The sequence below is a fragment of the Microtus oregoni genome, unplaced genomic scaffold (genome assembly GCF_018167655.1).
Source record: "Microtus oregoni isolate MIOR12 unplaced genomic scaffold, Mior012 000030F_ref0000283, whole genome shotgun sequence".
NCBI classification, from domain to species: domain Eukaryota; kingdom Metazoa; phylum Chordata; class Mammalia; order Rodentia; family Cricetidae; genus Microtus; species Microtus oregoni.
Genome location: NW_024543089.1, coordinates 10,305,911 through 10,377,999, shown reverse-complemented (window position 1 = coordinate 10,377,999; position 72,089 = coordinate 10,305,911).

Genomic DNA, 72,089 nt, shown 5'->3' with positions numbered 1-72,089 from the left:
CTGACAATCTGGTAATCATCCATCTAACAAAGATGAGAGCAGATGGCTTGGGTAAGAAGATAAGAAGTAAAATTAGTTTCCTGATTACCTCATTGTAGTTTCTCTGACTCAAAGAATATTATTTAAAGCTTAGAAAATCAAATACAGAGATACCAAGCTTGTTTAAAATTTAGAGATGAATACACAACTGTTCCCAACACTTGTCAGGTACGGGTAAAGGTTGTTGGAATGAGAAAGGAAAATACCAAAACTTTATTTTAACCTGTCCAAAATCTGAAACTAAATAATTATCTCTCTCTGACTGTGTGTGTTTGTGTGTATACGCATGTGGGACTGTGGGCACACATGCATTTATGTGCCTAATGTGCACACACACACACAAATAAAGATAATAAAATGTATTGATGTGATATACTTCACAATTACAAAATTTCTAATTCAATTATAAAAATACAATAAGGAAATAAGACAGTAATTGACAGTGAATTCCTTATCATTGTTGACAATCTCTGTACCAGCTTGCCTTGGTTTGGGCCAAGCATATGTCTATTGTTATTTGCAAAAATTAACACTGATCATCACTGCACCTGGTACAAAGTATACTATTCTCTTTAATGTTCATAGACATCTCCAGGGCTGATAAAATCTTAAGACTTAAGGTACACTGTAAGGACGTTATAATGATGAATATTCTCTGACTGATACCCAAGTTTATCTGACAGCTTCAAAACCAACCAAAGAAGAAATAAGAACTATGAAGAAAGAATAGAGCAGACTGAACCAAGGCGTTAGAAAAGGGGAAAGAAAAATCTGGAAGGCAAATAGCCAAGTAATATGTGATACATAACAGTAGGAAACATATTTTTTATCTTAAGAAAGGAATTAAAGCATATTTCATTTAAAAAATAAGAATTATTTCTTCTGAAATATTAAGATAATAGTTATTACAATTTTAATACTAGTTTTTGCTGTTAGCATAAGAATGAATAGGCTAAATTCTGTATTAGATTATTTTCCCAAAACACTTGTCTTAATATTTCCAAACCACAGAAAGTGTTCTTTTGAGACTTTGACCTTGATCTCATAAAGAAAATTGACAAAACCATTGAATAGAAATTCCACAAAAGATCACTCATTTCTATACATACCAATTATTAGTTTCACCCAGAGGGGAAAAAAAAGACTTTATTCTCCTCTTTCTCAGTTGACTAGAATTAATAAGTAGGAAATGAGCATTCTGCTTCCCTTCACACAATAAGCATTGAAGGAGATAATTAAATCAAGCCCATCATCCTCAGATACTCTGCAGTCACTGTGTAAGGAATAAGTATGCCTGGCTAAAGTTGTATTATTATATATAAATGCTATACTAACAAATAGATCAGAATTATAAAACATTTCAATTGGCAACTAACTTGTAGTAATCATGATATTTTGGAACCAGATTAATCAATATATATGTAATTATTTTCTATTTTAATAAATTTTCATTAATATTATGATTTTTGAAATTGTATAACCTCTGCTGTATATTACTTGAATTTATTATTTAATTGCACTATTCCTTAAAGTATGTCATTAATGTCACTAACTCTAAAATATGTATGTGTGCATTAACATGTTTGTAATAAAAGTATTTAGTTATGGATTGATTCCACTTTTAGATAAATAAACATAAATGTAGCAATTAATACTTTATGGTTACTTCTTCCAACTGAAGAATTTTATGATTCTTATTTTTCTTTGCCAATTTTCAGTATGCACACATTTATATGGTATGATATGGTTTATTATGTATGTTTTCAAAATAGTTTGTTTTTTGAATTTTTTGGAAACTAATTTTCCTTAAAATTAAGTTTGCTATTGTTTATGGCACAGTTTATTTTCACATTAGTTTGTTAACATAGTATATGAGAATGACATAATTTCTATGGCCATTTCAAGAATTAACAGTCCTGCTTCAGTATACATATATTTAGTCAATTAAATAATCATTCATCTAAATTTGACCCAGAATTGGGAAAACTTGGAACCTTCCAAGTGAGTGAGATAGTTCTTTAGAATCTCAATTTTCATTCTTCCAGGAACACTGTAAAAATCTCTTGTCATTCAAATTTCTTGTTATCTCTAATAAATGTATGTGTTAAATAACATCCAGATATATTGTATAAGTCAGTTTTGCAGATCTGTAATTTAATGCTTGGTTAAGACTACTTACTAAATAAGAGGGATTATTGTGGAACACAATTCTAGAGGTTCAAATCCAGAATTGTTTGTTTAGTTCATTTTGGATGTGGTAAGAATAAATATGAGAGACAGAGACAGAAAGGTAAAGAATGTCAGAGAGAGAGAGAGAGATAGATAAAGAGAGAGACCAAGTTCTCTGATACCAATTCACAAAAAAATGGGCCAAAAAGTGATGCCCATAATTTCTTTCCACAAGGATCTAAAGACATTTCCATAATACCTATTTCTTAAAGATCCATCATGACTCTAATACTACAATTCTAAACCATGAGCTGTTGTTTAGATATCCAATATCTAAACTGCATCAAGCACATCAAAATCATGCTAACCATCCCTGTCAGACTGTAAAAGCATACTGATAGTGGAGTGGCCAGTAGTGATGTCATTACACAGAAAGCACAAAAATTACTATAAAGACTAAATGTTATCTCTTGATTTTTACCCCAAAATAAAGTTTAACAAAATTGACCTTTAGTTTATATCAATAGGCCAAGGTAAACAACATTTGGGAATTTGTGCATAGTTCTCTCCAAACCGCTTTTTGCTTTTTGTTTGGCAAAGTAATTTTGGGGGTTTTTTATGGTGACATTTTTATGGTGTCTTGGTTCAACAAACCACATTAGTCTGGAAGAAATCTGTAGGTTCTAATCCTTTGTGGAAACAAAGGAAGAACCTCTTTTTCAAAGCAACAAATCCTTAAACTCAAATTTTGAAGTCAAGATACCTTTAAAACATATATGCTGATTTAGATTAGCAGCCCATATAAGGAAATGCCTGTCTGTACTTAGCATCTTCACATTAAAAAAATTCAAAGTAAATACAATTACCCAGACTCTCTGTGTATTTTCCATCTTTACATGGCTTATTTTTCTTTCTCTATTACTTTTTCTAAAAGTTTACTCTGTTTAAAAACTTTTTTTTTAATTTACATCTTTTTATTACTCTGTATACTTTTTCTTCTCTCTTTCAAGACTTTGTACATTTTAAAAATACACTTAGAGAACTCTTCATACATTTTAAAAATACATTTAGAGGATGTTTTCATTTAAATTTATGTATCTGTATTCCTTTATTGTGTAACTGTAATCCTTTTCTGATCAGGACCACTTCATAAAATGCTAAGCAGCTTAGGTAGGACTAAGGCTGTTTTGCCTTTTGGCTCTGCCCAGGCCAACATGGTGGAGGTAAGTTCACTGCTTCTGAGACTGTTGGGTGGAAGCCAGCCTCATCACATCAACTCTAGTAACCAGGTGGCCCATGATGCCACCAACTAACTTGAAGCATGGTGCCTAGAAACTCCATTCAAATGCTCAGCCTCCTGAAAGAGCCAGAGTTTGAGCTGGCAGCATGGCTGAAGAAGCCACCATTTTGATACCATGGGTTCTGTTTCTGCTACAGCTGAATAAGGAAGACCTCTCTTAAAGGAATCATGCCTCTGTTTGCTTCTAGCAAACAGAACCCACTTGAGAAAATGCTGCTATCTTAAAGGCATGCTTAACTCTGTTCTTCTGTGTCTAGTATTCCTTGCTGAGCTTTCTCAGATTTTATGTGGATTTATTCAGCTCCATGTTGGTGCACCAGTTACTGGGGGAGGCTGATTGTTTATTTCCTGGTCACCCAGACAGAAAATAATCACACAGAAACTATATTATTTGAAATTGAAATTGGCCAATAGCTTAAGTATATTTCTTGCTATCTAGATCTTATATCTTAAATTAACTCATTTCTATTATTTTATATTTTATCATGAGGCTTGTGGCCTACCAGTAAGGTTACAGCTGGTGGCCTGCAGTCTTTCTCCTCTGATGGGTCCATGGCTTCTTACTGACTTTGTCTTCTTTCTCCCAGCATTCAGTTTAGTTTTCCCACCTAGCTCTACTCTGCCCTATCACAGGTCAAAGAAGTTTCTTTGTTCATTAACCAATAAAAGCAACATATATACAGAGGGACTTCCTACATTAAATATGTAATTCTATTTTTCTATGCCCTTAATAAAAATAGTAAGATGAGGCATGTGTTAATTTATAAATGTATAAACATATATATATATATATATATATATATATATATATATATATAATCACAGGGATTATTTAGATTCAGAAATTGAAGGGTTTCTGCTGGCAACAACGTAGAAACACAGAACATATTTTATTAAATTAAGTGAATCAAATGTGATATAACCAGTATGTTTAATAGGTAAAAGTAAACACACAGAAACATTACAGAAGATTGATTGCTGGAGTCTGAGAGATGAAAAATGGGAAAACAAATCATGTATTAAACTATAGTGCTCTATTAGCACTAGGCATAAAAATAAAAAAAATATTATATGAAAAAAAATTGAGAAATAGCACAAATCTGTATCCTAAAAGGGACTTGAAAGCAGAACAGACTAACCATTGACTGAGTCATGTCTTTGCTGGTGAAAATCTATTAAACAGAAGAAGATAGAAGGGAAATTTCCAGAAGTATATGTATACATGAAACTGGGAACTGCTCATAATCTTGAATATAGTTTCCCAGACTCCTCACATTCTACTAAGCTCTGTGGTTTTGGTATATTGGTTTTGTTCAATCAAACCTAATATAAACAAGACAGTGTGGTTGAGATTAAAGTGATATTTTGAGAAAATCTAGCCAGAGAGGCACCTGGAGTTTTCTAGAATGGAGGCCTGTAGTCATAGAAATTGATAACAGTTCCTGTAACATGACAAACAGAGAACTAAGGCTGGTAATGCTGCCATTTTAAATACTAAGGAAGAGTCAAGAATTTTTAAATCAATGAAAGAGAAAGAATTGGTTTCGAAAGATATATTTTAGATCAAGATAAATTTTACTTACTAGAAAAACTAATATAAAAGCCTAAGTAGAATTGAGATTCATGACATTTACATAATAATTTTATCTAATGTTTGAGTACCTTTTCCCTGATTGCTTTTTATCTATCTCTATTTCCAAATGATTATGGTAGTCTCTTTATAAAATATAGACTTTAATAAAATATGTTCATATCTTTGTTCAAAATACTCTTTAATTTTAAAATTTTATAAACTATATGTACCCTCTTTGTACTATTTGTATCTAATGTGACCATAGAGAGACAATTATAACAATGATTATCTTATGTTCTTTTAATATTTCAATGTATGGGCCTGGAGACACCACACTCAAGAGCACTTGCTAATCTTGCAGGAGACCTAGGTTTGATTACTAGAACCAACATAGTGGGTTATAATTATCTGTAACTCCAGTTCTGCAGGGTCCAAATGCCCCTTTTGCTCTTTAGAGGCCTTGTTTGCATAGTACACAGACAAACATACAGGCTAAACCTTAGAGACATAAAAGCTTTAAAATATTTTTAAAACATTTTAGAATATTTTTGAAGTGCAAAACAAGTATAAAACAATTTTATGAAATATATATTTAAATCAGTTTTTAAAAGCTAACTTTTATTTCTTCATTTTTTTTACTTTTAATTGCTTTGAGAATTCAACACATTCAATTATTTTGATCATATTCACTGCACCCTCTTTTCAATTCATGCCATATGACTTCCCTCATGTATCTCTTCCAAATTTATATTATTTTTAATATCCGCTTAGTTCAGTTAATGATAGCAATATGTATGAGTGATGGTCAGCAGGAGCATGGACAATCTAGTCAACCAAACAGCTATCATATTCCCTCCCCCCAAAATTGATTCTCCTTTCCCCATGAACTATCTATATGATATGAACTATATATAACTCCACTGCTAGTTGTATTACCTAGTGAGTCCCTCTGCCATTCATGCTGAGACCTTGATGTCTTGATTTTATTCAGGACTTATGTAGGCAACCACAGGTGCTACTTGTAGGCAGACTTTTCTTTTCTGTTCACAGGCTCCCAAATAACCATCATGGAGCCTTAATATTAATTATAAATGTTCAGTCAGTATCTCAGGATTATTACTAGCTGGCTCTTACAACATTATTTGGTTATATTTTTCTATGGTAATAATAGGTAAAAAATAATAAATTGAAAAATGCACTAATTGGATTAATCTATGAGTATAGAGATACATGCTTAGTGAAAGGTTAATGACTTTTATGATCTGAAGATAAACCAGAATATTGGAGATAAATATTCTAAAGTCAGTTTGATACTCTCTATTTAGCAAAATGATAGCAGTAAGCATACCCAAAGGGCTTTATGAGTTACCAACCATGGGGTTGGGGCCAGATATATAATACAAATTGTAAGTTTACTCCTCTTTTAAGAATCTTACATCCAATCCCCAAATGGATTATTATTCCTGTAACATTTATGATACTTTTGTACTCATGAGCATTTCTAATTTGCCAGGCTAGTCATTACTTTAGCTTGTAGGGTTCACATCTTAGAAGACTGTTGATGAGTTCTCTACTAGCCTGCATAAGAGCTTCCAGAACTCTGAAAGCTAGCCGGCTTTGAAGAAGCTTCCCAAGAGTACAATTTCATCCATTCAAATCCTGTGACATAAATTTGGGGTGCTTTCAAGTTCTGCTGAGCAACCAAAAATGATGACAACAGCATTGTCCTTCCTTTAAGACAACTACTGAAAAGCCATATATAAATTATTAATAGGGTTCCGTGTGGCTTTTCCAAGTATTCTTAGTGTTATTTTACCTCTCTTCTAGGCATGATCTTCACTGTTCTTCCATTACTCTCTCAATTTAAACTTCTCTATCTCCACTATTCTCCTAATGTACCTAGTCTTTCAAGAGTAGGGGCCAAAAGATGGCTTATTAGGTAGTGCTCCTTGTGGACAGTTCTAAGGAACTGAGTGTGATCCCAGGAATTTATCTGGTGGTGGAGAGCACCACTGTATGTGGTAGTTACTTATCTCTACTGGCATGTTGGGGCACATTCCACCCATATGTACACACATAGCCATGTACATAAATCTTAAAATAATTTAATTTTATTAGTTATGCTTCATATTATTTTTAGAATAAAGTTTAAATTGTATTTACTAATTACTTTGTGGCATATATTCTTTAAAAATTATAATTGGGTTTTAACTTAAAAGGAAATTATTTTATTTGTTTCATTGTTAGAAAGATAGAAACAATGAGAAATGTATTCTTGAGCATGAAAGCAATACTGCTTCAAAGGAAACTAATATTTATCTTTTCCAGGCATTTAGATGGAATCAATAAATCATTTAATCAGCTTTAAATTATTTTGAACAATAATGCCTGACTAATGTGGGAATAGGTTAAGTTTTCTTTTGGCAAGCAGTAAACCTTATCATTAAACTTAATCCATTGTACTGTAAATGTCACTCCCCTGAACTCCTCTTCTAATCAATGTCTTCTACTATTCCCTGTCAGAGGAGACACAATCAACCTGTGTAATAGTATTGACTTCATTCCTATTAGAAGACACAGAGTTACAACGTACACAGTTAACATTTGCAGCCTGTCTAACAAAACTGTATTGAACAGTTATTTTTCTAATCAGAAATTTTCATGTTTTAGATCTATGAGTTTTTTTTTTTTAATTTTCACTTGTTTATTCTGAGTTTTGGAGACAGGGTCTCACTGGGTAATCGACCAGGCTGGCCTGGAACCCACAGACATCTGCTCGCCTCTGTGTCCTTAAGCCAGGTTTCTTCACTCATTTCTCAGTGAGCTTGCATTAGTTGCCTGGTGTGTGTTGGATGCAAGAGATAGGAGGGCAAGAGGGAGCCCCAGTCTGCAGAGCGCTAGATGCATGGGTGGCAGACAGTGAAAAGCACCATCCAGGGCTCTGTGCACAGCCTTCTGCTTGCTCCCTTTCAGCCCATGCTCCTATAGCTGTGTCCTCCCTGCAGCGCTCTCTAGAAGGTAATCCCCCAGTTGTCTGTGGCATGGGCTTGCAGTGATACCCACCCGCTTCAAGGGTGTGGCTCCTGTAACCGTGGTGATTTTTTTTTTAATTTATTTAATTATTAAAGATTTCTGTCTCTTCCCCACCACCGCCTCCCATTTCCCACCCCCTCCCCCAATTAAGTCCCCCCCCCTCAGACCGAAAAGCAATCAGGGTTCCCTGTCCTGTGGGAAGTCCAAGGAACCCCCAACTCCATCCAGGTCTAGTAAGTTGAGCATCCAAACTGCCTAGGCTCCCACAAAGCCAGTGCGTGCAGTAGGATCAATAATCCATTGCCATTGTTCTTGAGTTCTCAGTAGTCCTCATTGTCCGCTATGTTCAGAGAGTCCGGTTTTATCCCAGGCTTTTCCAGACCCAGGCCAGCTGGTCTTGGTGAGTTCCCTGTAGAACATCCCCATTGTCTCAGTGTGTGGGTGCACCCCTCACGGTCCTGAGTTCCTTGCTCGTGCTCTCTCTCCTTCTGCTCCTGATTTGGACCTTGAGATTTCAGTCCTGTGCTCCAATGTGGGTCTCTGTCTCTGTCTCCTTTCATCGCCTGATGAAGGTTAATATTCAGGAGGATGCCTATATGTTTTTCTTTGGGTTCTCCTTATTTAGCTTCTCTAGGATCACTAATTATAGTCTCAATGTCCTTGGTTTATGGCTAGAAACCAATTATGGGTGAGTACATCCCATGGTCCTCTTTTTGGGTCTGGCTTACCTCACTCAGGATAGTGTTTTCTATTTCCATCCATTTGTATGCAAAATTCAAGAAGTCCTTGTTTCTTACTGCTGAGTAGTACTCTAATATGTATTTATTCCATACTTTCTTCATCCATTCTTCCATTGAAGGGCATCTAGGTTGTTTCCAGGTTCTGGCTATCACAAACAATGCTGCTATGAACATCGTAGAGCATATACTTTTGTTGTATGAGAAGGCCTCTCTTGGGTATATTCCCAAGAGTGGTATTGCTGGGTCCAGGGGTAAGTTGATCCCGAATTTCCTGAGAAACCGCCATACTGCTTTCCAAAGTGGTTGCACAAGTTTGCATTCCCACCAGCAATGGATGAGTGTACCCGTTTCTCCACAACCTCTCCAACAAAGGCTATCATTGGTGTTTTTTATTTTAGCCATTCTGACAGGTGTAAGATGGTATCTTAAAGTTGTCTTGATTTGCATTTCCCTGATAGCTAAGGAAGTTGAGCATGACCTTAAGTGTCTTTTGGCCATTTGAAGTTCTTCTGTTGAGAATTCTCTGTTCAGCTCAATGCCCCAATTTATAATTGGGTTGGTTAGCCTTTTACGGTCTAGTTTCTTGAGATCTTTATATATTTTGGAGATCAGACCTTTTTCAGTTGCAGGGTTGGTAAAGATCTTCTCCCAGTTAGTGGGTTGCCATTGTATCTTAGCGACAGTGTCCTTTGCTTTACAGAAGCTTCTCAGTCTCAGGAGGTCCCATTTATTCAATGAGGTCCTTAATGTCTGTGCTGCTGGGGTTGTACGTAAGAAGTGGTCTCCTTTGCCCATGTGTTGTAGAGTACTTCCCACTTTCTCTTCTATCAGGTTCAGTGTGTTCGGACTGATATTGAGGTCTTTAATCCATTTGGACTTGAGTTTTGTGCATGGTGATAGATATGAATCTATTTTCATTCTTCTACAGGTTGACATCCAGTTTTGCCAGCACAATTTGTTGAAGATGCTCTCTTTTTTCCATTGTATACTTTTAGCTCCTTTATCGAAAATCAGGTGTTCATAGGTTTGTGGGTTAATGTCAGGGTCTTCTATTCGATTCCATTGGTTGACTTCTCTGTTTTTATGCCAATACCAAGCTGTTTTCAATACTGTAGCTCTGTAGTAGAGTTTGAAGTCAGGGATGGTAATGCCTCCATACGCTCCTTTGTTGTATAAGATTGCTTTGGCTATCCTGGGTTTTTTGTTTTTCCATATAAAGTTGATTATTGTCTTCTCCAGATCTGTGAAGAATTTTGATGGGATTTTGATGGGGATTGCATGGAATCTATAGATTGCTTTTGGTAGAATTGCCATTTTTACTATGTTGATCCTCCCAATCCAGGAGCAAGGAAGATCTTTCCATTTTCCGGTGTCCTCTTCAATTTCTTTCTTCAAAGACTTAAAGTTCTTGTCAAATAGATCTTTCACATCCTTGGTCAGAGTTACCCCAAGATATTTTATGCTATTTGTGGCTATCGTGAAAGGAGATGCTTCTCTAATTTCCCTCTCTGTTTCCTTATCCTTAGTGTATAGGAAGGCCACTGATTTTTGGGAGTTGATCTTGTATCCTGCCACATTACTAAAGGTGTTTATCAGATGTAGGAGTTCTTTGGTAGAGTTTTTGGGGTCGCTTATGTATACTATCGTATCATCTGTAAATAACAAGAGCTTAACTTCTTCTTTTCCGATACGAATCCCCTTGATCCCTTTATGTTGTCTTATTGCTATTGCAAGAACTTCAAGCACTATATTGAAGAGGTATGGATAGAGTGGACATCCTTGTTGTGTTCCTGATTTTAGTGGGATGGCTTTGAGTTTTTCTCCATTTAATTTAATGTTAGCTGACGGCTTGCTGTAAATAGCTTTTATGATATTTAGGTATGACCCTTGTATCCCTAATCTCTCCAAGACTTTTATCATGAAGGGGTGTTGAATTTTGTCAAATGCTTTTTCAGCATCTAGTGAAATGATCATATGGTTTTTTTCTTTCAGTTTATTTATATGCTGGATTACATTGATAGATTTGCGTATGTTGAACCAGCCCTGCATCTCTGGGATGAAGCCTACTTGATCATAATGGATAATTTTTCTTATGTGTTCTTGGATTCGGTTTGCCAGTATTTTATTGAAAATTTTTGCGTCGATGTTCATGAGTGAGATCGGTCTGTAATTCTCTTTCTTGGTTGGGTCTTTTTGTGGTTTTGGTATCAGGGTAACTGTAGCTTCATAAAAGGAATTTGGCAATGACTCTTCTGTTTCTATATTGTGAAATACATTAAGGAGTATAGGTATTAGCTCTTCTTGGAAGTTCTGGTAAAATTCTGCATTGAAACCATCTGGTCCTGGACTTTTTTTGGAAGGTAGATTTTTGATAACGGTTTCTAGTTCTTCACGACTAACAGGTCTATTTAGTTCGTTCACCTGGTCTTGGTTTAGCTTTGGTATGTGGTACTTATCTAAAAAAATGTCCATTTCTTTTGCATTTTCTAGTTTTGTGGCATACAGGCTTTTGTAGTAAGATCTAATGAGTCTCTGAATTTCCTCTGTGTCTGTGGTTATGTCCCCCTTTTCATTTCTGATCTTATTTATTTGCGTGTTCTCTCTCTGTTGTTTAATTAGTTTGGATAGGGGTTTGTTGATCTTGTTGATTTTCTCCAAGAACCAACTTTTTGTTCCATTGATTCTTTGGACTGTTTTCTGTGTTTCTATTTTGTTGATTTCCACCCTCAGTTTGATTATTTCCACTCTTCTACTCCTCCTGGGCGCGTCTGCTTCTTTTTTTTCTAAAGCTTTCAGGTGTGCTGTTAAGTCTCCAATGTATGCTTTCTCTGTTTTCTTTAAGTGGGCACTTAGTGCTATGAACTTTCCTCTTAGCACTGCTTTCATAGTGTCCCATAGGTTTGAGTATGTTGTCCCTTTATTTTCATTAAATTCAATGAAGACTTTAATTTCTTTCTTGATTTCTTCCTTAAACCAGGTATGGTTCAGTAGTTGACTGTTCAGTTTCCATGAGTTTGTAGGCTTTCTGGGGGTAGCATTGTTGTTGAATTCTAACTTTAATCCATGGTGATCTGATAAAACACAGGTGGACACTGATAATTTTTTGTTTTTTAAATGGTTCATTAAATGAACTAATCTTTTCTTCATCATTCATCAAGATATTCTTCTCCTCTTCATGTGCGTATGTGTATAAGTGAACAAAACTTTTTGGTTTATAAAACAGTTTGACCCTCAACAAAGGAAATTATAGTAAATATATTTAATAATATAAGTGTTATGAGGGCTTTCTTGCACATACTCATACACACATGCACACTTATAACTGTATTAAAGTAAGTAATTAGGCAGATGCAAGCAACAGAGAAAATATAGTGCAGATCTATTTTTCCCCTGGTCAAATGCATCCTACTGGTAAAAAGGAAGTTGGGTATAAAATAACCAAGGACACTACATCTGTATTTTGGTAGTTGTGTCCTGAGACTTTAAGTGACCTTTTATGTGTAGACATCCTTGAAGTTGTATTTGAATTCTTCCCATCATATCAGACAGTGAGGAGCTAAGTTGCTTCCTCAGGGACCACACATGAACATCAAGAAACACTGTTAAATATGAAAGAAATATTCTTGGAGAAGGCTATAATACTAAGGTGATACCCAAGGGAAGGAATTTAAGTTACATCACAAGAAAGATAGTATCAAGAGAAATTTCATAAAATCCATAAAGCAAACAAACTCCTCCTTCAGCTCAGTCAGATTTAGCTGGAGCAGGTCATCGCTTTGTTTGCCTTGCTAATTAAACTGCTGTAACTGCTTGTCTCTCTTGCCTGAATTCTTTCCTTAGAAAATACCCACTGGAGATTGAGACAGAGACCCACACTAGAGCACTGGAATTAGCTCCCAAGGTCCAAATGAGGAGCAGAAGGAGAGAGACCATGAGCAAGGAAGTCAGGACCACGAGGGGTGCACCCACCCATTGAGACAGTGGGGCTGATCAATTAGGAGCTCACCAAGGCCAGCTGGACTGGGACTGAAAAAGCATGGGATAAAACCGGACTCTCTGAACATGGCGGACAATGAGTGCTGATGAGAAGCCAAGGACAATGGCACTGGGTTTTTATCCTACTTCATGTTCTGGCTTTGTGGGAGCCTAGCCAGTTTGGATGCTCACCTTCCTAGACCTGGATGGAGCAGGAAGGACCTAGGACGTTCCACATGACTACTCTTTGGACTGGAAAGGGAGGGGGAGAGGAGTAGGGGAAGAGAGAGAGGAGTGGGTGGAGGGAGAGGGAAATGGGAGGCTGGGAGGAGGCGAAGATTTTTTTCAATTAAAAAAAAATAAATATAAAAAAAGAAAATACCCACCGAAGAGAAGCTTGCATCTGGAAGCACCTGCACTCTCAGAGATTTTACCAAACTGGACTACAATTGAAACTATTCAAAATGTTCCATCAAAATAATTTTGCAGCAACCACAGCCTTTATATCACATTGCCTTAGCAGATATCCTCTGTCTTGACTGACAAAGCCTCTCCACAGTCAGTGTCCCTGGGAAGATGGGGCAGAATTGCCTGAATACTCAACAGAATATAGGCTTCAAGCAACACTTACTCAGAGGTATTTCTGAAGTACTCTGGAGTACATGCTATTACATTCATATTACCAGTCTCTATCACAAAGATAATTTATTGCAATTATTTTGTCTTTATTGTTCCACAATTTGGTAAAAATAGAAGATGCAAATAAATTCTCTTCACTTCATGTGGTTATCATAAAAATTCTGATATTGATGTCATGGTTGGACTATACTTTGGTGACCTTAGAATGAGTTGACTTGGCATGTAGAAAAAGAATCATGTCCAAAAGTGAATTTAAATTATTAAAGTTAATTTCATTTAATTAATCATTAATTTCATTTAATTAATAATTTAAATGAATTTTATTATTAAACCCAATGTATTTGTAGGACATGTATCATTCTTATGTCTCTGATGTTCTCTATTGTAGAGATGTTACTTATATTTCACAATCTTTGAGTCTAGACTTTCAACTTTGTTCTGGTTTGGCAAGTAAAGAAGACAGAGTTAGACATGTGATAATATAGATTCATATGAATTTTCTGTTTTGTTTCTGTGGCATCACTATTAGAAGCATAAGAGAGGATTCCAGTATTTTTAAAGGAGGTTGTTGGTCTTTGGAATGTGGTCATGAATGCTGGGTTGCCATAACAGACACAAGTTCATGTCTGCCAGTTAACAGATACATATAAGAGAAGCTTTGAGGAACAAAGTGGTTCTAATAGAAGCAGTCAGCTCCAGGTATCATATCCTATTAGCATTAAAAATGCTTATCTTTCATTTTAATTTAAAGGAAGGTTGAGATAAAAAAATCAAATAATTTGCTGGGGTTTTGGAGGAGTCTTCAGGAAATTATTTTTACATTTCATCTTATTGACTCCTCCCTGCAAAGAACAAAACAGGGAAACACACAGTGGTATTTATAACAATATTTTCTCTGGAAGATGCAAATTACAGATCAATGGTCTATTTGTTCTTGGATTACCTTGGCATTAGCTTGTTCCTGATATGGCTAATAATCTTTTTCCTGATATAGCTGATAACACAGAGTCACACACATGCACAAATGTACACATGCACACTCATACACACAAATGTACACACATTTCTTTTCGGATAGGAAAAAAGAAAAGGCAGACATGTTCCATGCACCATAAAAAGTATCAAAGGGAGAAGAAACCGTTTAGGAGTAACACTTTATGGGTAGAGAGCACAAGATCCTTTCATCTCTTGTCTTCATAAATGTCTATACTTACAATTTAGATACATATATAGATTCATGTCACTATTTCAGTCAAATAAGGGAGAAACTTAAAGTATCTATTAAATGAGGCAGTCATTTTGGACATCATCAACAATGGAGGAAGAGGGAGGGCATAAATCTTTTCCTAGAAAACAGGAAAAAATGAAGCAGTGAATGTACAATGAGAGGACGCTTAACAGAATTTTCACGTATTTTGAAAAATTGCTCTTTGTAAATTTAAAGAATTAGAATTTTGAAGTTCAAGACTCAAAAACTGAATCATTTATTATCAGATTTTAATGTTATCTGAGAAGATTATGGTGACAAAATATCCACATTAATCTCGTGATTAAATATTTGTAGGAACTGGACTGTGTTTCTCTTAAGAGTAGAAAGTTTTCATTGCTGCTGGTCAGTCTCCATAGCCCTCAGTCCACATCAATCTTTTCTAAATTATATAGTCATCTGAGTTTTTTAACTCTGGTATGACCACACAAGAACCATAATGAGATAAATGCTTTGTAATTTTTAGGTTTTTGTCAATGTGACACAAGCCAAAACTAGCTGGGAAGAGGGAAACTCAACTGGTCCTGAGTTTACTATGATTTCTTTTACGTCTGGGAATATGGGTGAATGAGAGGTTATTTCCGGTAGGAGGAATGACTCAAAAAACAAAACCTTGACCCTCAGCAGGAGCAGAACATTCTCTTCAGTGTTTGAGCTGTATCTCCAGAAAACAAAAGAGGAAGGATTTGAGTCTTTCTTTCTTTCTTTCTTTCTTTCTTTCTTTCTTTCTTTCTTTCTTTCCTTCTTGATGTAGGAGAGACATCTGTCTATGTGTTTATTTTCATTGGTTAATAAAGAAATGGCCTTGGCCCTTTGATAGGACAAAAACTAGATAGGCGGAGTAGACTAAACAGAATGCTGGGAGGAAGAAGGCAGTGAGACAGACACTATAGCTCTCCTCTCCAAGATGGACACAGGTTAAGATCCTTCCCAGCAAGCAACCACCTCATGGTATCACACAGATTACTAAATATGGGTTAAAGCAAGATGTGAGAATTAGCCAATAAGAGGTTGGAACTAATGGGCCAAACAGTATTTAAATGACTATAATTTGTGTGTTGTTATTTCGGGACATAAGCTAGCCAGGTGGCTGGGAGCCGGGTGGGAACACAGCCCACAGTTACTATCTACTCTTTCTTTCTTTCTTTCGTTCTTTCTTTCTTTATTGTATTGCCAAGTGGACCTTTAGTTCATTAAGGTAGATTTTATATCAGGACTAATAGGGATTACAGGTGTTTTTGATCACAGTACCTCATTTTAGACACCTCTGGCTATCCTACGATGTATCTCTGGATGCCAAATATGCCCTCTGCCTCACTAAGCAATATCCAAGCTATAGTTTATTTTCTGTTTCCTATGCATTTAACCATAAATTTAGTTAACATTGCACAGAAAAAAAATAATTTGCCTTTCCTCTCAAATTCCTCCACAAAATGGATTATGTTTTAATTTTTAAGAACAAGAAAAGGAAAAATTAATTGCCATAATTTTACAGTACAAAAACCAGCAGATAATTAAAAGAATAAGCAATATTCCTTTCTGAGCAGAAACTACTGCTTATTGCCTGTGGTTGGCTATAGAAAATGTGAATAGATCTAATGCACTATTGATGTGTCACAGTCCTAGGCAGAGTTAATGGCCTTAGTTAGGGCCTGCCTCTTTCTCATTTTCCGAGCTGTAGTATGGCACAGCCCCCCGTCAATACAGTGACTCCCTTTTGAGTGAGCATTAAATTGAACAGATGAATGGCAGCATTTTAAAGCAAATCTGATAACCCAGACATGCATGTGGGTTTTAAATAGGCCTCATCAGATAAAAGGAACTACTGGGCACTTGAGAGTTGGCTCAGTCTTTTGAAAAGTAAAAGATCTTGAGAAATCTATTGGTCTACAGAGCCTATTTTCCAAAGATCAAATAGGGCAAAGATAATCTTTCTCTTTCTCTAACACAGCATGCAATATTTAGAGGAAATATTCTTTCAAACAGTAAAAAGATTCATTCACCACATAATTTTATGTAAAAGGAATAGAGTTTAGTATTTGCAAAAATGGCTTTAAAATATCTTGCCTTTTGTTAGCAATCTTAGGTATTAAGCCAACAAAAAAGTCAACCTGAAAATACTTTTCATCACAGTAGATTCTCGAAAGAAAAATACATTTTCCAAAAAATGCTTCATAAATCTTTTAGAACTTCACTACTCAGAGAATGGATGTATTTTCCTAAAGTACTTTTAGTGTGTGTGTGTGTGTGTGTGTGTGCATATGGAAAAGAGACTAGGGAGGAAAAAGAGTTCTGGAGACCTTATGCATACCTGAATCACAATATGATATGATTTCAGAAAAAATATTTTAAAATAAACTTTAATTTTCATTACATGTTGGAGGAGGAAGCCACTTGTTTGTCCCAGCCATCTAGAACCAAAATAACTACACGGAAACTATATTAATGAAAACACTGCATGGCCCATTACCTCTTAACTTCTTATTGGCTAACTCTTACAACTTAATTAATGCCGTTTCTATTATCTGTATATCACCATGAGGTTGTGACTTACCAGCAAAGTTTCAGCACATCTACCTCTGGCCGTAGATCCATGGTGTCTCTCTCTGACACTGCTCTTCTTTCTCCCAGCATTCAGTTCCATGTTCCCCACCTACTTAAGTTCTGCCTTATCAACAGGCCAAGGCAGTTTTTTTATTTATTAATGGTAATTACAGCACACCAAGGGGACTCCCACATCACCTCCCCTTTTCTGTTTAAATAAAAAAGGTTTAAACTTTAACATAGTAAAATTACATATAACAAAATAGTTATCAAGCAAGAATTATAGTTACAATATTTATATCTACTTTCTTTTTTGTCATAACTAATGAAAACTATATCTATTTTTAAACTCTGTCAATGACTCCAGAAGGATATAATATTACTTAAATAAACAGGAAGTGCATTGTAAGCAACTTCAAAAACCCTAGAATTGACAGAGACATCTTGCTACCTGGATAGCCACACAAAGTTCTGTACTGTTGGAGCATCCATCTTTAACCTACAGGTCCATAGTATTCAATAGAGTTTTTCATGGTGCAGGGAATTTCAAAGAGAGGTCTGCCTGTGTTGGCAGTTTGCCAGTCATTTTCTTCTGTATCCTGCAGAATGTATGGAAGACTCTTTCATGGAACAGGAACCCTGAAGTATTGTCTCAATCTTAGGCAAGTATAGCAGTCATTTCTCTGTGGATCCTGCATGTCCAGTTCATCTAACAAACTCCGTAACAAGCCTCTTTGATGCCCATCTTCCTCTTGAAGTAGATTGTGGCTGCCAGGAACAGACATATCTTATTTTCATTAAAAATTGTAAGTTATTAAAACATTTTAAATGCCGTATTTTGAAGGCATGTGAAAGATTTGAAGAATACCTATCTATATAGCTCTATACATCTTGAAAATATAACATGACTACAAACATGACTATTATAGATAATTATGTATTAACTATATTTGCCTAAAATTGAGACAATACTTCAAAGTTCCTGCTTCATTTCTTAATTATACATTACATTTTTAAATGAGCTATGCAAAAGCAATACCTTAATCAAGAGCACAATTACACATATATCAAAATTGACATAAAACTTGCATCAATAAGCCAAGATTCATACCAATGCAAATCTCTACAGCACATCCCCCTTTAAATGTAGACAAATATTTATAAACAATATTTGGCAATATGAGTGTAGTTATGTCCATATTGCTTCCTGCTGTTTGGGGGCACTGTTAATTAGGTATTTCAGGGTGCATACTTTGTGATAGGTTCATCTCAGTCAGAAGTTTGGTGAATTAGTTTTTTGAGGGTGTTTAGGGGGACTTGCTCCATGAAACCATATTGTTCTGGAAGCAATCCACAGGTTCTCATTTTCTGTGAAAAAAAAAGAACCTTTTTTACAAAGCAACATGTTCTTAGACCCAAATTCTGAAGTCAAGATACCTTTATAATATACATGCAGTCTTAGTTTAGCAGTCCACACAATGAAATGTCTTCATGTACTTGGCTTCCTCACAGTGAAAAAAACTGACAGAAAACACAATAATATACATAATCCAGACTCTTTTTCATCTTTACATGCCTTATTTTTCTTTCCTCCTTTTAATCTATGACTGTTTATTCTGTCTCTTTAAAGACTTTTCCTTTTTTTAAACCATTAACTTTATATTGTGACCTTCTATACTCTTTTTCTTCTCTCTTCCAACCTTACATACATTTATTCAACATTATGACTCATCTGGATTTGTCTTTATTGCATATCTGTAATTATTTTTTGACTAGAAATGCTTCTTAAAATGCTAAGCCGTTAAGAATCCAAGCACAACATTACTAGGTCAAATATGCTACTTCCTACTTGACCCACCCAGTCCGTCATAGCAGAACGGTTGCTCCTCTGAGCTGCATATAGTGCCCCACTTCCAGGCACACAACTAGTCCAAGTTGCCATCAAACAAGCTGCAGAAATCTGCTCTCAAACCCCATTTAAATGCTCCATCTCCCAAAAGAGCCAGAGGTTGCACTGGTAGCATAGCCCAGAAAGCCGGCATTTTAAAATGGCCACAGCTTTTTACTGCTAGAGTTGAATCAGGAAAATATCTCTCAAAGGAGCAGCAGTAGGTCACCAGCAAACAGTAAGCAGTTGTGTTAAGCTCTGTATTTTTTTGTCTAGAACTTCTTTTTAAGCCCTCTCAGATTTTATGTGGACACAGCCAGCTGTAGTTTAATATTTTTTACATTCAATCTGCTATAATGAATTAGAATATATCATCTACAGCAGTAATTTTCTTCTTAGAGTTGTGAAAGTAAGGTGGACTAGAAAACAGTCCTTGGTTTTTTCCACTTCAGAGCTGTAGTGGTTTGGGAGAAAATGACCCCCCAAAGAGAGTGGCACCATGAAGAGGAATTGCTTTGTGAGAGTAGGTGTGGTTTTGTTGGAGGATGTGTGTTACTGCGGGGGCTTTCTTTGCGCTCTTATTGATTCATAATTCCCTCAGTGTAACACTGAGACCACTTCTTGTTGCCTCCAAGATGTAAGACTCTCAGTTACTTCTCTAATACTATGTCTGCCTGCATGCCTTCATGTTCCACAATGACTATAAATAACTAAACCCGAAGCAAAACACCCCAATTAAATGTTTTCCTATATAAGACTTGCCATGGTCATGGTGTCTCTTCAGGGAAATAGAAATCCTAACTTAGGCAAGGGCCCTATTCTGTTTTGTAAGCATGGTAGAACTGATGCCCATTCTGATCATTGAGGCATCTCTCTACTAACTCAAGCACTACTAAAGTGCACTTCCCAATAGGATTGTCTTCAGGATTAGAACTTCAGCCTCTAAATTTGAAAATGTGAGCATTCAACATACTGCATTCTTCATACAGTTCTCCTCAATCCTGAATCCTTTCTCTGTAATTCATCATTGTTGCATCTCGAACAATGCTGAAATTGTTATTCTCAAGTCTCTTTTACTATCTGTTAAAATCTTTCAAAAGGCAACTTTCTCACCTTAAGCTTACTCCAAATAAACCCTTATAACACAAGAAAAATCTGTCATTCAGTGACTACTTTCAGGCTGTCTACTACCATACTGTGAATCTTCTCTAGGGTTGATTTTTTTGGTAGGATAATTATTTGAAATTAACTTTCTATTTAAAGAAATCAATTATATTTGCTATTGTAACTTCTGAGTTGATTTAAAGATTTTTTAAAATTACATGTCTTATGTGATTTCCAGACTGTGTTTTCTAGTTTACTAGATATCTAGGTTAACGTTACAGGCAACAGAAGGAAATATCAACCATTGCATCCTCTATATTCATTTAGGAGACTTCCTGCTCGCCCAGCATGCTTGGCTGTGTTTAAAAGACAAAGATAAATTGAATGGAAAGATACAGAAGGCTGTGGATAATGATCATAGAATAAATAGCATGGTAATTAATTGTATTATTACATTACCATTCCCTCTCGATAATAAGTACTCGAAAATTTAGCTGAACAATCAGGCGATGCGGCAAGCTATTTATTTTCATGATTATCATAAGAGAAGGAAGAGCCTAGAGAAAAACATTGATGAAAACATTAGGTACATCAAAAAACCACTCGGCTTGTATTGATCTAATTCATTCTTCTCTGCTTGACAGAGAACATTCAATAATCAGCATTAGCCATCCATCATTTTGGCATTGCCCTTTGGAGTGTAATTAACAGTATTAATTTCTGTAATTCTTTTCTTCCATCAGAAGGTATCACAGCTCACATAAAGTGCTGAAGGTCCTTGCATTCCAGCTTTATAACTGCAGATAAACTTCCTTTATATTTTAGCAAGCCTGTTTGGTACAGAATTTCATGACATATTTTTTAATATGAAAGAAATTAAAAGTTATATAAAAGGAGATTCTATAGGTATTTTAGATTTCAAGTGAAGTGATACAATTTTGGTCTTTTTTTTTTTAAAGCTAGCCTCTGTTTGGGTGTCACCTGTAAACAATGGAATCAGCTACCTTTGCAGGAGATTATACCCCCCAAAAATTAATAAATGTGTCAGTCTAGGTCAATGTTGTTCAGTGGAAATTTTATGTGATTCACATCTGCAATTTGAAGTCATCTATAATCCAAGTAAAAATCAGCTCATAGAATAATAGTATTCTAGAAACATACTTGGTTCTTTACTGACTCTTGGTAGGGTGGTCCTTAAACTGCATGAATTTCCTGAGTTATAAAGGTACATGTTCTTTTGAAGGAATCCTGTCCTCTATTTCTTAGGGACATAGATTTATCATAGTTAAGGGATAGATGCTAGGAAGCTTTCTGAATGAACAAACCATTAAGAAATGTATGGAACCTCTATGTGTTCCCTTGACAAACTCTGAGGTCATTTAGATACTCAATTCCATCACTATCAGCCAATGATAAAGTCAATTATTACTAGATACAAGTTCTTCATAGGCAAATCCCTAAATAATGGAAGTAGAAGAGCTTCTGTATATTAATGTTCTGGGAAAGCAAAAATGCTGAGGAGGCATTGGAGGTTCCATACAGACATCCTCAACCTTGACTGCACTATCTTGTCCTATATGCCTCTCTCATTATACTGCTTCTGGGTTCTCCCTGAGTCATGTATCTGTAGACTGACTTGCTAATATAATGTTATTGAACATGAATGAGAACAGATTTCTGAGAACTTCTGTTTGTTGACTAGTCAGACACAATAAAAGCTACAAAAAGAAGGGAGTATGAGGAGAGGACATTCCTGAGAGATTGAGCCTTAAAATGTATGGGGAATTTTGATAAACTCTTGTTAGCAAAACCAGTTAATACCAAAATTAAATTGAGTTGCAAGGCACCCATATGGGACCCTATCATTTTTTTTTTGTCTCTATGCTGGGTCTCTCTTTTGCAGCTTTTAAGGTTTCAATCTGTTCCAACACAGAAAAGAAGATCTGTCAGTCTCTTTGAAAATTAAACCCAGAACATGCTTTGGGTGTGAAAAGAAGTGCAACCCCCTTTGAATTATTTCATACTTACTTCCAACACTACTTACCAAGACAAAAAGGAAAAATGTATTACACAAATGAGTACATAATGCCACATTTTCACAGTGTCAGCCAAACGCTGCCCACGGCTGAGCGACCCTTGCTCATTGTGTTGCTCTGGTTAGCTTGTTGCTATTAGTGAATTCTAAGGAGCATGCTGTACTGTAGAAGGAATAAAATGCTTCAGTATCATTGTGATTTCAATATTCATGTGTTGGAGTCATTCTCAACTGGTTGTTTTTAGAGATTCATTGCCATACAACTTAATTCTTAAATATCCATAAAATTCAGTGAATGACTTTAAACATAAATGGACAGTGGGACTGGGCCAGTTTTACAGTACTTCCATTCATTGTCCTGTAGGTTACCCCAGGGAATTATTTACCTTCCTCGCTTTCAGGGAATAATGGAATAGTGCCTTTCAAACAGCATTTCAGAAGCTTACACCTACTGAGATACAGAATCAATGATATATATTATGTAAAGTACTTTAGAGTCTAATGCTCTACCAGAAGCTGTCATCTATATGAAACACTCTGAATTCTGTGGGATATCTGCTTATACTATTTTACACAGCAGTTGCATATAGGTGATTGCATGAAGAGTTTATAAGTCTAATCTCAAGCCAAAATTTCTACATGCAAGGTCAAGATCTAAGAACTCTCTGAGGAGAGGAAACTTCAGCCACTGATATGTAGACTCAGCATTGCTTATGATAAACTTGATTCAACTGAAATAACCTTCACACAATATGTTTTTTCCACTTAATGATTATTCAGATATAATTTGATTTTTATTTAGGTATGCAGTGTCTTTATGTAGCTGGATTTGAAATAATAAAAAATAAAATATATATTTATCAGACATAGCTCCAAAGACATATTTACCTTCATCTCTCCATCAATATGTCATAGTTTAGTTTGATTTAAATAATATGTAGTTTTCAACTATAACTAAAATCCAATTCTCTATTTAATTTTAGCTTAATATTCTATGCTGCTTCTTATTGTAATGGGCATTTTAAAATTTATTATTTTAAAATTTTATTATGAAATAATGTTAAATGTCAAATTACATTACCCTTAGTCACACAGTATAAATATGAAAGATACCATTTACAGACCATAAAAGTAAGTATTTCATTTTTCAATAGCAAATTCTTCTTTATTTCCAAGAATATATGCATCTTGTAATGTAGTACACTTTACATTTTTCCATGCAAATATTTCTGCTCACAACTACAGATAGGAGTGGTTTTTACAATTTTAACAATTATTTGCAAGTTCCAAAAATTAAAATCAACATAAGGTTTAGCAAAGCAGTAAGAAAGAGATAAGCCCGAGATGCATCTGACGATAACCCCTGGCCTGTTTATTCTTATCAGTGAATGCAAAGAGTTGTAACATTAAGCTATTTATACTGACTTCAGCTTTTCCTTTGTATGCATAAACACAAACTTTACATGTTATGTAGTAATACATATGCAAGTATATATTGACATCTGTACATAAATATTTTTTGCAAGTAAAACAATTTTAATAAAAAAGTAGTTACTTTGCTACCATACACACCTGCACACACACACGTGTGTGTGTGTGTGTGTGTGTGTGTGTGTGTGTGTGTGTCTGTATAGTGAATCCTGAATCTATGCCTATTACATCAATTGTCCCTTTGACTGGGAAGATTCAGAGTGCTCCTGCCATCTTTTGAAATGCCTTCTTTGAGGCAGTAAAGAAAGACACATTTTACTTGCAAGATGCTTGATAGTTAAATGTTTATTCATCTTGTTTTGCCAACATATTCTGAAATGAGGCATTGCAGATATGCGTGCTTGTCATGCTGACTTTAAATTGTGATGATTTTCTCAGGTCCAGTGTTTGTTGATGCATATCCCAATGTTGTGAGGTGGGTCTGAACATCAGATAAAAAAACAAATGTCAGTAACTGAAATCCAAACAAGCAGCAGCAAGGGTGTTATAGTTTCCCATGCTTAACAATATAAGAACTATTTTAATTAATGCAGGAAACAACTTTACCAATTCTATTAATATAAAAGATGTATCAAAATGGTTATGGGTGTGAAGTAAGCAAAGGAAAACTGCTCAAATATTATTAAGACACGAGATAAATGCTTACATTGAAATTAACCAGCTAGACAATGGAATGTTCAGTTCAGATTTTCCGTTTATCTTTTCAACAAACAGCAATTTATTTCACTGGAAAATCTGTAAATAAAATAAACTAATGGAAAGGTTGTAAGAGGACAACTATATGTTTTTCCATTGGTTCACCTTCTTACTTAGCTTCTTTGGGATCACCAATTGCGATGGGAAGTAGACAAAATTGCCGGAGAGAAAATTGAGATCTTGGGGGTGGGGTGGGATGGGGGCAAGGGGAGATGGGGAGAGAAAAGGGAGAAGGGGAAAATGGGGGGAACTTGGGGAAAAAGGAGGATTGGGATAAAGGAAGGTTAGATAGGGGAGCACGGGAGCACAATTCTTAGTTAAGGGAGCCACCTTAGAGTTGGCAAGAGACTTGAACCTAGAGTGGCTCCCAGATGCCCAAGCCGAGGTACCCAGTTAGTTCCTTGGGCAGCTGAGGATAGGGAACCTGAAATGACCCTATCCTATAGCAATACTGATGAATATCTTGCATATCATCATAGAACCCTCATCTGGTGATGGATGGAGATAGAGACAGAGACCCATACTGGAGCACTGGACTGAGCTCCCAAGGTCCCAATGAGGAGCAGAAGGAGGGAGAACATGAGCAAAGAAGTCGGGACCACGAGGGGTGCACCCACCCACTGAGACAGTGGAGCTGATCTATTGGGAGCTCACCAAGGCCAGCTGGACTGTGACTGAAAAAGCATGGGATAAAACTGGACTCTCTGAGCATGGCGAACAATGAGGGCTGATGAGAAGCCAAGGACAATGGCACGGGGTTTTGAACCTACGTAATGTTCTGGCTTTGTGGGAGCCTAGCCAGTTTGGATGTTCACCTTCCTAGGAATGGACGGAGAGGGGAGGACCTAGGACTTACCACAGGGCAGGGAACCCTGACTGCTCTTTGGACTGGAGAGGGAGGGGGAGAGGAGTGGGGGGAGGGGAAGAAGGGTGGGAGGAGGGGGAGAAGGGTGGGAGGAGGGGGAGAAGGGTGGGAGGAGGGGGAGAAGGGTGGGAGGAGGGGAAGGGAAATGGGAGGCTGGGAGGAGGTGGAAACTTGTTTTTTTTTTCTCCTTTTCTCAATAAAAAAATAACATGGAAAAAAAAAGAAAGGTTGTAAGAGCTGGAGACTCGGGAGTTTTCTATTAGACCATGTCTTCTAGTAATGTCGGAAGATACACTCATGAATTCTCACCAATATTATTGCCTATCCATGAGTTGATCAATGATTCAATGGACATTCCAAAGCAGACGGTAAATCCCGTAGTACTCAACCCTACATAAAGCTCTACAGGCAACTAAGCAATGCTGAAAAAGGAGATAAAGTCTTTCCCAGAGGTGAGTGCAAATGTCAGTTATCCAATATTAAATGGTCAGTACTGAAAATATGCATATAAGTAATATGCAGATTGAATAGGATGTATTTAAGAACATGAGTCTATACATATACATGTATGAATGCAATTAATTAATTTAAATAATCAATTTTAAAGGTCATTTTTTGATTGTGAGCAAGGGGAGGTATATAGGACAGTGAAGATGGAGAAAATAAAAATGAGGAATGATGTAATTATGTTGTAATCTCAGTAATAATATTAATAAGCCCGTAAGTTTTGAAATTAGTGACATATATAATTTTTGATTAATAACATTTATTCATTTTAAAATAATATCATTAAGTGTTGTAGTCTTATACAACCTATGCTATTGTAACTTAAAAACTCACTACCATAAATTTGTTTTCAAATGTCCTGTTATTAGTTTAAGCTGAACACAGAAATTTCATTTTCCTAACTGGGGTGAATCATGTATGTCTGCTTACTTCATACCCATAAATACAAAGGATTCTGACTAAGTCTGGTTTGGTGAACCACAAGTTTGCTGAGTTATTTATGAAATTGTGGGAAAATCAAAGTCAGCTATCCCACAGGGAAGTTCCCTTGACAGTTTAGGGCTAATTACATTGCCAATAAGTCCTGTTATGGTGAGCCACTATCTTTATATGTCTTATGGAAGAGGAAGGGACCCCATAAAGACTTTGTCATCCTTTTGAGTTCTGGATGAAAGGACACTACTAATGTCTTCTGAAGGTGATAATAACTGATGTACTCTAAGATAGACAGGGATGTGCTCAACCCAGCATAACCAGATATACTAATTTAGACTCTACATGCCACAGTGTATTACTTCATTAATGAGAGCAAAGATAGGCAGTAAAGAATATATAGAATCATAAAAAGCCGTAGCATGATGCTTGTCAATGAGAATGGCTTGTAAAGACACCATATTTTAGCTATAAAACCAGAACTCACTCTTTTTTATCATAAAAACAATGTTTACATATATAATTAAATTAAGATCTTCAAAGATAGTCACCATCTTCAATTATCCAAATAGATAAAAATGCAACTTTTTTTAAATAGAGAGATAAAGGGATATTTTACTAGACACACAAGAAGATGAAATTCCTATAGAGGCTATGATTACAATAATGAACTCAGGAAAAAATGCTGGCATTGGACAGATTCTCGGAGAAGCAGCAGGGTGACCTCCTTAGAGTTTAAGGTAGTGGGGCATGCCTGTATTAAACCTGGTTTCTATCCAATAATACTGAATTAAGATTGTTATCTTCTAAACCAGTGACAGAATAAATCTCTGTTACTTGAAGCCACCTGTGTTTTTGATACTCTCCTACAATTAACAGGAAAGGTGGAAATTCTTGGTCACTTTTCACCAATCAGATTGGAATTTATTTGATGAGACAACATTCAGAAGCAAAGCCAGCGACATGTATATCTCAATATTTTGTCTTACATTATCACGAGGGTAAGTGATTTTCTGGTCTTGTTTTCTTCTGATGACTCTTTCCCCAGTTTAAGGGGTAAATGTTATTTAGCAAATGGCTGGGAAGTTACTGGCTGGACTGTGAGGTGCATAAGACCATAGCTTGGTTTTCACTTTTCTCTATATTATATATCTTCAGGACCTACAACCAGTCTTGGATTAAAGAGGCATTAAAAAATAATTATTGAAAAAAAAACCTCAAATCTGTTTAAGAACAATTTTTTAAAGCATTGCCAGAAAGCTCACATTGGCCTGTTGACAGTGTCTGTAATATCACATAATTACAGACTTGTAACTTGTCTTTTTCCTTGTAAAATCACACGTGTGGTGAATTAATATGTTTTGCTTAAATAATTCTGATTTTATTCTAATAACCCAGGGATCCTTCATATCTGTTATTTACCAAGGAAGATGAAATTTGAGGCAGAATGCCTTGAGCACGTAGAAACATTTTTCCTCCTCCTCTGAGGATTGAAATTTCTTCTAGAAAAAAATGAAACTGACATGTTGTTTTCTGTTTTCAGGTATCATTACAAAAAAACAGCAAAAGTTCTGAAAAGAGGTATGCTCTTAGCTTTTTTCTTTTGCAGGTAGAGGTTGTGTAGACCTTCTTCTGTTAGTTCATATTGTACTGGAGACTTTTGAACCTCACATTGTCCTGGTCTTAATCCTTTCTTTCTAATGGGCACCCAGCCACAAATGTGGGGGTAGAAACCTAGAAACATTCTTTTATACAATTATGTCTTGCTGATTTGATGGTTTCTCTGTTTTCAGCTCGGTTGTGATAAAATATCTTGTTATAAAGGAGATTAATAGGAGAAATGCTTGCACTAGATAACAATTCCAGGTTGGATTCATTCTTACAGGGAAGGTACAGAGGTAGGGCCAACAAACAGTTGGTCACATCAGGACCACAACTGAGAACAAATAGAAATGAATCCATTCAAGCTTTTTGTCCTCAGCCCACTCTCTACATTTACATAGTTTAGTCACCCAATCTAAAGGAATAGTCACAGATCAATTGACAACAAAGAAACAATCTACCAATATCAGTTAGAAACCAAGTAAATCTCTCCCAGCAATGCCAACAAGCTAATCTCATCTGCGCAGCTCATCATTGAGACTCTCAGGTGATTCTAGTTTGTGATGCATCGACAATGAAAACTAATGTTATATTAATAATACATGGCTGATTTTTCTGCCTCAGAAGCATTGTGATAAAAAATGTTTAAATAACATATGTAGGATGCATAAGTGTGTTTAAAAATCTGAATTTATCTAGTCCCTAATACAAGAGCTTTTCTGATGTCTTTCCTTTTAAGAGTCTGTACTACTCAATTTAGTACCTCACATGATTTTGTTCACTGCACGCAATCATTGTTTTACACTCTTTCAAATAAAATTACCTGACAAATAATAAATAGATGAAGTTTTCAAGCAGAGGAAAATATAAAAACAGACTTTAGTGCTCATTTTTAAGTTTGTCCTTTAAAAGGCTTCCATTGAGTCAGGAAATGGAATAACCTCGGGGTCTTTTTAAATAGAGGAGACCATTATACATTTCGTTAATTTATAGTTGTTTTCATTAGCTGACAGTAAGATGGTTTCTGATGTATGGCATCATTGGACCAAGATACACTATGATTCTTTTTCTAGACATAGCAGATATTTATCTGGTAGTTAAAAATATAATCTTACCTTAAAAAGAAAAAAAATTCTCATGATGAAAGTCTATGGACAGTACTCTATCAAAAACTGTGTCAGTGAGAGAGCAATGTGTTACAAAAAAGTCTTTATGTTTTTTTTCAACTTCTGTAAGTCATTGTTTCTGAAGGAAATACTGCATTTATTGATATGAATTAAAGTTTGAACTGCACTTTCTGCTTCCAGGCAATAATGTTACCATCATAAAGATAAACTTGGAAAAAGAGACTTCTTAGATGAAGGGTGAGAGTTACACTTATCTGTGGACATAATGAGGAAAAAAATGTATAATCGCAATAATGTATTGAGGATAGAGTTAGAAACTATACTAGTTTAGGCAAGTGAGAGATTTAGGTCCTTCTTTGTGATCTATGACTTCACCAGCCATGGATACTTGGTGAATTTTACAAATCCAGGAATCGTTCTTCTTCTATTTAGTGGGATTTAAATCCAATAAGATGGTTGTTGTTTACTACCATAACCTAAGTCTTGAGTCCTGAGGTCAGGTGAGACATATGAACTCTGATTGGGTGGCACCTACTGCCACAGCCCAGAACCTTACAGTAATTACCAAGTATAGCACAGGGTCCTTTCCTAGTATTAGTGGAAGATCTCTGTAGAAGAGTAGATTGTAAGCATTTGGGAAGAGGAAACTGCAGTTGTTAGTTTAGTAAATATTGCTCATTCATTCTCACTCAGCCCGAGTCTTCCATGGTGAAAGTTTTGCTACTGCCATTAGTCTGAGGCATTAAGTCCTTGACACAGCTGTGTGACGTCGACAATACACATTCACTCAGGACTTACTCAAGGTTTTTCTGTGCTCCCTAGTTTACTCCTGAAATTTAGAAGTCAATATTATACCTTCAAGGGTATTGACCTTCTGGTCATCTGCTGGTTGTAATTGATATTGGAACTAGGTAAGAATATTCATTGCTTTTCTCCTTGGTGAAGAAGTTTATGGAAGAAGAAATTCAAGAAAGTAAGAGAACAGAGAATGTAACCTCGATATTTGTGTATGTGTGCATGTGTGTCTGTGTGGTATATGCATATGTGCATAGGGGTGACTATGTACACACATGTATATGTGCAATTGTGGCAGACAGAGACCAGCATCAGCTATTTTCTTCCATTATATCAACTTTAATTTTTCTGCATATGTGACATCTTCCATAAATTGCACTCTCAGATGTATCTATTCCCATTTCCAACTTTCCAGCTATAGACTCTTTGCTTCTCACATCTGAGTGCTACAAATTAAACACAGGTTGCCACCTACCAGACAGTATTCTCCTTAAGCTCCTAAGCAAATCAAGTTGATTCCTTGATCAACTTGTACACTCTGCAATGAAAGTGTGATCCTTTTTATGTCTTTTGTTCCCTTCCCTTTCTGTATTCTTTTTCTTCTGAAGATTGTCCTTGTGAAGACTAGAAATTATTCTATTTTGCCTTCTGAATGCTCTGTGATTCCATCATTGAGGTGCAGGTAGAGGAAGGAAAATAAGACCAGGACTTTGGTACTGATACACACTTTCCTACTTTGTAAAGTTGCTTGGTTGCTCTGTTCCTCAGTGTCACATCTCAGTATCCATTGATGAAGGGGTCAACAGACAGTGGGATGATTCCTTAGTAGTCCCTATAAACTGATTTGTCTTACATCAAATCATTCTGATTTAACATTTCTGAAATATCGATTTCTCCCAAGATTTTGATTATTATAGTTATACAGACAGAACAAAAGCAATGTAGTTAAGATAAAAGTCAAGGTGGATTTTCAAGATATGGATGATTTTTTGATAATGGAAGATTACAAGTTGAAAAAGGAAAACTTGGTGAAGAAAAACAGGAATACAAACAAAACTATGGCATATCCATAAAGTATAAAAATCACAAAATTTACTTTTGATTAGTAAGTAAAAGATTATATTTATATATGATATAAAAATCATATTTGCAGTTGCAGTTCTGTTAAATTTAGTTTTATAATCATTCACAATTTTAAAATTTTTATTTCACGCCCTCACAGGGGACATCAAATTTACTAGGAAGGTTTACATGAGGCCAGATCTGTTAATTCTTCATTGTACTGATGCATCAGTATCAGGATTTTGTGTGTTTATTTTCTCAGTACATTCTGAACAGACCCATGTTTGTTGTGGGAATCCCCTGTGTGTGCTGGGACTACCATTAATGAATAAAGAAACTGCTTTACACCTATACCAAAGCAGAACTTAGGTTGGCAGGGAAAGCTAGGCTGAATGCTGGGAGAAAGAAGGTTGGAGTGCAAAAGATATCATGTAGCCCACAGAAAACAGATACTGGGAACATTACCCAGTAAGCCACAGCCTCGTGACAATACACAGATTAATAGAAATGGGTTAAATTAATATGTAAGAGTTAACCAATACGAAACTAGACTAATGGGTTAAGCAGTGATTTAATCAATACAATTTTGTATGATTATTTCGAGTCTAACTGGCCAGGAACAAACAAGAAGTCTGCCACTACATGTTTGTCTGGCTTAGTAAAACTTTGACCAAAGCTATGAAAAATGTATTAGCTTTGAAATTGTAACTTCAAATTGGAGCTAATAATTCTTTTTAGATTATTTAATTTTATTTTTAATCATAATTGTCTGGATTCCTTTGACACATGGAAGAAAGACTAAGGCAGAAATGCCCAAATTGAAATTTTCCAAAAGTGCTTATTAGAAAAACAGAAATAAATCCAAGAAAGTAGAAAACTTAAAAATATTTAAAGCCTGGAAGATTCATGGTGGATTATAATTTTATATAGAAATCAAACCATGTATAATATGTTTGGCATCTGGGCAATCTAGAAGCCAGAATGATTAGGCAAGCATAGGTGGAATCAGGTCCTGCCACCTCCCTGTAGCTTCTCATTAGTTTCTCAAGGCTGATTTCTTTTTATTTTTATAGCATCTGGAGATTGTAATAGATGAGCCCTGTATTCAATTTAGAAAGAACATCCCAAATGCTAGCTGAAGACAGTGGGTAGGAATCTATCTCTAAGGAATGGGACACATTTGTTCTGGCCAAGAGCTGGGGGAATGCAATTTTCGTGGTATAGAACTGCAGGGAAATCTACATTGTGTTTTTCTTTAAATCTTTCAAAAACTTTTATGCCTTTGAGGGACAGAAATCCTCTGAGTTCTTGGAAATATAGAAACCATTTAAAAGAAAAGACATTTACAGGAATATCTCTAGTGTTTCTCTATTTTGTTTCTCACTTGATATAATAGAAACCTAGGACTTTGTAACACAAAGAATGTCAGGTTTTCTGTTATTTTGAGCAGAATTGTGAAACTTGTTAAAACCCGATAATTTTTGTTTTGATGAATCAGTCTTCCTGAAAAATACATAGAATCATTATGCTGTAAGAAAAGAACAATTTTGGTATAACAACGTGTTTATTTATGAAAGGACTTTCTGCCATTTATTGCTCTTGGTTCCAATTAGTCAATGAATGAAGAGAGAAAATCTGAAAAGTACCTGGTGCACAGAATCACATGCAAGTGTTAGTGGAGACTGCTTATTCACTTCCTGGCCACCCAGATGCTGATAATCACACAGAAACTGTATTAATCACAACACTGGCCTATTAGCTCAGGCTTCTTATTAACTAACTCTTACATCTTAAATTAACTCATTTCTATTATTCTGTGTATCACTACGAAGTTGAGACCTACCAGTAAGTTCTCATGTGTCCTTATACTTCAGCAGCTACATGGTGTCTCCTTGACTCTGCCTACTCTCTCTATATATCTCTTTTAGTTTTGCTATATTCTGTCCTTACATAGGCTAAACAGCTTTATTCATTAACCAATAAGAACAAACACATATACAAAAAGATATCCCATATCATCTCCCCCTTTTGTCTAAATAAAAAGTAAGGTTTTTAAGTTTAACATCTCATTGGCTGGGTAGTCACTTAAGGTACTTCAGTAATGGGAGGGGAGCAGAGAAAAATGTAGAACTCAATAAAAATCAATAAAAAGGTATTTTTATAATGTTAGGGCATCCATCTTTACTCTACAGGACTATAGGATCTGGCAAAATTTTCCATGAAGCAGAAAATTTGAAAGAGTGTTTTGACTATATTGGTAGTTTGTCAGTCACTTTCTTCTGTGTCCTGCAGAATGTCTGGTATACTCTTTCATGAATCAGGAACTCTGAAGGGCTGTGTCACCTTTAGGCAAGTTCAGCAGCCATTTCTATGTATTCTGTATGTCTAGTTCATATACCAGACCATCAAGCAGTCCAGCCAAGAAGTTTCTTGTCCAAATGACTAGCAAACTCCATAAGGAGACTCTTTAATGCTTATTTTCCTCTTGAAGTAATTTGTGCTCCCAGGAGCAGATATGTCTCACTGTCATGAAAAGTCTAAGTTTTTAAAAATATTTTACATGCCATATTCTGTAGGGCTTTGAATTGCTGAAAATTATTTAACTGAAATATATCACTGTATATCTAGAATATCTAACTAACATGACCTTAAACTTGACTATTATTAATGGCTATTTATTAATCTGTAATTTTAAATTGTACATTACATTTTAAATGAGTTGCACAAACATTAATACCTTAAACAATAATAGAAATATAGATATATCAAAATTGACCTTAAATTTGTATCAATAAACCAAAATCCATATCAATGTAAAGTATTCATTTCTATATCATATCTTTGTTTAAATGAAAACAAACATTTATAAACAATCATTTTGGAAATTTGGGCATTGTTTTCTTCAAACTACTTCCTGCAAATTTTTGGGCAAAGATTTTTAGGGCTCATGGATATCTTGTAGGGGGTCTTGTTTCATCAAACCACATTAGCATGAAAGGAATTCACAGATTTCATCTTCTGTGGAAACAAAAGCAGAGCCTCCTTTCCAAAATAACACATCCTTAGACCCAAATTTTGGAGTCTAGACACCTTTATTTGGTTTAATTTAGCAGTTCCCAAAATCAAATATCTCTCTACAGTCAAAAAATTAAAAATAACACAGACTCTCTGTGTATTTTCTATATTTACATGACTTATTTTTTACTCTATTACTTTTTAATATTTGTTTTATTATTTTTACTACTTTAATCTATGATTGTCTGTACTCTTGTCTTTAAGTTTTATCTTTCTCTCCCAAGCCTACGTGCATTTTTTAACACACTGTGACCAATTCAGAGGTTTATTTTTTTCTGAATCTCTTTATTGTATATCTGTAATTATTTTTGACCAAGCACTTTTATTTATTTTTTTAAATCTTAAGCAGGCATGACTGGGACCAACACCACAGTCCTGCCTGTTGGCTCCACCCAATCTAACATGACAGAAGTATGTTCACCTCCTCTGGTAGCCATACAGGCATACAGTAGGTCTATGTTGCCATTAAGCAACTTGTAGCATGTTGCTCACAAACACAATTTAAGTTCAGGCCCTCCCAGAAGACGCAGAGATATTTGTGACACCAGCATAAACCAGGAAGCTGTCTCTTAAGGAATCCATGCAGTTTTTGCTGCTAATGCTGAGTCAGCAAGTCTTCTCTTAAAGGAGCCTCTGCTTGCACCAGCAAACAGGGCCTATTGGAAAAAAATGTGCATCATTTTGAAGCAAAACACTAATCAAAATGACTCATGTTCTGTATGAACATTTATCAATATTGAAAAGCACACACATTCAATCTACAATCAGTTATATAATTTCATGTAGTTTCTACAAAGATTTAAGTTATCTCCCTAATTTGCAATTTCATACAAGAAAAAGATTTTGCCATTTTTCTTTCAGAGCTATGGAATTCCTTTTTCTTTTTCTTCTTTTTTTTCTAGGCAAAACCATGGCAGCAGAAAAATAATATATCCATACATGGAAACAGTCAACACTATTGGGGGTAAACATTACCAAAGTTACTATGCTCACAATTAGAAAAGTATATGTGTGCTAGGGGTGCAGTAAAGAAGCTGCCAACATGACTACTTCATTATAACGGGAACAAATCTATTGTGAATAAGAGAGATCAAACATTTAGAAGCATTTGGAAGAGTCCTGAGCAGAGAGATATGAATAAAAACAGGACATGATCAGGGCTCATTGTGAGGTAGATCAAAGAGTGAATAGTGAAGACAGAACAAGGGAATAGCAATAGTAATGAGACATGGGAAGTAAGACAGCTGTGAGTAGTAGTGAGACAGGGGAAAATCTTTCCTGTTATTGAGAGAACAAATGATAGTCTGGGAGGAGAGAGGCCTGGGGAGGGTGGGACAGACCTGGATGGTACTATGGGGGCTTTGAAACGTATAAGAAATACTTGTGAGTAGGGACTGAGGGAGCCTGGAGCCAGCATGGGCTTTCATACATAACCACAGATACATGATAATGCATAGCCATGTTTTTTCTTAAAGAGTCAAGAAAAATGATTCCTTTTTGTGGACAGACGACACAATCATGAGTTATGGAGGAATCCTGGCTTTTTTATAACCACCAGAAATCCTTTGAGAGTCTAGCTTTTTATACCCAAATGTAACAAAAAAAAAAAGGCAGTGATCCAAGGAAGGTTGCTTAGTTTACATAAACATGATCAGAAAAGCAAAGGCTATATCCAGACTCAGAGTACACTGACCAGATTGGGTCCTATAGCTATGTTCTGACATGCAATAAGAATAAATATTCCTTAGAAACACAGAGAAACCCTGTCTCGAAAAAAGGAAAAAAAAAAAAAACAAAAAAGAAATTGGATCTAAATATTTGTCACAGGAGGCATGAACTCACATCCAAGATAAATCCTGTGAGCAAAATGTACTTGAGGTAAAATGCTTTTAGCTTTATTGACTGGAGCTTCTCTATCAGCTCCCCAAAGCATTGTTCACCATGTGTTCCTCTTTTGAGCATACTCCAACAAGTCAGGAAGGCAAGGTAGGGGAATCAGGCAATGACAAACAGCTTGGGCAATTTCATCAGAATCATCTGGTTCGCTGATTGAGCCTGATGAGACAGAGATAATCACATTGATAGCCTGGTTTACAATAGGTACTAGCTTATACTGGCTTCCAGCAAGTTCAGGACTTGCAAGTTTCATGTGGGATTCCCCTCTGCATGCTGTGAATATCATTGGTTAATAGAGAAACCGGCTTGGCCTGATAGGGTAGAGTAGAGCTAGGTGGGGAAAGCTAAACTGAATGCTGAAAGAAAGGAGGCAGAGAGAAGCCAGAGAAGTCTGTGACCACTGGAGGCAGACATCATAACTTTACCTGGTAAGCCACTGCTACATGGCAATTAATAGAAATGGGTTAAAGTAAGATGTAAGATTTAGCTGATAAGAAGTTAGAACTAATAGGCAAAGCAGTGATTTAATTAATAGAGTTTCTGTGTGGTTATTTCAGGAGTCTGGGTAGCCGGGAAATGAACAAGCAGCCTTTTACATTCACAGGTTGTGCAGGACCACCTGAGACTAGCAATGTAAAGGCCACAGTTAATTCCTGGATGGATTCTCTCAGCTGAGTGGAAATAATGGTGATAGATATAGTCCAGGAACAGACAGTATTAGCATAATCACTATCTATACTCTGCATGGAAATCTTCATTATAGAAAAAGCATTTAGGAAGTTTCTCTAGATAGATGGAGAAGCCTCATTCCTTTGAACCATAAAAAGAAATCCTGAAAAGTTATTAGCATAGTAGAAGAATAAACATTTATCATTTCTTAAGACCGATTTTTTTGTAGGCAAGAAAAATCTTTGTGATAAAACATAAACACCCTTTCCTCTGACCAAGGAGCTAGATATATAGAGATTGGATACAGACGTTTTTAGCACAACTAGAAGTACTTTTCAGTTCATATTTAGAAAATGATCCAAGAAAATTAAAGCCATTGAACATATAATTAGGGCAAATTACTGATTTTTTTAGAAAGATTTATTGGGCAGCATTTATAACTAATAACTGTTAGCAAGACTAAGATTAATATAATAACTTTCAGAACTCCATTGACTAGGGATAATCCTTGAACTTTAAAATTTTAAATCACATGTATTATTTTTGTCTCATTGTTTTTCACACTTCCTCAGAACTTCAAAGCATGCATCCACATGCATTTTTTCAGAGATTAACTTACATGTTTTTGTTTTTTTTTTTTATATATATATCTGGAAACATTGAATCATTTATTGGGATGCATAGGCAATTGATTACTCAGAATAGTCACTGAAAAAAAAAGTTCCTTTAAGTAATGAAATAATTACTGCCTGGTGTTCTGTTTCATGTGGGCTGTTAAAAGAAGGAGCCTCATCTCAGAATATAAATCTAGGCTCAATGGCAGCAGGGAGGAGCAGCTTCTGTGAACTGAACCTCAAGCTTCCATTTAGAAGCACATTTCTTTTTTTTTCCTTTTTTAAATGGATTTTTATTGAGTTCTACATTTTTATCTGTTCCTCTACCAAACTCTCCCCTCCCCTTCAAACCTCTCCCAAGGTCCCCATCCTCCTAATTTACTTAGGAGATCTTGTGGTTTTCTACTTTCCATGTATGTCTCTCTTAGTGTTCTCATTGTTGTCTAGGTTCTCTGGGATTGTGATTTGTGGCCTGGTTTTCTTTGTTTTATGTTTAAAAACCACTTATGAGTGAGTGTATGTGATAATTGTCTCTCTGTGTCTGGGTTACCTCACCCAAAATGATGTTTTCTAGCTGCATCCATTTGTCTGTAAACTTCAAGATGTCATTTTTTTTTCTGCTGTGTAGTGCTCCCTTGTGTAAATGTACCACATTTTACTTCTCTATTCCTCTGTCAAGGGGCATTTAGGTTGTTTCTAGGTTCTGGGTATGACAAACAATGCTGCTATGAACATAGTTGAGCACATATCCATGTGGCCCAATTGAGCATCCTTTGGATATATACCCAAAAGTGGTATTACTGGTTCTTGGGGAAGGTTGTTTTTCCTAACTTTCTCAGAAATCACCACACTAAACATCCAAAGGGGCTGTACCAGCTTGCATTCCCACCAGCAATGGAGGAGTGTTCCCTTTACCCCACAACCTCTCCAGCATAAGTTGTCATCAGTGTTTTTGATCTTGGCCATTCATATAGGTGTAAGATGGAATCCCAGAGTTGTTTTGATTTGCTTTTCTCTCATGACTAAGGATATTGAACATTTCCTTAAGTGTCTTTCAGCCATTTTAGATTCCTCTGTTGAGAATTCTCTGTTTAGGTCTGTACTCCATCTTCTTATTGGATTATTTGTTCTTTTGATGACCAATTTCTCGAGTTCTTTGTCTATTTTGGAGATCAGACCTCTCTCTGATGTGGGGTTAGTGATCTTTTCCCTTTCTGTAGCCTGTTGTTTTGTCTTGTTGCCCTTGTCCTTTGCTTTACAGAAACTTTTTAGTTTCATTCTCTCAGTGTCTGTGTTTTTGGGGTTATATTTCAGAAGTGGTTTCCTGTGCCATTGCATTCAAGTGTACTTCCCACTTCTTTTTCTATGAGGTTCAGTGTGGCTTGCTTTATGGTGAGGTCTTTATCCATTTGGACTTGGGTTTTGTTCATAGTGATAGATATGGATCTACTTTCATTCTTCTACATGTTGATATCCAGTTATGCCAGCACCATTTGTTAAATATGCTTTCTTTTTTCCACTTAATATATTTTTCCCTTTGTCAAAAATCAGGTGTTTGAAGGTGTGTGGATTCAGTTCCATTTGGTCCTCCTGTCTGTTTTTATGCCAATCCCAGGCTGTTTTCAGTACTGTATCTCAATTTGAGGTCAGGGATTGTGATGCCTCCAGAAATTCTTTTATTTTACAAAATTGTTTGGGCTATCCTGGGTTTTTTGCTTTTTCATATGAAGTTGAGTACGTTTCTTTCATGGTCTGTAAAGATTTTTGCTGGGATTTTGATGGGCATTGCATTGAATCAGTAGATTGCTTTTGGTAAGATTGCAGTTTTTACTATGTTAATTCTATGTATCCATAGAAGCATATTTCTTGAGTGCACACAAGACAACTTTGGGACAACTTCCTCATATCAAAGCCTCTTTGACCTATTCTATTTGTTTACTGAAGGAAACCATCACACCACTACTACTTTAATCCTTATCATGTACTTTTTGCAGTATCCAATAATTCAAGACCTTCAATTGTGCCTGGATAATCAGTCTTGTAACCAAAGGCATTCGACAGATGGAAAACGTCAGACAAACAACTCTGTAAATCATAGAAAACAATCACTGCTTGTGGGGGTACCTCTTTGTCTTTGCAATCAGTTTGCCATCAGTCCACGAGGACAAAAAGGGGCAGAAGTGATGATAAGATCCCTGTATTGAATGTCTACAGGATGGAGACAACTTTCCAGGAGAAATGTCAGTAAATAAGCTCAACTTTATTTCAGAGTATATCAAATATATAAAATCAGGGAGCCTGGGGACAAACTTTAATTTGCATCAAGTGGTACACTCCTATCATATAGCTGGATTAATGGAAGCACAGCCTTATCAAATTGGCTAGAACACTTGCCTAGTTACGATGAGGGTCATCAGGGGAAGAATGTTTGCAGGCACCCGTTTCAAGAATCACTCTTGAGATAAGTCAGGGATCCTAGGCTTAGAGACATCCTCCAGATAAGGCTCTGCAGAGAGAAGAAAGCTTTAGCTGTGGTGAGGGAGTCTTCCATGTTGCTGAGCTTAGAGAAATCTCCCAAGCTATGGTAGACTGCAACCTCTGATGAGCAGAGCCTCCCAACAACTGTTCTCTACAATAATTCTTCAAGCTCTCATATTCTCTAACAAACAATTAATATATTCTACTGTTACCCTAGATATGGTAAAAAAAAGAACTATTATATTCTAATGTTTATGCTAGATACAATGACTCTACTAGATTCTATGCTAAGTAACGGCAACTTTTAGACAGTAACAATGCCATGACAGTTAATTTTCTCTTTTATTGAAACCTCTTTTGCTAGTATATATCTCTTAGCATAAAGCCTGTCAGCATGGAACCCCATCTGGGAATTTGCCTGAATCAACAAGAGACCTAGTGTACCTTCGGGAAAGCAAGGCCTGATTTTTACCTTTGGATGCATCCAGGTGGGAAGGTTACAAAGTTTCACACTCAAAGTCTGTTTGTTTAAGTGACTTAGATAATTTAAACTTTTCTTTTAAGTTTTCTTGAAATTTGTATTATCAGGAATCATCCTGTTTATGTGTTTCACCTAAAGTTACTATTAAGGCAGAATGTTTTAAAGGGGAAAGCACAGTTTGTAGTTAGTAATGGACTGACCAGGCTGCTGAAGCCTTGTGGTAGGTGCTGACTAAGATAGGTTTGTTGCAGCTAGATTGTTTGATAAAACTAGAATAGTGTAGGAGGTCCTTCTGTCTGTATGTTGCTTTTATTGGTTAATGAATAAAGAAACTGACTTAGTCTATAGCATGGGAGGAGGAAGGCAGAGTGAGGGAGAAGCCATAGAGCCACTGGGACAGATGGGAATTTTACCCAATAAGCCACAGTATACAGATTAACATAAATGTGCTAAATTAATATAAGAGTTATCCAATAAGAAACTAGAGCTAATGGGCCAAACAGTAATTTAATTAATACAGTTTCTGTGTGGTTATTTCAGTTTTGGTGACCAGGATGAACAAGAGACACTTCGACTACACTAGGACCCACTGTTGGTGCCATCATGGAGATCTGAGAAGGATAATTCTGAGAGGAAAATATAAACAAAGTGGCTGTAGCAATAGTGTAAGTGGACAGACTTATGTGCTCCCTGGAGAGCTAGTGGATTTTTCTGATACTTTAAAACCTGGACAGAGCTTCTCCTTGATGATCTCAAAGTCTTTTAGGGCCACCACACAGGGCTTCACTAAGTCTTCTGGCTATACACAAGACAGCATTAGCTTCCGTCTTTAGAACCAGGAGATCCGAAAGTTTTTTTTTTTTTTTTTTTTTTTTTTTTTTGAGGAGTAAATTGGTACTTTTTGAGTCAGAGTAAAGCAGACAACGTAACAGCGTCACGTTGAGGAGGGTTCAGGTGGTGAGTGAAACACGTGGAGTCCATTGCTGCCCATCTTCTTTGGAGAAAGTCAGCTGCTTCTACCAGAAGTTGGTAGTTTTACCTGTGGGGAAAGGCCTTTTTCATGAACTATCTTAATTGTTATATCCAGCCAATCTCTTTGAGGCTGTGAGGTCTATCATTGAATCTATTTGGTATACCCAATTTAAAACAAATTTTACTCATTTTCAGTAACTTGCTCTAAGCTTAAAACTATGACAACATTTACAGAAAGTTAAAGCTTGACTTGTAAATGAAGTGTGTTTTTTCTTCCTATGACTACAAGCAAATTTCTGAGCCCATTAAATAATTTGATCATTGGTAAGTTCACTGACCATTAATTTGCATGTCTTAATTGTCTTTAACAGTTTATAGCAAGTTAAAAGCTTTTATAAGATTAGGATTTTACAGTTTTATACTTGGTAAGTTTGAGCCTTCAATATTTGAATTGAAGATTCAATTGAAGAGCTTTTTGCATCAAAATAAAACACTAAACCTTAACTCCAGTCCATAGATAGATGGGGAACTTTATTTTCCTGACCCTTTTATAAGGTAACTTTATAGACTATCGCAGTATTTTATGACTTGTTTATCCAAATAACTAAAGCTTAACAAAATTATCAAAGAAGAAGAGGCTAGATAAACATCTGTAAGTCAATTTTTGGTAACCTAAATGGCACTTAATAATTCATAAATCTTAATCATTAGGCATATTGAGTCCTATTTCAGAATATATCAGTTTTTTGTATGATTTGCTTTATCCAAATAGCTAAAACTTTAAAAAGTTAGAAAAGAAAAAGAAGTTATACATGTATCTTAAAGCAAGTTTTTGGTAGCCTAAACAGATATTAGGAATTTAGAAATCTTAATCATCAAACATATGTTGTTACTGAGTCCTATTTTTCTATAAAGATGAATTGAATCCAAGCCACAAATATAATATACTGTATCAGATTTACTTTTTAAAAATAAGAATTGAATCAAAGTTACATACAAACAAACCTGCTGTAGCTAATCAAGACTATCTATGTATAGATTTTTTCTTACAACTATATAATTAACTTTATATTACAAATTTGTCATTTTTAAAACTACACCCAATAAACTTAGAAATCCTGAAATACAGAAAATTTAAACAATGATCTTAAGAGATATTTTTGAGACCAGAGAGTAAATGAAATCTTAGAAAATTTAGAATGAATAATAGAGAAACCTTAGAGATACATATTTGAGAGTGGAAGCAGAGCAGAGAATGCTAAGAGAAAAGATAATTTGGGGATCATTTGTTTTGAGGTAGCAGAATTTGTTTCATTGTGAGAATCTGGAAGTCTAGTATGCCATTTTTGGGGATTGAGAATGATTATCTAGTTTGTACTGAGGTCAAACAGTTTGCAGTAAGACCCTGAGACTTTAATGAAACCTCTGAGTTTGCGGAGGAAAAAGACTCAAGATGACAAGTGAGGAGGCCACATATCTAATTCAGAACAAGAAGAGCTGTGGTTAGAGACTGAGCAAGCTCTAGGAGCGAGATGAGAGACAGAACAAGCAGGAAAGAAGACATCCTCCAGAAGCAGAGTGGAGACGAGGTCAGAGGAAGACAGGGAAAAGGTCGCAGTCATCTCACTAGAGGGAGGATTCCAATATAGAGAGAGAGGCCTCAAGAGAGATGCTGAGTAATAATGGAGCAGTGTACAGTAGATTCTGGTGAGCTAAGAGACAGAACGTTTCCACATGATGGGTGCCCAGAAGGGCATAGAAGGATGCAGGATGCAGAGAGACCAAGAGGATGTTTGAGTATGGGAGGAGAGATAAGTGGTTAGAACAGGTAGAGGAGAAAGAGTTGAATAGGTCAACATTATTTTTTTAGATTTTTTATTTTATTTTTTAAATTATCTTTTTATATTTTACATACCAATCCTAGTTCCCACTCCCTCCTTTCCTTCTGTTTCCTCTATCTTTTTCCCCTCCATCTCCATCTACTCCTCAATGAGGTTAAGGTACATTGCCTTGCAGAAGGACCAAGGCCCTCCCTACTATATCTAGGCTGATCAAGGTATCCCTCCAAAGAGAATAGGATCCAACAAGCCAATACAAGCAAGAGGAATAAATCCTGGTCTAATTGCCAGTGGCCCCACAGTCTGTTCCAGCCATACAACTGTCACCCACATGCAGAGGGCCTAGTTTAGTCCTATGCTGATTCCTTCCCTGCCTGACCATAGTTGATGAGCTCTCATTAACTCAGGTCAGCTGGTTCAGTGTGTGTCCCCATCATGGTTTTGACCTCTTTGCTCATATTCTCACTCCTCCTACTCTTTGACTGGATTTTGGAGCTCAGCCCAGTGTTCTACCTTGGATCTCTGAAAGAGGCTAACTTTAAAATTTGGAGTTGAATATGGTGGCTCACAGAAGCCAGCAGAAACAAATGACCCATATATACTCTTAGGAGAGTAAAATCAGAAGCTTGGTTTGGTTAGGAAAGCTGAGCTCCTTGAAAAAAGATCAGTTTGTGCCCCTCACAGGATTTCATCACTGGACGTATGTCAAGGATGACATAAAAAATTTTTTAAATGGACACTCCATTAGGGGTAGGCTTTTATTGTTAGAAAAAGAGAGAACATATCCAGAGGCAGCTAGGAGAGTTCCAAATAGACCATTAACACAAAACACACTTGATTGTATTTCTTTTCATGATAAGGGAAAAATATCCCAATATGTGTGTGAGAGAGAGAGAGAGACAGAAAGAGAGAGAGAGAGAGAGAGTGGGGGAGGGAGGGATGGAAGGACGGAGGGAGAGAGAGATTTCAGTCGGCTTAGTCTTTTTATTTCTGTTTTCCTATGTAAATAAGAAATCAAACATATGTCATCTTGGCTGATAAAACGCTATATGAAGAAAAAATTATCAACACTGACTTGAGAAATTCTGAGAGTGCCATGGAAAACCCTGAACGGACACAAGTCTTTAAGTTCATAGCTCACTAGAACAGCATTTGCTACTCAGTAAAGATTTAAAGAAAGGATCTAGGGTTGGAAAAGTTCCCAAAATGAAAAGTAGCCTCATTTTCTTCTACCACTCATTCACTCAAAAAAAAAAAATCTCTCTATATATGTGTGGGTGTAATAAAGTAATTTTATTCTAATTTCATATTTATGAAATATTTGTAGTCTCACATCATCACGCATAAATCTCTAACTAACTCACTGCAATACTTAGTTTCAGCTGTTAACTTGGCCCAAACCTAGACTTATCAGGGAATAAGAACTCTCAAATGAAAAATTTCCTGTTACGTTAGCTTTCAGCCATGTTGTGTGGCACTGTCTTAATATTTAATTAATGTAGATTGTCCAGTCTACTGCTGGTATTGTTCTTCTGGTACTGCTTGTGAGCCTGGTCTACACTGGAGTGGTAACTAGTAAGCCAGGGGAGCAAGCCAGTAAGTAGGGTACTTCTGTGGTCTCTAACTGAACCTCTGATTCAGTTTCCTAATTTGAGTATATGCCTTAACTTCCTCAATAATGGACATTGAAATATGAGGTAAAAACAATCCTTTTCTCCCCAGGCCACTTTTGATGAGAGGGTTTTATCACAGGAACAGAAAACAATATAGATATTTTCCTTAATTTTTTCCTATAAAATGCACAATATTCTACATAAATTAACATATGATTTTGCCACATAAAATAACAGAAAATTTTCTTAGTCTGATTTCTATATAATATATAGCTAAATTTTGGATTATTATTACAGTGTGTTTGTGATGTCTGTGTGTGTGTGTGTGTGTGTGTTGTGATGTGTGTGTGTTGTGATGTGTTGCCCATGTACTGGGTTTGAAGGACAACTTTGAAGAGTCAGTTTTCTCCATTCACTTTCATGTAACCTTAACCATTGAATTAGACTTTCCAGATGAGCATGAAAAGTGCATTTACTCACTGAGCAATTTGGTTTGCTCAATTATGACACTTCTCTCTTGATATATATATATTACCTCTTACACTTACAACATATAAACATAAGAGAAATGCTGACATAGAAAGAGGTTGATATATTTTGTTGTCTTCCCAGTGGTTTCTAAAATTACCCCAGTAGTATCATAGACAACATTAAATTTCATTTTTTCTTGAGAAACATTTCCTTAATAAACAGTAAACTTAATTAACTTTAGTAATAACAGAGGTATTTTTAAATAGTTAAACTTTAAAAGTGTGTTTCCTCTTATTATTGACATCATTTGCCTGAGGCCTAAACATGTGAGATTTTATGAGCTTGGAAAAGCCAAACTGAAAGCAGCTTGGTGATGAATTGGCACTGAAAGCAATAATTTGCTCCTAATAAGCTATGTACAAGTCACTTTTTGACTGAAGAATAGGAGTATTGTACTTGGTTTGCTATTGTTATTCATAAAGAGGATACGTTTAAAGCTTTCCCCAGGGTCCTTCTCTGTGTTACTGATGGTTTCAGCTATTCATTGAAATATACATACATGCTGAGCTAAAATATACCTGGGGATGAATCTCTCAGTTTTAAAAAAGAAGTAGATTTGTCCAAGGAATGTTGCCCTCAAGCCTTTATGCTGAGAAATTAATCTTTACAAACATAGAGAAATCCCCTCCATTTAAATGTGTTCTGAGGGCACAAATCATGGAAAAGAACTTAGACTTTATTGTCCCTACTCAAATATTTCTCCATGTTTATCTACTGAAAATTATATAGTATGTCTAATGGAACACTTTCTATATCTATGAAATACTATGCAATTTTAAATGAAGGCACATTTACTGTGATAGATAACCTCATGGTAAAATAAGGCTATAAAGTTCCTTCCAAATAGGATTTATGAAATAAATTTATTTAAAATGTTCCTCAAAATGTATTACAAAGGGATAGTCTAAGAACACATAAATCTTGGAATATAATTAAAGTTATTTTTACATAGTCCTACTATATGTTTTGCAATTGTGAAGTGCTCAACAATGCAGTATTTGCATACACAAGCATTTTCATAATTATTATATGCAATCAAAGTGTAATGCTCTCATATGGTTTATTGTCATATTAAATAGAATGACTGAACCATACTTATTTCTCCCAAAATGATTGTTTAGGCTAAATTGATGTGTAAAACATATGATCATTTCAGAAATACTAAAGGCCACTTTGCAATCCTTATCAATGTCCTCATCCCACATTTCTATGCATATCTGGAGTTAAAAATATTTCAGCATTGGATTCACCTTCTTATTTAGCTTCTCTAGGAATGTGAATTATAAGCTCAACGTCTTTTATTTATGGCTAGAAACCAAATATGAGTGAGTACATCCCATGTTCCTCTTTTTGGGTCTGGCTTACCTCACTCAGGATAATGTTTTCTATTTCCATCCATTTGTAAGCAAAATTCAAGAAGTCCATGTTTTTTACTGCTGAGTAATACTCTAATATGTATATATTCCATACTTTCTTCATCCATTCTTCCATTGAAGGGCATCTAGGTTGTTTCCAGGTTCTGGCTATTACAAACAATGCTGCTATGAACATAGTTGAGCATATACTTTTGTTGTATGATAGGGCCTCTCTTGGGTATATTCCCAAGAGTGGTATTGCTGGGTACAGGGGTAGGTTGATTCCGAATTTCCTGAGAAACCACCACACTGCTTTCCTAGGCAGTTTGGATGCTCACCTTACTAGACCTTGATAGAGGTGGGCGGTCCTTGGGCTTCCCACAGGTCAGGGAACCCTGATTGCTCTTCGAGCAGATGAGGGAGGGGGACTTGATCGGGGGAGGGGGAGGGAAATGGGAGGCGATGGCGTGGAGGAGGCAGAAATCCTTAAATAAATAAATTAATTAAAAAAAATAAAAAAAATATTTCAGCACTCCAACCTGACAGGGTCTACTCGCTTTCCTCTAAGAATTACAAAATAGATCATAATTTCCTTTTATGTAGAAAACAATCATTTTGAATAAAGTTAAAGTTATTTACTTTATCACTGGTATTACATTCAATTAACTTTTGGTTGACTTAAATTTTTTAATTGTGAAAATAATGGTTTATATTTCAGTAAATTGGCACACATAGGTGTTATGTATAAATTCAGTAAATATTTGTAAAAGTTTATATCTTTGGACCTTTTATTTTTTCATTAATATGTTATAATTGTAAAGATTGCAGTATGGGATAGAATAATGTTTCAAATGTGAATACAGGATGCAACCACCGTTGGGTCAGATTAGTTAACATGTCTATCTTCTTAGCATTGCTTTTTGAGCATTGTATTTTTCGCAAAATACAAAGTACATTAATGTCCAACTAATATGAGATTTCCCTCTACATGCTATGATTACCATTAATGTATAAAGAAATTGCTTTGGACCAATAGCAAGGCAGAACTATGGCTAGGTGGAGGAAACTACACTTAATACTTGGAGGAAGAAGGTGGAATCAGAGGGAATCCATGTAGCCCTGCCAGAGACATATACTGAGAACTTTACACAGTAAGCCACAATCATATGGAAACACAAAGATTAATGAAGATTAAAGTAGATGTTATCTTTTCAGTTGGCAATTTTATAACTTAATTGAATATTATTTAGAATTTTCAAAGTCAAAATATAATCACATTTTCTAAATATTAAAGGGGTAGATGATATATGTTAGATAATTTAATATTGTTTTAAAATACATGACTTATTGTTCTGGGCATCTGTATTTTTGACCATAAAGTATGTAAGATTATTGCTCATAAAAAGATGAAACTCATGCTCAAATTGCACGTTAAATTTCAACTTCTTTTCATTTTTAAATAACTCTCAGGAATCTGTATCATATTGTGAAAATCATTATGTTGAAAGCAATGTAAATTTAGCAGTTAAGTGGGCAGGTTTTTTTTAAAAAATGCAAATCATCCTTGCAACTCAGTAGTTAATTACCCTTGTCTTTGTGTAGGAGAAAGAGTAAAAATTGCCAAAGATTTTGCATATCAAAGTAAGCAGCTTTTATAACAGCAAAAGTGTATAATGAACAAGTATAGTCATTGATAACTTCAGTAGAAATCTTCAAAATCATCATGTCTTGAATATATTATTTGAAAGTGTGGTGCTTTTGTTCAGATAGCAAAAATTGCCTGGTTATCTAAAGTATGCAATGACTGTTTTTAAATTGGAAATGACACTTCAGTTAAAAACTTTACACTGATTTTGACCACTCTTGCTCTTGAGATACGTGTAGAGTAGGTATGTGCATTATCACATCACAACTTGAACTCATGCCTAACTTATACAACACTATCCACTATATGTTTACTTCATACCTCCTTTCTTCATACGTGTTTTTTATGTGTTTTATTTTTAATGTTCTACCACCTGTTCTACACTCTACTGCAATTTTATGTCATTTTAAAGAAATTTTCTTTCAACATCGCATAGAAAGCAACATTGTCATTATCTTGTCCTTCCCTCATTATTACTGAATACATAAACCAATAACTCATCCTTAGGAAGAATATTGATTCTGAAGCCCTGAAGCCTAAGATTTAGTAGGCATTGTCACCCAATTCAAATGTATGAGTAACAGGTTTCTATTGCCTCTCCCAATGTAGGAGTTCTATTGGGGGATGAAGAAGTGAAGTGTATAGGAGCAGAACATGATGCTTGCAAATGTTCTTGATGATGTTACCTTGTTTGCATTTGTAATCTCAATTTTGTTGTCATTTCTGCTCTGGCATAATTCTATGAGAAGAAATCTATTGCCTCACAGGTCTGGATGCTGCCCATTTGAAATCAAAGGGTCAACACCTGGCACAGGATGCATCAATCCACCACTGAACTTGGAGTTGGAAGAGACAGGAGGACCACACTCTTCTTTCCTGAATATTACAGCTGTAATTACTGTCAGTACAGCTCCCAGGTCCTAATGAATTCTTAGGATTCAATCTCTGAGTGCTCTTATAGTTGGAAGTCAACTTCAACATGACTGTGATGGTGGAATCATTCCGATCTTACTCTTGTAGGAATGATTTTAAAAATTCAGTACATCATTTAGAGGATGAAATTATAACTCATGGTGCAAGAGATAATGGTCAACTTCCCCAAATTTACCACATACCAGTGTGGTAATAAAAGGGTGAAGGTAGACTTAATACAGAAATGCTGCAGACTCTCCAAATTGGAGCTCTCACCCCCCTCTCTTCTATCTATCTATCTATCTATCTATCTATCTATCTATCTATCTATCATCTATCTATTTATCTATCTATCTATCTATCTGTCTCTGAGGTTGACAAGACAGATATCAGATAATTAAATCTATAATGTAATTAAAAATTACATTGTTTTGGCAAGAATTGTTTAATACATTTTTTAAATATTGAAATCATGAGTTGTGTAATTTTTATACTTCAAATTCTTCAATATTCTATCTATGACATCAAAAAAATGCAAGAGTTAGTTTGCTATCCTTTCACCATGTGGGTTTACATAGTCAATCCCAGGTCATCAGAACTGTGAGGTGAATGCCTTTCTGCAATGAGACATTTTGGTGATCCTTACCATAAATAAAGTTAGCGTGTTTAAATCAGTTCCTCCTCTGTTAATGGGCTTAATTAGCCACTGCTGCCATTGTTTCCCTTTTTTTTTTCATTTTTCTTTTTTTTTTGTTTTTTATTGAGAAAAGGAAAAAAAAAGTTTCCCCCTCATCCCATTCCCCTCCCCCTCCTCCCACCCTTCTCCCCCTCCCCCCACACCTCTCCCCCTCCCTCTCCAGTCAGGGTTCCCTGCCCTGTGGAAAGTCCAGGGTCCTCCCCCCTCCGTCCATGTCTAGGAAGGTGAACATCCAACCTGGCTAGAATGGAGTAGAATGAACATGAAGTAGAATCAAAACCCAGTGCCATTGTCCTTGGCTTCTCATCGGCCCTCATTGTTCGCCATGTTCAGAGAGTTCTGTTTTATCCCATGTTTTTTCAGTCATAGTCCAACTGGCCTTGGTGAGCTCCCAATAGATCAGCCCCACTGTCTCAGTGGGTGGGTGCACCCCTCGTGGTCCTGACTTCCTTGCTCATGTTCTCCCTCCTTCTGCTCTTCATTGGGACCATGGGAGCTCAGTACAGTGCTCCAGTATGGGTCTCTGTCTCTATCTCCATCCATCACCAGATGAAGGTTCTATGGTGATATGCAAGATATTTGTCAGTATTGCTATAGGACAGGGTCGTTTCAGGTTCCTAAAACCTTAAACTTTCTCTACCTGTTAATTTTCTTAGTGTGGTCATCACTTACATTTTATCACTTTCCCTTTATATCTTGATACAAATGTATCTATTTTACTATCATAAACCATAAAGCTCCTGGTCTTTCTTTATTACAAGAATGCTGTGAATTGTCTGTCTCAGGGTCTTGCAGAGAAATAATTTAAAGGGAATTTTAACACTATTTATTCTGTCTCCTTAAAATCTTCTAATTATTTAGAAGAACATAAGTTTAAAAAAGTCTGGGATGCTATTCCACTCACATGAGTGGAAGCCACCTACAGGCTAGCCCAGGTCCTCAATGCCTGTGCATGAGGGAAGTCATCCAAGGGCTCACCTGGTGCCTTGCTGTGCTGGGTGGGTGGACACCTTCGTGATGAACAATTATGTAATGAAGAAAAATGGAGAGAAGTTGGAATGGTTCATTCACTGTGGAAAGACGCAGAACAGAAGTGAAGAGAATGAGGTGTAGACTGATGGGGTGGCTTCATTGCCACCAGGGCCATGGTGACATCTAGCCCAGGCTGCTGTCAAGGGTGTCTGTCCGTGGTTCTATCGCAAACAGAGTCTTTTTTGAAGTCAGAGGCCCTGTGTTGCCACCAAAGGCCGCTGGGAAGTGTGGGTTTGGGCCACTACCTGTTGCCTTGTTGGTTTCCAAGGTGTGTGCAGTCTCCAAAGTCATGCTGATCTGAGTGGAGTGTGAACTTCTGCAAAGGGCCATGTCTGAGTCACTATTCCTGCTACCTCAGAGTTCTGTGTTGATGCCTGTGGCCTGTTTTACCATAGTGGGCCACATAAAACATGCAGTGATGAAATCAGAGGCTATGGTAAGATGGCCAGTCCTTCACTGACCCTGCCATTCAGTGGTTACTGCAACAAAAGAGCTAGCCCAGACACCCATGGGGAAGCTCCTTCCCTTCGACCCCCAGGGTAGTGATGACCTCACCACTCACCACTCAAAAGAACTGTCTCTAGGGGTCCAAGGCAGCCCCAGTGCTGTCACCCAGAACTACATCCAGGGCCTTGTACTGACCCACCCTAACATCTACCCAATCTATGCCCTGCTGGAGCAGGTAAAAGACTGTTCCTGTGGAAAGATACCTGCAGGATATCCATGACTCGGGTGGCAGTGGGATATCCCGGAGGTATTTCAGTGAGGGCCCAGTGATGATACTCTAACAGAAACCAGAGGCATTGACCAGAGTGCTGGCTCAATCCAATGAACGTTTGCAAGTTAGGCTGATTGGACAAAATGTATACTGTGTGACTGTCTGCAGCTCCCAATGCCACTCAGCTGATTATAGAAGTGTTGGAGAGGCAGGAGAGACAGAGGAGTGAAGAGGTTTTTGTTGTTTTGTTTTGTTTGTTTCTTGGATTGGTTTTATTCTATTTTAATTTTCTCTTGGGAGGGATGTCACAAGGATAAGGGGTAGATACAGGGGAACTGGGAGATGAGCAGAATTGAGGTGCATGATGTGAAATTCCCAAAGAATCAATAAATTATATTTTTTAAACATCTTCAGGACAGCTAGGGCTGTTACATAGAGAAACCCTATCTCGAAAAACAAAACAAAGCAAAATAACAATAAAAACATGTTCACTGTATAGTGTGTCTGCTGGCTTCCCCAAGCTCCTCCTGTGTGCTTCCCATGTCTGAAGATTCATGGTATTTCCTCTGAATAATCCATTCTTTATTCCTACACACTACCTGCTCTTTCTAAGGCCTTTGCAATGATTGTTACCTCCCTGGTCTCCAGCTTAAGCGTTATTTCTATAGGAAGTCGTCCCAAATGTCTCTTTCATCCACTCTTCACCTTTTTATGGCTCTTAATGAAGATTTTAATTAAATATTTGGGGATGAAAAATAGAAAGTGTAGGTTCAGTCTTTGTCAAAAATTTACAGTCTCCACGAAAATATTAAACATGTCCATTTTATTCAATTCTTTAACCTCCAAGCTTTACAATAAATTTTCTTGTAAGGAGGTCAGTAATTTTGGACGTTTTTAAAATGTGCTATAAAATTTGCTTTGTATTAATATATGAGCTTTCATTGTGTCCCTAACATATCCTTCTATAATTCATTTACCTTGGGATCATTGCAGTAAGAATGCATAAAGAAATAAAGTCTGATATTCAGCTCTTTGTGTCCACATTAAGATTTTTTTCTATTTAACGAACAGAGAATATATCCTGCAAGTTAAGTTCTTGAAGGGTGAAAGGTTATTCAAAAATAGATTATATTACCTCTTACAAGGAAGAAACCCAAGAGACAGACTTATAAATTTTTATTGTAAATCACAAGGCAAAAGGGATGCAGAAAATGGCACGGAAGTGTGTCAGGTATGCAGGTAGAATGGCAATATCTACTTTCTGTGTATGGAAGAGACATGTGCTCTTAGCCAAGCCCAAGGGGTAGGGTTTTTACATGGATACATTGCCCTTTTAATATTCTGTGACAAGGAACTCACTATGCAGTACTTTTATTCCATGGTTACTTATTTGTTCTAAAATAGAGCAGACCAGACACTGAGGCTCCAGGGCTCTGATTTCAGGACCTAGAAATGTGTGGAAGTTTGTAACTGCAATTTGATCACTGACCCTTGACCCAGCTCAGTCACAAATCCTTTTAGGTGTGTTTCTTTACTTCAGCAGAAGCTGCTTAGAGACAAATCATTGTGGTAGCAAACTGGGTCCACCTGAGCTGCTGAAGTGAGTAGACAGCATTTTTCTCCTTGGTGGTAGCTTGAAGGCTCTGCTCTCTGACCTTCAGGATGGCACCTCTTACCTTATAGTCATTATTTTCTACTTCCATCTCACTAGGATGCCTTAGAAGTGCAGTCATTAGAGAGCCACAGGCAGAGAAAGTAGACATGTGAGTGTGTTTGTGTGTGTGTTTGTGAGTGTGCGTCAGGAACTGGAAACTGAAGGGGAAGAAATGTCGTGTAAAAAAACAAACACAACAACAAAACATTGCGAAGTTGTTTGTAATTACTCAAGGCTGCACTGCTCCCTTGCCTGCCACCACCACTGCTGCTGTTTTTCCTGATTCTGAATTTGCTGGTGAACCATTAAATGGCTTTTTCTCTAGAGAAGATGGACAGGAGCCTTTTGCCATTAGCCCTGAGAGTATTGCATGACATAGTTCCCTCCTGCAATTCTGAAAACTCCCTTTAAGCACAGATTAAAATTCAGTTAAATAAGGCATGTAGGGGCACAGCAAATAGAAGCTGGGAAATGAGCAGGATATGTATGTCCCAGCAGCAAACCCAAAAGGAGATGTCAGCCCTGAGTGGATACTGATGGGAGCATACAGAGCCTTTTTGTGTGTGTGTGATCATTCCATCTATTCCATTTCTCTTTCTGCGACTTCTTCATTCAAACTACACTAATGTCTTCCTCTTCCATCATGTTCTGATTGTTGTAGTTTCTTCTTTTCTTGTAATGGTCATTGGCAAATGAAAAGACTTTTGACAAGGATTCAAACTTTGTAATCTTTGCTTGTCAAGATAAACATGTAAGGAAATATAAAGGATTCTAAGTACATTTTTTCTTCTATTTCCATTTATTTCAAAATCACATTTTATAAATAGTTATAGCCTTTTGTTGCAAGAGAAGATATTTGGCATTAGAGAAGTAAATAAAGCTTCTGTGGTTTGATATTTAGTTTTGCTTTGGGATTTAGATGACACAGAATGAAAATATTAAATAAATGCTACTAAACAAATGGGGGGATGCTTTTACATTAGTTGCATCAATGTTTAAAACACATAAGCAGACCAGAAAGATTGCAAATAAATATCCCCTCTTCTACCCATGTATAGGTTATAGTGTTATGTGAGAATACATAGGTATTGATAATTTGTATTTCAGGCAAGTTCATGGGGATTTTGGTTATTAATGAGGCAATTACACTCTCAGTACCATATTTATTTAACAGCAAAAGTGACCAATAGTAATACATGCTTTAAAATTTAAAGTACCTTTTATAATATGTAAATGCTTGATTAAAATAGTGAAGTATTCTTCACACATGCATGAGCATAAAACCCTCATATCCTCTATTTCTGCTCCTAAAACTGACATTTGACATTTGTTGTTATTTCAGTGTATTAATTCCCTTGCTTTAGATTTAAGTTTTTGTCCATTTTTAAAGCAATTATCTTCCTCCCTCTTGTTAGAAAAAAATGTGTACTGAACACTAGTCCTTAGATATCTACCCATTTCTTATCTGTCCAATAAGTTTACTTACATCCCCATTTCATCAAATGAATAAACTTCAGGACCAATTCTTCAGTTGTCTGCACAGTTCACCTCTCATTTACATAATTTATATGAGCACTTTACATCTCAAAGCACTGAACATTTTTGTCTTAAGAAATGTGTAAAAATTAAATGTCCATTTATATTCAGCAATGCCTTTTAAATTATTCACTGCTCTCATAGTAAAGTTGACAGGTATTGCCACAGCAACCCAGGTACTCTTTGGATTAAAGACAAATATGTGTGACTTTCAAAAAATGATTTGAAGTTCTTTGTTTTCCTCCATGATTAAATGTAAGTGATTATGGAATCAACCTGGTTTTCATTCACACATTACTGATGTTTAAAATAGTAAATATTGGTTTCCTCATGGGAAAATTATATTTTCACATGTTTTATTTTGAAGATTAAATTAACTATTCCTCTATTTTATAGCTTATATTTTATCATGTGAATTTAATTATGTTTAATTATTGTACTTCTTTATAATTGGCATTCATTTAAGCAAGATTTGAGTACAGAGTTTAAGCAAGTAATACCGATGATTTTGAATACTTTATATTTCTTCTGATAGTAATGACTGATTCTTATTCACTGATTCATTGATTACAATTAGCATATAAAGGTATGGCAAACAGTAACATTACATTCATTTATTGGTGGATGTATTGTCATAGTAAGCAGTTGTGTTTTCATTCTTAAATTACTTTAAATTGCAATAATAATTTATAATAATGTTACATGAAAAATTAAATTATTTTACACAGATATTAGAAGCAAGCATACTGATTTTTTTACCTATGTTGGTTTTAATTATTATTCTAAAAGTACAATATTTAAGATGGCAGTTTTATTGAATAATAACGTGAAAGTTAATGATATTCCTAAGAAGAAATATTAAGGAAGTTAACTTAATTATTTGTATTGAGAATGTAAGCCACATATTTTCTCCTAATTTTAATATTAAGCATAGATCAAGATGATGATATTGACAAGCATATTTAGAAATTAGACTACCACCTCTTTTGAAGGCTTTACACTTATTTGTATCTTGTGTTAAGAAAAGCAACCTTTCTGAGCTTTGTATGGTCTCATGTCCTCTAAATGTATGTGCATCTTAAGATATCATCTTATTGACTGATTATGTCTAACTGTTGGGAACACACACACTGTTCAAATATGTTTCTTTTATTAAACTTTAAGAATGACTTAAGAAAATCTTATAATACTATACTCAAAATTATATTTTCCCAAAGATACAAATATCTTTTTAAAAAGACTTATCATAACCAGTATTTTATTTATGTATTGTCTTTTCAAGACAGAATTCCTCTGTTTACTAACCTTAGCTGTCTTGGAACTTGCTCTGTAGACCAGGCTCACTTTGGACTCATAACGATCCACTTGCCTCTGGCTCCCTAGTGCTATGATTGAAGGTATGTGTCACCATGCCCAGCTAACCAACATTTTTTAATGACAATATTTTATCATTCTTTAACAAAATGTGACCACACAGTTATGGAGGTTAGGTGTAGAATAAAGGACTAGGGGAGAGGGTTGGAATTCCCTAGAAGAAAAATAGGATAGGCAAGGGTGGACCAGGGGTGACATGTAGAACAGGAGGATGAAATGAACAGAGCAAAGATGAGGGAATGATGCAGAAAATATGGAGAGGAACAGGAAAAACTTAGGACATTTCAGGGTTGTATGGAAATCAAAAGCAGTAGAAGCAGCCCCAAAGAAATACATGGATGAAGCTGATCTAAATGAAATGGTCTAATAGAATGGAGATGGAGCCTCAACTGGATATCAGTAGTCATCAAATGAAGCTTCAAGTACTGGGAGTTGATTATGTCTTATTGAGTTGGCCAAAAAGGCCCCAGAGGAAATCTCAAACAACTCAGGCTGTTGCTAAGGCTATTTGGGTCTTTACACAAACTTATGATGAGGCCCTATTGCTGAAGACCATACCTACACAGCTCATCAAACAAGGAGAAGTTGAACTGTTGCCCGCCAACAGCTTTCATCTCTACTGACCAGGATTCTAGGTACCAGAAGGTACTCTGCATGCTGCCAAAGAAGAAATGTTCACATTAATCCAGCTATGAAGTCTTTTGTCTACAGATCGTCTACATGTAAGATGTGCCAGTGCAATAGAGGCACAAAACTTGTGAGAATAATCAACCAACATCGAGTTTGGTTTAAGGCCTACTCCATGAGATGAAAATTCCTTCATTGAACTGCTTTGGTGACCAGGAACCTGAGATAATGTAAATTAGAGACCTTGGAGAAAACCAATACCGCTGTTCTGTTAAAGGAATGTAGCAATAAAAAAACCGACTCTTAATGGAATTCTCCTGTACTTATAGTGTCTTGTTCGGCCATTATCAGAGAAGCTTCCTCTTGAATTAGATGTGAACAAATACAGATATACAGAGCCAGGCAATGTGAAGACAGAGGGAGATCTTGGAACACTCAGTCCTGTATTGAATGTCTCCATCAAATTCTCTTATCAAAGAATAGAGTAAGTGCCAAGAGTGAAGGAGTTGATGGAGGACACCGAGGGAATACGGCCCTCTAAAAGCTGCAGGACTGAAACAATGAAATATGAAATAGCAGAATCCGTGGCAGCATGCACAAGGCTTACATGGGTCTACCAGATGAGGTCCCAGTACTGAGTACTGAGAGGAGAAGTGGACACAAGCCTCATCTTTAACCCAGAAGTTATCTCTAATTTATAAACCATCAGAAATGAAATATTAGATCATTCCAGGAAACTAAGCTCTCTGTCAGAACTTTTATTTTTAAGTTTTTAAATCTTTATTTATTTTTGTCATAATTCCTTTGTATAAATACTATGACTTGCAGTTGTGTGGTTTTATGAGATTCTTATGTGTATAAATGTATGTGCCTCCTCATCTATATGTGTTCCTAGTACTTTGGCTTTGGTTTGTTTTCCCCTATTCTGATTTTGTTGCTATTATTTTATCTTATCCTATTATTATTTTCTGTTGTTTTCTAAGTAAAACCAAAAAAAAGTGTGTATTATGATGGCTGGGAAGGTGGGGAGCATCTGGGAGAAGTAGGGGGTGAACAAACTCTAATCAGAATGTGTCTAATTTAAAATCTATATTAAATAAAATAATATGTGTATAAATAACCACATTTAAAGAGCATTGAAGGTAGACATCATTTCATCTAATTAATACGACTATGTTCAACCATTGCCTTTCACTGCACTACTGGTCTCCAGGAAAATCATAATTTTCACATAGTGTTGAAAGCAATTCTCATTAAAACATAGGAAGATGTAGTGGAACATTCATATGTTTATTCTTCATCTATTTTGTTACATGTATATTGGTGTATAGTTTTAAAGAAGTAATTTATACATGTGTTGGGTGTGTAGACTATTTTTATTGGTGAAGATTTAATAAACCCCTTTATGCTAAAAAGCAAAAAAAAATATAAAAACAACAACAAAAGATCACATAGTTTAAGAAAGAGAAGTTGGAGAACATTTACAAAAATAAAGTCAGAGTAATGATTTTTGTCTCATTTTAAAAAGTAAACATCAGAGTAATACATACTATAGAGATAAATCCTATATATACATATATGAACAACCACACAATTACTTCAATTTAATAATATTAAATATTTAACAAGATTGCATAGTGACTTCCAATAATTATATTTAGTCTTCTATCTTTCCCTTTAGCTTGTCATTCTTCCTTTTTTGTGCATTTAAGCTTGTAATGTAATTGTAGTATAATGTAATAAAATGATAGTTATATTATCTCAGAAAATAAAAGAAACAATTAAAATTACAAAAAATTCTATTAAAATGATTAACTATTACACCTTTTAAGAAAAAGTATCTCAACCATGCTTAATTTGATGAATTATGTATAGTGGCTAATAATTTAAATCTAAAGTCAGCAGAAATCATTTCTTAAATTCTTTGTGATTTGATGAATAATGTATTCTTCAGGATCCACAAGTTTCAAAATTTCTTTTAGGATAAGTATTTTAGCTCTCTAACAGAAATGATTCCATTTGACCATATGTTTTTCCAAATATAATAATTTAAATAATCTTTTAAATGTTTATCACTGAAACTTGAAAAATGCTGGAAATTAGTATAACCTAAGTTGATACACACACACACACACACACACACACACACACACACACACATACAAATACACACACACACACCAAATTTCCAGGCAGACTTTTGTAGCCATTTCATGCTCTTATTTCCATTTCTTCATTCCATCTCACTGTGTCCTTTGGTGGGAGTGTGGTTCATTATCAAAAGTTCTTTAGCTTGAAAAACACCTGTTTCTGTGTCTTCTTTTCTACACATGCACGTGAGAGCTATTCGCTTGCTCTGTCCATGTGAAAGCTTCCATTACTAAGTTCTGAATTGGGAAGTTCCTCTAGAGGATTATGCATCATTTAACAGATCATTACTCCTGCAATCACAAACTCACCAAATTGTGCCATTCTATTTCCTTCTGGAGTAATCTCTCTTCTCCATTCAGGTTCAGCATTTCCCCTTGAGATGAAAGAACTAGCACCACTGCCTCAAGAGTTGGCAATTAACCCCAAATTGCTTTTTATCATTAGGTTAAGGTACTTTTCCCCAACAACCTTCCTATTTTCTCAGAGGTTGAGAACGTATTTGGGTGTCCCCCTAATATATTTTTGTAAAGTACAGCATAGGTGATATTAAATCGTTAACTCTGGGTCACATAGTGGCTAATGCCTTTTATCCCCTCTTAATTCAAGGTGAAACTGAATTTCCTTTCTGGGAACTATTCTCTGTGTTTGACATCTGCCTTCATTTCTCCAGAGTCTGAACTGGAAGGTCAGAACTTATATCAATGATCTGATTATAAAGGACCAGCAGAGAATAAAAATTAAAAGAAAATACATATAGCTGGGTCAATGATATTTTTGTATCAACACATCTAATGCTTGAGTTTATGTGTTAAATTTTCTAGGTTAGGAGATTTACCAAACTTATCAATCAGGAGATTTAAATTTAGACTCACCTGCTGACCTGCAGAAAGTTCCATAAAATTTGACTTCTGATGATTTTTCAAACAGAAAGTGGATGTGGCTAATTCATGATGGTGGATTTTTTCTCGTCCACCTTAGTAAAATTTGTGTGTGTGAAATCAAAGGTAATGATTTAGAATAAAACTATTGATGATGTCAATAGTGGAGAAGTACAATTAACAGTGAAATATTATAGGGCAGAGTAACCTTGTCTTACTTTTATGGAAAGTCAAGTTTGAAATTATTATAATTGCAAATATGGCCAAGAACTGATTACAGAATTGAAAACAATATTTAAATCCTATTTGATGATTTCCTTTATTCCAAACATATACTTTATTTTCTCTGTATACTCACAGAATCTGCTTTTAAAAAATTTTGTTGTCATTAGTAGCAGATTTTATTGTTTTATTTTTATAAGAACTGTGGAGTCCTCTTAATAATACTTTATCAAAAATTTACTTATTTTATCATTTTGATATTATGCTACTAAAATGTCACATGTAGAGATGAGTTTTTATAAAAGTAGTTCAAAACTTCATCTTTTCACATGTATCTGTCTATTACTCATCTATTCAAAATGGCAATACATTGGAGGAAAAAGTACCATGAGAACCAAAACACACAGCCTGAATGTGGAACTGCAGAGAAAGTCTTCAAGTATGCTTCTCCAGCCACAGGAATCAGACTAAATTTATTTATCATATTAGGCAAAGATGCTAAAGCCATTTTAACATCTTTATTTAGTTGTTACTGTTGACAACAATGTTATTGAAAGTGTGAGATGACATCCTGAAGCTATTCTCTAGAGTCCCAAAGATGCAGAACAGATCTATTGGGAAATATGTGGTATTTAGTAGACAGGCCTTACACAAGACTCAGAAGGCAGGTGTAAAATATAACCATAGTTTACTAAGCTAAATGTGTATTGACTGCTAAATGCAATTATCACTTGTAAGGTTCCAAACTGAATTTTTGCAAATTTACTTAAGAATGCAATTTCCTAAAGGCCATTTTTCTCTTCTTGAACAGTAAAGCCAACTGTGTGTTCATTTTGAGAGAAAAAAATCTTCAGAATGAAGCCACTCAGTGTTTCTCAATAAGTTAAGAAACTTCAATACAAGAACACTGTATATGTTGGGAGTGTATTAGCCTTTATACTTCTTTTTTTCTTGGGTTATCATACTGCATGTCACATCATAATTCACATTCCTCTCAAAGGTGGTTGACTACTTACCTCTTTTAATAATTGGAAGTATATCACTTAGGAAAAGTGCATCATTTTGAGTGTGAAGTGGTTCCTGACAATTTATTAACACTATTTCTTTAACAGTACCACTGAAAATGAAATGCTATATGATTTATGAAGATTGGGAATTCAGACAGAAAACCCTTAGAGGGTTATTCCAAAAAAAAAAAAGTTGAAAAAAAAATGTCAACTTTCTAAAGGCCCTTCAAACCAATGTCACAACTCCCATTAAAGCACTGCACTGTGTTTTCTATGACATCTTCCCACTATGGGGCAGAAATATAATTGGAATAGATCTGCAAACATTCTAAGATTGCTGCACTAAGTCTGCAGGAATTCACTTCAATTTATATGAAGTACATGCAATTTATGATGCCCCTGCTATAAAAACAAAAAGATATATTCACGTCTCCCTAGGGTTGGCAATTGCTACTGGATTTTGATTCTATACAAATAGGACCCTTGCAGAAACACTTTGTCACCCACAGGAAAATGGCTTTCTACGGCATGAAATTTACTTACATTTGGATACTTTGGTAACATCTAGCAATTATGGACTTTTTCAATTCATGCAAGTTTGTTTCTTTAAACATAAAACTCTTCTACTCTTTGCCATATACACTGTGAAAAGTGTATTCATCTTTACATTGTTTTTTATATTTTCTAGAAATGTATCTTAATTAACATATAAAATTTATCTAACTCTACAGTGCAAGGCATATTTCTAGGGAACATGCATATATTAGGAAATAATTAAATCAAAATGATGAATATGTACATTTTCTCATAGTCTCTATTTCTTTTTATTAAAACCTTTAAAATCTCCTTGATGACTATGTCAAACATATAGTACATTGTTTTATTGGTAGTAACGATGTTGCACAAATAGTTATACTGAAAGTATTTCTCTCATTATCTGTCTGCCATTTCTTTTTTTTTTTTTTGGTTTTTCGAGACAGGGTTTCTCTGTGGCTTTGGAGCCTGTCTTGGAACTAGCTCTGTAGACCAGGCTGGTCTCGAACTCACAGAGATCCGCCTGCCTCTGCCTCCCAAGTGCTGGGATTAAAGGCATGCGCCACCGTCGCCCGGCTCTGTCTGCCATTTCTATAATTTCCTACTCAACACTGTCCTCAGTATTGCTCAGTCCCAATTTTACTCTGATTTTAAGCTTCTCTTTCACTGAAGAAAACTGACAAAGTGTCTGAATATGCTTAGAAGATGTTTCGTTTTTTTCTGGGTGATGACAATTCTTCAATAAGCTGAAAATGATTTATGGTGTTTCAGATTTGAGAATCATGAAGATTTCTGCTTTTTATAGCTCTAAATTTATCATTTGTAGTGACATAAATCCCAATTAAAAAGTGACTGTGCAAATTAAAACACAGGACTTAACTATAAAAACAGAAAACCTACAGTGGGATCTGTTTGACTGTTTGAGTTCCAATATCAGTTTTAGACTCTTGGGGACTTCTTACATAGTCACATAATAGTTGCCTACATGTCAGTTGGAGGTAATATCAGTACTTAGCAAGTATATATGGGTAACAACACTCACAAAGCGCACGAGTATTTTTAACATTTAGTGTATAGTGCAAACCAAAATATTTGACTCTACTTATGTCTCGGTTTCTCCAAGTGTGGTACAAGGTAACAAGATCATGGCTTTGGTGATATCCTGTGGAACACATAACATACTAAACACATTTAATTGAAAGTTGATTCTCCTACCATATCAAATAGCACATTCTGCATAGTGAATTCTCACATTCTGAATCCATAGAAATACATGTGAGGGCAGGATGGACAGTGGGGAAGGGTCACAAGGTCAACTTTCTTACCAATTAAAAGTCTTGAACCCTTATGTCACACGATCTTGTTTTTCTCCCATATACAGACTGCTGCTAGTTGTTATAGATCTTGATTTCAATGTTCGTTTTCACACACGTCAATCAGATATATACACATCTAATATATATAATAAACACTATCTAATATATGCTTAATGTGTGCATTTTCCATTTCTTTCTTTCTTATTTCTATATGGGGGTACAATTTAATGTTTCCAACTACAGAGTTTTTTCTCCAAGTCAGTCTACTTTGCCAATAGATCTCTCTAGTTATTACTATCATCCAATCATTTTATTTCCTATTTTTTGAGAGCTTGTTTACTTTTGCTGTAGACCAGAAACCTTTAATATTTCATGTGGAAGGGTTAACATGCTTCTTCTACCTGTTTAGTTTTCTTAAATGTTTTCTTCCCAACTGACAGGACTTTCTGTTCATGTCTAGCACCTGCTTTTACTCTCTCCTATTTTGCTCTGATTGGCCGCTTAGATTCTTATATATATATATATATATATATATATATATATATATATATATATCATATATTTTACACTGCAATTGCAGTCTCTCCTCCCTCCTCTCCTTCCATTCCCTCCTTCTCTCCTCTCTGCCCCATCGTCAATTCACTCCTCTGTTTCTGTTCAGAAAGTGGCAGGCTTCTGCTAGGTATCAACAAAACAAGGCATATCAAGTTTTAATAAGACTAAGGACTTCCCCTTTTATTTGGGCTGGGCAAGGCAATTAAGTATGAGAAATAGGTTTCCAAGATACAGCCCAACATTAGGGACAGCCCCTATCCCCTACACCCACTGTTAGAAGTCTCAAAAGTAGACCAAGCTACACAGCTGTCATTTTTCTGTAGAGGACCTAGGTTGGTCCCATGTAGGCTCCCTGGTTGTTGGTAAAAACTCTGTGACTTCCTATGACAGGTTTCTGTGGGTTTTCTTGTGTTGTTCTTGACATGTATGGCTCCTACAATTCTTTCTCCCTCTTTTTAGCAGGATTCCCCAGAGTTCAGCCTAATCTTTTGCTGTGCACCGCCTCTGGCTGTCTGCACTCTATGTGCTAGAACCCAGTTTGCGAACTTCGGGCAAGGGGCTGATGTTGAGGAAACACACACAGAGACAGACCGACACATGGACCTTATTAAATAACCTGCAGTCAATGGCCAACAGGTGAAAATCCCATCCTCTGATCCTCTAGGCAAAGCACAGCTTTTAGTAACATCAATTAGAAGGCTCTAGCAGGAAAGCGCAGTTGAAGGCCAGGACTCAATTAGTCCCAACAATCTTTGACTGTGGGTCTCTTCATTGGTTTCCATCAGTTACTGGAGGAAGGCATTCTGACGACAATCCGGGTAGTCATCATTATGATCCCAGGGGATAGCCAGTTCTAGCTATGTATCCACTATTGCCAGGAGTTTTAGTTCCCTTGCATCGTCTTTCTACCTACCAAAATTCTCCCCCCATTTTCAGTCATCTCTTTTAGTACTTTCCTCCTCCATCCATCCCCCAAACCAATCCCTCAAGTTCCCATTCCTGTCTATTCCCACTACACCCTGAAGATCTTTTCTATTTCCCCTTCCCAAGGAGATCCATATGTCTCCCCTTGGGCCCTTCTTGTTGCCTAGCCCCTCTTGGTCTGTGGTCTGTAGCACAGTTATTTCTGAGTGAGTACATTTCATGTGTGTCTTTCTGGGTCTGGGTGACTTCATTCATAAGGACTTTTCCAGTTACATAAATTTGTCTTGTAATTTCATGATGTCATTACTTTTTACAGCTGAGTAGTACTCCATTGTGCAAATGTACCATTTCTTTATTTATTATTTGATTGAGAGGCACCTGGAATTTTTCCAGGTTCTAGCTATTATGAATAACACTAGTGTGAACATATCTGAGCAAATGTTCTTGTGGTATGATAGAGCATCCTTTGAGTGTATACCCAAGAGTGGTATAGCTGGGACTTGAGGCAGATGGATTTTTAATTTTTTGAGAAACCACCATATTGATTTCCAAAGTGGCTACATAATAGTGCACTCCCACCAGCAACAGAGGAGTATTCCCTTTACTGCCTATCCTCTCCAACATGAGATGTCATTTGTGTTTTTTATCTTAGCCATTCTAACAGGTGTAAGATGAGCTTACAGGTGTAAGCTCTGTTGTAAGGAGCTGCGGGCCGCTTCCCTGCCGCCCCAGCTCCCGGCCACCTGGCTAGCTTATGCCCTGAAATAATTACACAGAAACTGTATTGTTTTAAACAATGCTTGGCCCATTAGTTTTAACCTCTTATTGGCTAGCTCTTACATATTGATCTAACCCATTTTTAATATTCTGTGTAGCACCACGAGCTGGTGGCTTACCAGGGAGGATCTTAACCTGTGTCTGTGTCTGGAGGGAGAATCATGGCAACTGTCTGAATCAGCTTCTTTCTCCCAGCATTCTGTTTTGTCTACTCCACCTACCTAATTTTCTGTCCTATTAGGGCCAAGCAGTTTTCTTTATTAATTAACCAATGAAAGCAACAGATAAATACAAGACCTACCTCCGTCATTTTCCCTTTTTCTGTTTAAACAAAAAAGAAAGGCTTTAACTTTAACATAGTAAAATTACATATAACAAAACAGTTATCAAGTAAGAATTACAGTTACAATATTTATATCTATTTTATCTTTTATCATAACTAAGGAAAACTGTAACTATAACTAACCATTCTTCAACATCATCAAAGACTCCAGAAGGATATAATATTACCTAAGCAAACAAGAACTAAGAAAACTCTAGAAATGAGAGTCATCTCGCTGCCTGAACAGTCACCCACAGTTCTTTTGTACTGCTGGGGCATTCGTCTTCAGCCCACAGGCCCATAGTTTCCAACAGACATTTCCATAAAGCAGGAAATTACAAAGACAGTCAGTCACTATCTGCTGTGTCTTGTAGAATGTCTCGCAGACTCTTTCATGAGTCAGAAACCCCGAAAGACCATCTCACCTTTTGGCAAGTTCAGCAGTCCTCTCTCTGTGGGTTCTCTGTGTCCAGTTTATGCAACAGTCCAGGCAAGAGCAGTTTCTTGCCCGAATGGCTATCAAACTCCAAAGGAGCCTCTTCAATGCCCATCTTCCTCTTGAAGTAACTGGTGCTGCCAGGAGCAGACATGTCTCATTGCCATGAAAAGCCCTAAGTTATTAAAATATTTTAAATCCCATATTCTGCAGTCTTTGAAAGATATGTAGAATGCTTATCTAACTGAAATATATCTCTATATATCCAGAAAACTTAACTAACATGACTACAAGCTTTATTATTATTGATGATTATCCATTAACAACCTATATTTCCTAATTATACATTACATTTTTAAATGAACTACACACAATACCTTAATCAATATCAGAAATGCATATACATATAACAAAATTGACCTTAAAATCCATACCAATGCAAATTATTCATATCTATATCATATCCCCCTTTAAACGTAAAAGAACATTTATAAGCAATATTTGGGAATCTGGGCACAGTAATTTCTCTCCAAACTGCTTCTTGCTGAATGGGGCGCTGTTATTTAGATCTTTCATGGTGTAACCTGTGTTCCAGGTTCACCTCAGTCACCAGTAGAGTGAAGTAATTTTTTGAAGGTGTTCATAGCAACATATATATATATATATATATATATATATATATATATATATAATAACTGTAAAATAGTTGTGAACATACTGAAAAAATCAACACATACTATTGGAGTACATAGTTTTGTTTTTCACAAGGAAAGAGACAAAACTGAGTTTCTCAGTTGCACAGTACTTCTTTTTCAAAATTGCCTATTCCTTTTCAACACGCATGCACACGCGCACTCACATACAAATTATATATTTGTGAGATTCTGAAGTTTACAATATTTTTGTAAATTTTTAAATTGATTTTGATTTTTGTATGCATGTGTCTGCTTGCAGTACTTCTACTACAGGTGCCAGGGAGCCCAGTAAAGGATCTGAGTTTATTGGAACTCAAGTTTCAAACAGTTGTAGAACATCTGAGATGGGTTCTGTTATTCAGTCTCTGGTATTCTACAAGAACAAGGACTGTTCTTAACAGTCAAGTCATTTCTTTGGTCCCAGTAATGACATTATAAAATGTCAATTTTCTTTCCCACTAATGTTAGTGCTCTTTTAATTATATCTTTGAGAATTTTTTACAAATAAGTTTTGATCATAGTTACCCTTTCTACCCCAACAATTTCCAGGTACACCATCCTTTTCCTTCTCACTCTGCATATTGTTTTCTTGTTTCGTCTCATAAAGGCAATTTGCACTTCCTAAACACCATAGGATATGTAGCTTTCCACTGAAACAACATGACTTTTCATGGGTTACATTCTTAAATAAAGCTCATTTTTCCTTTTTTAGAAACAAACGAGTACCAATATTTCATTGCTTAGAGGTAGAATTTCCAGCACAACTCCCCTCCATTAGTTGGATTTGGTCTCACTCTCCAAGGTACTAGTCCTATATAACCACAAGTGCTATAAGTTCATGTGTGTAGCTTCCTGATCATGTCCAGAAGACACTACTTCCTTGTAGTTATCATCACTGATTCTTTAACTCCTTCTGCCTCCTCTCTGAATTAATTTTTGAGCTATAGGAGGAACAGATGCAGTATCAATGTTCCCTTTCAGCCTGAACAGTCTGAAGTCACTTACTCACTGTATCTTGGTCAGCTATGAGAGTGTGTTGATTAGCATCTATCGTAAACCGAAGCTACTCTGATGAGAACTGATAGATGCCTTAATGTGAATGTACAGGATAAATTATTAGTAGTTAGTTTAATATTATTTCTTTTTTAGCACACTAATACTATTAGATTCTCTTCTAAGGCTTAGTTATAGATTCTTAGACTGATAATGCTACATATGGGTTTTAACTTCTGAAATACAGTTACAAAGAGTTGTTCACTTCTATTATGTTCCTGTCTTTATTGTTTGAGTGACCATGCTTTGCCAGGTCATTCATTATTTGAGTTTGCATGGTTCACGTATGAGTATGATCAATGCTTTTTTTTTCTCCCCTGGTAGCATGCACAACAGTTTCCAGTACTGGGAAAACACTTGCAGGTTAGTATCAGCTTGATTTCTCCATCTTCTACAATTCAAGTATGTGATGCTGTCAACAACAGGATTTAGTTCTGAAGGAAGACTAGGTTCATTGACAATTGTATTATTTGGGAATCTTTGAGACCTCATTGGCCAACAACTTGAAAAGAAGCAGCCTACTCCTGGTGTAGAATGTCCTTCTGCTTATGTGTTGCTTTCATTGGTTAATCAATAAAGAAACTGATTGGCCTGATAGGGTATAATTTGGGTAGACAGAGAAGACAGACCTGAATTCTGGAAGGAAGAAAGCAGAATGAGAGAACCGCCATGGAGCAGCCAGAATCAGAAATGCTGAATCTTTCCTGGTAAGCAACGACCTCGTGGTGATATACAGATTAACAGAAATGGGTTAAATCAAGATGTGTGAGTTAGCCAATAAGAGGCTAGAGCTAATGGGCCAGGCAGTTTTTAAATGAATACAGTTTCTGTGTGATTATTTCAGGTGTAAGATAGCTAGGCAACTGGGATGACAAGCAGCCTGCTCACTCCTTGTAACATACTCCTATTACTGAACACTTTATTTCTTAGCCTTTGGTGCTGATGGGGGCATTGTTGCCCCATTGTGGGATAACTCCATTGATTTCTTTCATGTCTATGTACAATACACGTTTTATGAATCTGTGTATTATATTTCTATGTGTCTTTTATAAAAGTCTTTAATGTTGTTTATCACTCCCAGTTTCACTGTTCTCTTCTATTCTCCTCTTTACAAACTCGATTTACCTCATCCTGTATCAAAATTCCCCCTTAATCCTTAATACCAGTGATTTCTTTTGTCTCTTCCTTGAAAGCCCTTATCCATTATCCTTAGTAATTTTAAGAGTTCTATAAAATTCTTACTGTAGCAAACATATCTAACAACTGAAAGTATTTAATATGCACAAATGAGAGAAAATATGTTAACGCTTGGCTTTCTGGGAGTGAGTATATCACTCGGGATATTCCAACCACTACCACCTATTTATTTGCAAATTTCAAAATTTCATTTTCCTTCATAGCTGAGTCTTATTTCAATGTGTAAATATATCATATTTTCGTTATCCATTTGTCATCGTGTGATTAGCATCTATCCAGTTTCCTTTTACTGAATATTGTGAGCAAAGCAGAAATAAAGATGAGTGAGCAAGTTTCTGTGTGATAGGATATTTGGGTAAATGTTTGTGAAGGACGGGTTAATACAAACATAACTCATTGTACAAATATCATCAAAACTCATTCATTGTACATAGTTGATTCATTTGGAATCAAGGTTAATGCTCTTAATCAAGGCATAGTGAAATGCAGAGCACCAAGCAAACTATGAATGCGTGTTTGCATAAGAGGTATGTAGAGTGTTAATTAATTGAAAAAGAGTTTTACCTTAAATAATTGATAATTTTTTTTGGGAGAGTGAGTCTTTTATTCATATACAAAAAACCATTGAAAAATACAATACAATTATGTAAAGATTCCAGCCACAATAAACAAAGGCTCGCCTGTAAAACCCGCCTCATTGTGAAGGTGATATTTTAACATTCTGCTCTCCGCTTTGCAAATTGACTTTCCTTACGTGTGATGTACTTGCTCATAATTGGTTTCTAGCCATAAATAAGGGTCACGGAGTCTACAATAGATGAACCTAAAGAAGCTAAGTAAGAAGGTGAACCCAAGGAAAAACATATAGTTATCCTCTTGGCTAAGGGAAGTAGACCAAATTGCCGGGGAGAAAATTGGGATCTTGGGGGTGGGGTGGGATGGGGGTAAGAGGAGATGGGGAGAGAAAAGGAGAAAAGGTAGAAGGGAAGGAGGGGGGACTTGGGGAAACAGGAGAATTGGGATAAAGGAAAGGCGGATAGGGGAGCACGGAACCACAATTCTTAGGTAAGGGAGCCACTTTAGGGTGGGCAAGAGACTTGACCCTAGAGGGGCTCTCAAGTGCCCAAGATAATTGATAATTTTTAATAAATAATTTATTTTAATATTGGACAAGGTATCCTAGTTTTAGAATTACCATGATCCTAAAGGCTTTTGAGATGAAATATGTTAAATCTTCCTGAAACTTTAGCAAAAAATGAGCTCCTTCTCTTTAATCAGAATTCCACTTTCTCTACTAACAAATAGTATTTGAAGCTTGAAATGTGTGAGATCAATTTCCAACTCCAAATTTATGACAGTTAAGTAGGAGCCACATTGGTGAAATTGTGTCCATCCATCCCTAAAGCTATTAGTTCTCAGGCCTGCTGATAGAAAGATCAATGCAACACACAGAGTAGCAAGTCAGTGTAAGATTGAGAGCCTTTCTATGCTGTCATTAGGAGATGAACATATTTAATTTGAAACATATATTTGGAAAGGTGTAAGTGTAATAAGATTAAATGAGAATTGGTTGCAACTTGAGAAAAATTAGTCATACTGGCTTGATAAAATTTATAATGTTGGTAAATATACCACACATGAATAACACACACACACTCATTTGAACTTATAGACACATTATTTTATAAACGTAAGAAGCCATAAAAACTATAAAAATGTACAGCAAAGAATGTTTCTATTATGATATGTAGCATGTCTTATACTATTATATATATGTATATATATAATAGTATAATATCATTAAAAGGAACAAGCTTTTCCCAGTGAGTCTCTTTTTATACAGCATATTATTCATCTCCAAAAACATTAAGAAGAAAAAAGTCTATTTTCAATAAAATGGAAAACACAACCTTGTATTTTTTTAATATTTCATTTTCCCTTAAATATCAGAAAAGCTCTGTTTTCTAACAGCATACATTGTCAGATTTTAGGTACTTACTAGTTTAAAATTGAACAATATTGTGAATTTATACTTCTCCTCTTGCTCAGGATAACTATATTCTAAACATTTTTTTTGAGTCCTGAATATTATCCTACTGATCAGCATATAGATTTTATTCTAGTCTTAGTCAATATTGTCATGTTTCTAGTTTCTATTCATACAATGAGTGATGTGGGATTTCCCTATGTATGCTGTGAATACCAATGGTTAATACAGGAACTGCTTTGGGTTAATAGCCAAACTGTAGGGGAACAGAGCCAGGCAGGGCAAACTAAGCTGAATGCTGGGAGAGAGAAGGTGGAGCCAGAGACAAGCCGTGTAGCCCTGCCAGAGACACACAGAATTTTAGTCAGTATATCATAGCCATTTGATGATACCAAGATTAATAGAAATGGGTTAAATTAATATGCAAGAGTTAGCCAATAAGAAGCTAGAGTGAATGGGCCAATTAGTGATTTAATTAATACAGTTTCTATGGTGATTATTTTGGGGCTAAGTGGCCAGGAACTAACTAGTGGCCTCCACTCCTCCAACAGATGAAAGGCACTGTAAGCATTTTGTTACATGTCTAAGAATATGGATTTGTAAGACATATCATGCCATATAGTAAGTAAGAAATTTTGCTTGAGTAAAAGAAAAAAATGGATTCATCCACATATTTATTGTATTTTATATTAGCATGTTTAGCTGATGTAATAAGAAAGGAAAGGGAAATGGATGGCTTTAGCAAAGGAATGAAAGAAATAAAATAGTCATTATTCAGGCCAAAATTCTACTAAAATCAAAAGTGATATTATGTGATATGACAAACAATGGAAAATTATTTAGTTCTATTTTTAAATAGTTGAGATTAACCAAAAATATTATCATTTATGAAAACATGAAATACTTAGAAATTTCACAGTGTGAACAAGACATGGTCATTACAAATAAAACCTGATTGACAGTAAATAAAATAAGGTGAAATATATTTAGAAATTTGCATTTGTCCATTGATTGTATTAAGTACAATTAAAAATTAATTCTTATTTTTTAAAGAAAATTCGAAATTATTTCTCTAGATTTCAAAGGTCTAGTTTTATTGCAGTACCATTGTCAAATACATGCATATTCTTTTAATGGAGAATAGTACAGATTATCTTGATTAAGAAAAATATATTTAGAACATAAATAGTACAGAATTCAAACCGTTTTCTAAGATACATTCATGAAAATAATGTGTTATCGGTAGAAAGGTAGAATGACAAAATGGTAGATGGAAGAATAAAGAAAGAGACATGTACATAGAGGAATACATATACACATACAAGCAAACACATATGTATACATACACACAAGTATTTCTTTAGTTTTGACAGAATAAATTACAACAAAATAAACAGGCTTTTAAAATAAATTCTAGTAACTAATTTTCTACGTA